The sequence below is a fragment of the Gorilla gorilla genome, chromosome 21 (genome assembly GCF_029281585.2).
Source record: "Gorilla gorilla gorilla isolate KB3781 chromosome 21, NHGRI_mGorGor1-v2.1_pri, whole genome shotgun sequence".
NCBI lineage: Eukaryota > Metazoa > Chordata > Mammalia > Primates > Hominidae > Gorilla > Gorilla gorilla.
Window position 1 is genome coordinate 73011375 of NC_073245.2, and position 72089 is coordinate 73083463.

General features: G+C 43.3%; 1 long non-coding RNA gene across 1 annotated transcript; it reads left to right on the forward strand.

The window, feature by feature from the left end:
* The first annotated feature begins 22571 nt into the window (after positions 1-22571).
* LOC129529023 (uncharacterized) lies at positions 22572-49979 on the forward strand. The gene is made up of 4 exons (XR_008674408.1): positions 22572-23093; positions 27008-27261; positions 34436-34636; positions 47647-49979. It is a non-coding gene; the product is annotated as an uncharacterized lncRNA (long non-coding RNA).
* Positions 49980-72089: the final 22110 nt, after the last annotated feature.

Genomic DNA, 72089 nt, shown 5'->3' on the forward strand with positions numbered 1-72089 from the left:
AAAAGATTCCCTACTAATTTACTAACTGATACTGCAGCATCATCAGTCTCTCCAGCTTAAGTCTTCAGATAAATCTTTGACATTTCACTCTTCCTCACCCACATTGAATGAGTCAACAATCCTTGATTACGCCTCCTTAATCTTTCAATTCCATTTTCCCCCACCATCTCTTTACTCACTGAGTCAGCATCTTTCACCTTTACTCTTGTAGGAGCCTCTAAAAGGTCTTATGCTCATCACCTGTTAGTCTTTTCTATGCAATAGTCATAACATTCTTTTTAACACTGATCATATCATGTTATATCGAAGATGACACACATTTATGATTCCCCAGTGCCTGCAGGACAATGTCAAAATCCCTAAACAAGACAGCCAAGCCCTCTCATTACATGCCCCAATTCAAGATAACAGCATCTCCTCTTATGTTTGATGCAAATTTCAGTAACCAAGGCTTCTTATAATCCTATTACACACTATTGGATTTCATGTTTCCATGTCTTTGCCTGAAATAGACTCTTTTTTTTTTTGTATCAGTTATAGCAAACTTCTGTTTATCTTCTAAGGTCAAACACAAAATTCATCCTCAGTTTTTTTTTCTTACCTACAAAATTAAACATACAGTTTTTCTGTTAGGGTCCTGAGCAGGACCTACTCTATCCAGTCACCTTCATGCATCACTCACCTGACACAGTGCTCATTCATTCTTTCAAAAAGTCAGTGAGTACTTAATAATTGTGTTTGAGATGCCAGTCACAATTCAGGCACTGGGGATACCAGGTAAATAAGACAGGCTTCTGTCTGACCTCTTTGCATCTTCCCTTCTCATGGTGGGAAGCAGCAGAACAGAAGTAAATAAATAAAGTTATGAAGAAAATAAAACAGGGTCATGGGATAGAATATGACTAGGTGGGATCTACTTAGTGTAGCCTGGAAAGTCACTTCTAATGAGATGAAATGATAACACATCTGAATTATGACAAGGAACTAGGCATGTGAAGAGGCAATAAAGCTTGTTTCAGAAAAAGAGAACAGTAGTTGCGATGACCTGAGCTTGGAACATACTGGTAGCGTGCACAGTAGACGAGTGTGCCCGGATCATGGCCAGCAAGAAGTCAGTGGCATGAGGCCAGTCCAAGGCTGGATCAGAGAGTTCTTCTTTTGTAACTCTTTTTAACAAGTTTTAATGATTGCCCTAAGGGTTACAATACACACCTTTAATTAATTACAGTCTACCTTCTAATAATGTTACAGTGTTTCACATGCTGTATAAGAAATCTTACAGCTGTATAATTCCGATGTCTCCTCTCCATCTTTTGTGATAATATAAAATGTATTGTCACACAGTTTACTTTTACATAGTTATAAATCCATAATGCACTGCTACTGTTTTTGTTTTTGACAATTACCTTTCAGAGTGATTAAAACTAAGAAAAATATATTTTGTATTTATATTCATTTTAACCATTTCTGGAGGTTTTCATTTCTTTCTGTAGATCCAAGTTTGTAAGTCATATTCCCTTTGTCAGAAGAATTTCCTGGCACACTAATCTTACTACAAGATAGCTGATAATAAGGTCTCTAAGTTTTTTATTTGTTCAAAAAATATTTATCCCTCATTATTGAAAGCCATCTATACTAGGTATAGAATTCTGGGTTGACAATTTTCTTTCCAGCTTTTTAAGAATTTTACTCTATTGTCTTCTGACTTGCATAGTTTCTGATGATAAGTCTTATGTATTTTCTCTTTCTTCCCCCTCTATATAATGTGTCAATTTTTCTTTGGATTCCTTTAAGGTTTGCTATTTATCTTTGGTTTTCAGCAGTTTGAGTATAATATGTGTATTTCTTTTAAAATAATTTTAAATAAGTGTCCTCTGTGTGTGTCATAACATTTTTTGTTACACTTGAATGCTGTTTACCTGTAAATGGCATGTGTAGAACAATGGAGATTGATGTAAATAATATTTATGCCTGATGTGGGCATGCAACTTTTGATAGACTGTTGGGGCTAGAGTTGAGCCTCTCTAGCCAGGAGTTGAGCTAAGTGTGGGTTTTGTTGCTACTATGGTTACTGGCTTTACATAACTCTGGCATTACCTCATGCTTCCAGTGGGGGCTGGTTTGCTGGAGGGCTTTTCTTAACGATACCACTCACCCTCACTTTGGGACTTCCCTGGATGCCTGCACATCACAAAGAGTCTCCTCCATGCCCTTACCCTTCTCTGATGGTAGACTTCTATTTCTTATTTCTGTGTGCTTGTTAGCCAGGGGTGGGGAGCAGTTCTGCTGTCCTGATCAACCCTTAGTCTCAGAAAATCTCAATATCCCTGGGTTTTGAGGGTGGGGCTTTCTCAGAGATCCTGCCCCTCTCTTACCACCAGAAGGCCTGTTATGGTCCATGCCTAGGATGGATGCCTGCCGCTTCCCAAAGGGTAAAATGTTTCTTATTTTCTCTTCCTCTCAGTCATAATGAGTTTCCACCTGTACTCAGGGGTCAACAAGGTTTGCTGCCCCTCCTGAAGCATCTTAAGACATTTGTAGAGGAGGAGGGTTCAGGCAGGACATTGTGCCACTCCATGGTAGCCATTTCACTTCTACGAGCCTGCACCCCTAAGGGAGGCTTTCTCTAGCCTCTCTTTCCCAATCTTTCTCCTGAGCTCCTGGTGGAGGTCAATGGAAAGGAATCTGCAAGTAAGTGCATGCCCATTGTTTCCCTCAGGATATTCTACACTTGGTTTTTTAGCAATTTACACTCAATTCTGCTCACCTGTTTGCATGGCAGCCCCATCTTACTTGTGTGCTCTGCCACAGATGAGCCAGTAATCATGTCTCATCTCCCTTGGATTTGACTTTTTGTCCCTTGTATTTCAGGCTACTTGATTGCCCTGCAATCTCAGTTCTCTGATGGGTTTAAGTAACATTCTGACTTTGTAGATTGTTGAGCTTTTACTTCTTGTGAGATGTGTGTGAGCAACCTTCTTTTCAGCCTTCTGCTGGAAGAGCTATATAGTCTATGAAGTCATGGCAAGAATTGTGACTGGCACGCAGTCAATGCTCAGGAAAAACATATGAATTAAACTCACAATTCAGAAGTCGTCGGTTATTCCACAGGTGGGTTATATTGACTCGTAGTTTATTCTCCAAACTGAGCTGGAGGCATCCTTTTGGAGCACAAATACTTCAGAGGCTTCCAGTGCCCTTAAAATAAAACATAAACCTCATTGCTTACTTACTTGGCCAGCGTAAGTCTGAACCTCATTACTCTTTCCTTTGTGCAGTGAGTGGTAATGAGCCTGATCTTCTTCCTTAAATAAAACACGTTTCCTATTTCATGCCCTTGAGTGTGCTGCTCCTTCTGTCCTGAAGAATGCCAGTATCCCACATTTGCAAGGCTAGTTTCCTCTCTTCTCTCCTCAGTGGCATTTCTGTGGTGAGGCCTTCCTTGAATAGAACCTTTACGATCTAATACAGTACCTGGGATTTATATGCTTCTTCTTCACACTGATACGTGCTTTTTTGTGTCTCCAGCACTTCACATGCATGCTTGTGACTTTCCCATGGTGAAATATGAGTTCCATGGAAGCATGAACTCAGTTTATTTCCCTGCTGTGTCCCTGGGACATAGCACTTCTCAGGTGCTCAACATATCAAAAAACAACTGAATCAATGGAAATCTGCATTAACTATTGTTAAACAAATCCCCTCTGCTGCTCATCCTGAAACACCCTACATGAAGTTGCCCAATTGAGAAGCAGCTCAACTGCAAGGCACGGCCTGCAATAAGGAACGTCTGGGGCTCCCACTTTAATAAACCAACCCTTACATATCTGTCCACAGTGGTTAAGCCTTCAGGGCTCATTTCCCCAGTTAGCAGTGACCCAGCCTGTAAGTCGGCTTCAGTCTCTGCTGTGCCATAGGAGAGGCCAGCAAACTGTAAATGGCCAGAGAGTAAATATCTTTGGCTTTGAATGCCATATGGCTACAATGTCGTAACTACTCATCTGTGCAATGTAGCACAAAAGGAACCATAGACCATATGCAAATGAATGAACATGGCTGTGTTCCAATGAAACTTTATTTACAAAAACAGACATTAATCCTATTTGGCCCACAAGCTGTAGTATGCAGATCCCTGGGCTGCTGACCAGTACCGGTCTGAGGCCTGTTAGGAATTGGGCCACACAGCAGGAGGTAAGTGGCAGGCGAGTGAGGATTACTTCCTGAGCTCCGTCTCTTATCAGATCAGCAGCAGCATTAGGTTCTCACAGGGGCATGAACCCTATTGTGAACTGCATATGCAAGGGATCTAGGTTGTGCACTCCTAATGAGAATCTGATGCCTGGTGATCTGAGGTGAAACAGTTTCATCCTGAAACCATCCTCCCCAACCCCGTCCATGGAAAAATTGTCTCCATGAAACTGGTACCTCTTGCCAAAAAGCTTGGGGACCACTGCTCTATAGGATCACCACCTCCCTCCTTAGGTGCTATCTCCAAAGGCCTGCATTTTTTAAAATCCATCACATGGCTTCTATTTTAACTCAGACTATTCCAAATATATTTGAAGCTTTCTGAAAATGGGTTCAGCCATGTCTGCATGACAGGTTATCAGATGGAAAACACACTTAATTTCATTATTTAAATATAGTTTATTGAGTTATTCCTACATGCCAGGCATGGTGTGGAGCAGTTTCCACTCATCCTGTCACTCGATCTCCCGACAGCATGATGTGTGCATCACTATTTCCATCTGGCAGTGAAAAAAAAAAGTCTCAGTGTGTTCTTTTTTTGCTGTGTGTTTTTTTTTTATTTTTATTTTTTGATGGAGTTTCACTCTTGTTGCCCAGCTTGGAGTGTAATGGCATGATGCAACCTCCACCTCCCAGGTTCAAGCAATTCTCCTGCCTCAGCCTCTGGAGTAGATGGGATTACAGGTATGCACCACCACGCCCGGCTAATTTTGTATTTTTAGCAGAGACGGGGTTTCTCCATGTTGGTCAGGCTGGTCTTGAACTCCCGACCTCTGGTGATCCACCCGCCTCGACCTCCCAAAGTGCTGGGATTAGAGGCGTGAGCCACCATGCCCGACATCAGTGTGTTCTTATAGTTAGTTATGGTGTTCAGAGAGAGTGGACCATGTGAGATCACAGTTGGTTCTTTACATTTACAAATACTGGCTGGCACCGAGCTGGTTCCTCAACACATGCTAAATGAGTTTTTACTGAGTCTAACTGAAGCAGACATTTACACTTTGACATCAATGTTGCAGTTCTCTATCATTCAGAACAGATGCATCTCTGCAGCTGCCAACTCTGGAGCCTGTGCTTGTCCAATCTTCCTGCTCCATGAGACCCCAGAGTGAGTCTACTCATAGGATGAAAAAGCACTCTGTAAGGACCCTGGCCTGAGGAATGCCTATCCAAGGAGAGGCTCTTATTTTCATTCAGAAGATAATTGCATGGAGACATTGACTTAACCAACACTGGGGTTGAGCCAAACAGTTATTGAATCATCTGTTGATCCAGTTACGATGGTAAATACAATCAGCCTGTGTAGACAAGAGATTAGAAAGATAGCTTTTTCTTTTCCCTCTAAAAGGAGTTGCACAGATTACTGTGAGAACTGTCTAATTTCTGAATGATGTCATGGGGAAGAGTATGCATTTCTTCCATGCAAATGCCAGGTTAAAGAGTGGTCAATAGGTAGAAGCCACCATAGGCACCATCATCATTCACCATCACTCATTTCAGGTTTATTGTAGAGCTATTTGAGCATTGGTTGGGTGCATAATGAAGTTATGGTTGCCAATATTCAAGGACATTCAAGGTGAGCACCCACTGAGGATATTCTAGAGAGCACTCTAATGATGCATGCAGAGTGTATCTAAACTCCTTTGTGTTCTTTTCCTTATGCAAGGCCATAATATTCTATTAGGACCATTACTTCAATTGCAGAGAAATATTTCTCATTAAAAAATGCCTGTTGAATGAGGACAGCTGGCAGGAAGAGCCACCTGTCCAATTAGCAGCAGCCCAGCCATGCCTCTCCCAGATCCTTTGGCTCCCTGTAACCATCTTGGGAGCTTTCATTTATGTCTATAACAGTGTTCCTCATTGTTTTCTACAAAGCAAAAAATGTCTGGAGAGACAGCTGGTTCAAGACATCTTACCTGTATAAACAATATCTTTGCTTTCCAGTCTGCGGTGGCATTGTTCTGTCCCTGGTTGAATACATTATGTTTGAAGACATTCAAGTTGTAAACACAGAGCCATCCATCCTTCAGCTAGGCAGGGGTTTGGGTAATTAACAACAATCAAAGTTGCTGTGTTTAGAGGTTGGAAGAAGATCTGGAGGAAAGATTCTCATTCTTGGTTTAATTTGCTGATGAAAATGTTGGATGGGGAAGAAACCTTAGTCTGGTCCTCTCATCTTGCAGGTTGAGAAATGGGGGCTGGATCAATGTAGGTGGCAAGACGAGAACTTATGATTCACTTTCCTTCTCCGAGACCAGCATTACTGCATTTATGCAACACAGGAGAAGACTGAAAGTTTGAGGGGAGAGAATGGCTTTCCTTCAGTTGGAGTTCTTGAGAAATCAGTTTCTGAGTACAGGCCTACTGGGATTTTATTCCATTCTTCCAACCTCGCCAGTCTTCACAAACGTTTGTCCCACGACTGCAGGAGTGGCAAAACCTTAACCTGCTTTTGGGCTTTACTTGGACAGTTTGTCAAAGAGCTGTACTGAATACAAAAGTGCTCAACAAAACAACAGTGTGTACCTGGGAACCCTAGAAGCCATTCTTCCCTCTTCTAAATTAGATCCACTGGATTATGAACTTTCGGCTGGGTTGGAATTGCTCCCTATACAGCTCCGAAGACATGCCTCTTTATCTTCCTGTCCTAAATTGGAAGCAGGATTTGAGAAGGCGTCTTAACTAAGAGAATAAAAACATTCTCAAACAGATTCCATTGGAGGGAGGAGCTCATACTACTTTTAAGGCCACTGAAGAAATATTCATTGCATATGGAACTGTGTTGCTCTTGGTATTTCCTGAAACAGTTCTCATTTCAAACATTCTGCCTTATTACCCAAGTAAGTAAACTCATACACACAAAAACGTCTTTCCTCATGTTGATTTCTGGAATATGATCCCTGTTACTTTATGTTTTTTTCCTACCAATGTGGACGAGGTTGGCCTCGAACTCGAGGCTCTCGCACCCTCGCCTCCCTGAGGGCCCGAAGGCCGGCGCAATCGGCCAGAGCCACAATGGCTCCACCTGTTACTTTATGGAGTATGAAGATAGTAAACCCAAGTCCTCCTCCTCAAGAAGCTTTCTGTCTGGTTGAAGAGCTCTACATGCATGAAAAATGAGCCAAACAATTCGAGAGAGATTTGTCTGCAGGGAAGGATTAAGGGCCAAGTGAGTGGAACAGGAGAGGACTGGTGGGTAGAGTCCTCAGGTGCTTGTCCCTGTTGCAGGTTTTGCATTTGGAGAAAGACTGTGTGCCTTGTCTCATGAGACAAGATAATGTCTGGCTCAGCTTGGTGACAGTGCATTGAAGGTCCATGTGGCTTTGTCTGCCTATGCAACAGTAGCAGTGCAGATGAGCTTAGATTCCTTTTGTTTTACTGGTATCATATTGACATTTTATATTCTTATTTTATACTCAGTGACTGAGCAAGGCGGAGTTCATTCCAAACATTGCAGCTGAAAGACTAACTTGCTTCCTAGAGGACAATAGTAAAATACATTCTCAACTTGAAGTTTTGGTGCCCACACTTGTGGCTGATGCCTATGTGAATCCCTTTATCTGTTTTCATGGACAGCCGCGTTCGTGCTCACATGGCACGGTCAGAACTCTTCCATCATAAGGACGTTGGGCAAAACATTCTTTGTGCACCTGTACCCACCTATTTAATTTGCTTCAGTTAAAAGAGAAACAGTTTGAGTGAAAGGGCTAGTATCATTTATTTTAGTGATAAATATTTTAATTTGTCCTAAGACTTCCAAAAGTCACACTCATTTTTCACGTACATTTTTAAAAGTATGTAAAAGAAACATAAACTTATGAAAAAAATGTTAAAGAGCATATATCTTGTTAAAACAGCGGTTATTTATTAAAGGTAATTGTAGCTATTTAGTTTGGTGGAAACAAAACTTTATACATCCCAAAAATATGTGGGGGAAAATTATTGAATGCCTTATCTGGCTATGAATTCCTTTGAACTATTGACTATTGAAGTCCTTTGACTATGGACTGTTGAAATACCTATTGATGTCTGGCCAGGAAGCCACTGTCTCACAGCCATAGGAGCAAGGAAAATTTGCCTGATCCTGCTGTGGTCTCCTCTTGCCTTCTCTCATTTCCTCCCTCATGACTCACAGCAAGTAGAGGTGCACACACTACTTGTTTTCCAGGAAAGGCTGAGGAATGTTTAGGGAGCAAATGAGTGAGAGAAAGGTGACTTCATCTCCCGAGAAAGCTAGGCAGAAGGAAGGAAGTGACGCCGGAAACATCTCTGAATACGCGTTCTCCTGGAACCTGAGTCCTGTTCCCTAGGACTGACCCTTGCACAGGAGGGGGCAGAGATTAATTGTGCTGGAGTGCTGTAGATTTTTGGCTAGAGAGCTTCCTAAACACAAGACTCTTTAACACAAACTGAGGAGGAAATGCTCTGCGGCCCTGGCTACTCGAAGTGTGGTCCATGGACCAAGAGCATCAGCATCACCTGCTGGATTGGGAGAATGCAAGGTCCCAGGCTCCATCCAGGCCGGCTGGGCCAGAGCGCAGGTTTTACCAAGGTCCCAGTGGGATTTCACATGCGCAGTAAGGATTAGGAAGCACACTGCTGTGGGTGACATGAGAACACGCTTTGTCTCCTGGGTGAACAGTGCAGTGCGGACTGGAGGTCAGGGTTTGGCTTCTCCCACATCAATGCAAAAAGTCATTTATTGTTAGCAAAAACTAGCAAGCTTTTCTAAGGTGGTATTACAAAAATGTATGAATGAAGCTGTTCTTTTATCAAGAGACGTGCACACATATAGGCCCACAGCATCCAGTCTCCTTCCTCCTGGGTCTCCACTGCCAGCAGCAGAGGCCTGTGCATGCGAGCTCACCTCAATCCAGACTGCTCAGTGGGAGCTTTGAAAATGCACCTGTCCATGCCCTGCCCAAGAAGAATGAAGTCAGAAGATCTGGGAATAAGGTTCAGGCACTGGTACATTAAAAAAAATGTTCCCTAGTCATTCTAAGAGTAGAGAATTGCTGGGCAAAGTTAGGTTTCAGGAGAAAGTTAACTCAGGGGTATTTGAAAAGATGAGGCTGACTTTTCTACAACCTTCAAATAAACCAAAGTCACTTGTAATAGCGTGGCTTTCATTAGAGTCCTGAGTAGGAACTGCAATTAATAGGCACACACATACATACATATGGGTGTGTGTATGTCTATGTGCACGTGTGTGTGTGTGTGTGTGCGCGCGCGTGTGTAAAACCTCCATCTCCATCCCAGGCCTTAACCCTCCCCCCCCTTTTTTTTTGCTTCACTGTAAGGACACAGTGCAATTATGTAAGTTACCTGAGCTGGGCCACCTAAAAATTCAAATATTCATGAAAGATTGACTGACTGACTCCATTCAAGCATTTTTTAGGACTCTATTGTGCATACTTGATTTTAAAACACATGCATATTTAATTTTCTCTTCACGAGAATGTATTTATAAAAATAATAATAAGCAGCATCCTCAGAGGACAGAGGAAATAAGACAGATGGGAAGAGAAGCATCAGAACTGTCAATTGGAGGAAGGAATACCCTAATGTGTCTTTAGAACTGCTGATTATGTGTTCTTTGCTGGAATATGGTTAAGACCTTCTCCATGGAATTTATAAACACCCCAGACCCTGAGGTCTCATTTCCATGATTAGGCCTTTGTCTAGCACACCACTAACAGCAAAATCCTAGGAAATACTGCTCATGTCCAGGGTGTGGAGTAAAAATACTGGGTCCACTGCCATCTAGACGGTGTGGTTCCTACTCACCAGACTATACTGTGGAAGACAAATTACTTAGTTTTATTTTCTCTTAATCCTATTGACTCTCACACCAAGCCACCGACACATCAAGTGGGTAGGAAAATCAGTCTGCACTATCAGCAGGCTACATTTACCCTGAACTGGGAACAAGTTCTGCAGACATTGGAGACGTCACTGCCATTTTGGTCTACCCGGTTTTGGTTATCACCGAGCCATCTGTTCCCCTGGCTGTGTGAGTGTGTGATATCTGCAGGGTTATTGGCTTTTTTAATCTACTGGAAGTGTAGCATAATAAATCTCTGCAGAGCTGGGAGGGCCTAGCCTGGGCCCCTGTGGCTTTATCCCACCTCTGTGGTAGGACCTAGGTCCCTCCCATGAGCCACCTCCCTCCTGCCATCTCCCAGATCTCGGTAAGCCCTCTACCTCTCTCCTTCACTCTATCCATCTCTACCCTCTCTCCACTTTCCTAGAAGTCACTCTCTAGGATTAAGCTTTCCATCTCCTAGAGGACACCTGGAAAACTCGGGCTTTCAGAAAAAGAAGATGAGGGTTTACCCTCAAACAGCTTCTGCACGTAGCCCTGCAAAAACCCTCAGGCCACCTGAAAGGGTGGGGGATATTGGGAGGGAAAAGTGGAGGAACAATAGACTGCCTGGGGCGTAAATTAAAATCTCAGTGAGTGAATCAGCTACAGATTTGGAAAATATTAATATCCCCTAAGGCAGGCATTTGTCTCAGGGTTAGCTGCAACCAGGCACTCATGTTAAGTCAGTTAGAGGACTCAGAAACGAGATGCCTTCAGCCCTCCTGCCTCCTGTTCCTCCATTGCTCCTGCACAACCCTGGGTGATGTGGCTTCCTTGGCCACTGTGGTATTTTCACCATGTTAACTGGCTCCCCAGTGGGTAAAAATGGACAGAAAATGAGCCAGTGAAGGACAAAAACCAGTGTGTCTTGAATAATTATCCTTGCTATTCGTGGTAGACAGGAGAATCCAAATAGAAGCAAAATTCCTGGGAGAAGCTAATGCAACAACTTCGTCAAAGGATTCATCACTACATTCTAGCCACAGGTGTGATGGGCCATCTGGACGATGGCTGGGCACTATGCTGGGATAGACTCTGGCTTATTCATGTTGTGCATGAATGTCACATGAATGTTACATTCAGTACAGTTGTAAAATCCCAAAGGGAATTCTGAAACAAACTTTTTACAAAGTATAATGTGCACAAAGCATAGTGCACAGAGGCAGAGAACAGTTTCCAAGTGAACTCACCTATTTATCTGGCAATTTTGCCAATAAACAGAATATCACCAGCATGCTAGATTTCCACAGTTGCTCATCTGGTCCCCTAAAGGAAACCATTATCCAGCTCTCTAGTATTACATATTCAATACTAAGTTCAATACTGTTTCTGAACTTAGTGTAAATGCATTCAGACAGTATTTACTTTCTATGACTGGCTTCTCTCACTCACTGCTTATAAGATTCACCCATGTTGTTGTGTTAGCCGTAGTTTGCTCTTTCTCATTAATATATAATACTCCCTTGTGTGAATATTATATTATTTGTTTATTCATCCTATGTGTTGATGGGTTATCTTTGGTTTAGCACCATTCCAAGTGAAGTCGATATAAATATATATGCATTTTTTTAAATAGATGCATTTCTTTTGAGTGTGTAACTAGTGGTTGAGTGTTTGGGTCAATTTTGGTAGTGATACTGTTTGAATTTGTGTCCCCTCCCAAATCTCATGTCAAATTGTAATCCCAAGTGTTGGAGGGGAGGCCTGGTGGGAGGTGACTGGATCATGACAGCGGACTCCCCCCTTGCTGTTCTCATGACAGTGAGTGAGTTCTCAGGAGATATGGTTGTTTAAAAGTGTGCAGCCCCTCCCCCTTCGCTCTCTTCCTCGTGCTCCAGTCATGTAAAATGTGCCTGCTTCCCCTTTGCCTTTCACCACGATTTTAAGTTTCCTGAGGCCTCCTCAGCCATGCTTCCTGTACAGCCTGCAGAACCATGAGCCAATCAAGCCTCTTCTCTTTATAAATTACCAAGTCTCAGGTAGTTCTTTATAGCAATGCGAGAATGGATTAATACAGATACATACAACCAGTTTTCCAAAGCAGCTATGATCATGTCTACTCCCACCCCAGTGTGTGAGAGTTTCAGATGTTCCACATCTTAGCCCACACCAGGCAGCCATAGTCTTTTTTACCTTTGGCCATTATGGTGGCATAAACAGTACATTGTTGTTGTTTGAACATATATTTTCCTGTTGATTAATGTTGCTGAACACCTTTTCATATATGCATTGTAAAAGTGAAAATATTCATTAGTTAAGTACCCTTCCTGGTATTTTTCTCATCTAAATTTACTTTTTCTACATTTTTTATTGAATTGTAGTTCTTTATATGCTCATATATGTTATCAGCTTTCTGCATTTCAGATGTCTCCTTCCACTCTGTAGCTTATCACTCTCTTAATGGTATTTTTTGATAAGCAGTTCTTAATCTTAATGAAGTCAAGTTTATCTTTTTTTTTTAAAGCTGGGGTGTGCATATGTGTGTGTGTCCTATTTAAAATCCTTTGGCTCCCCTAAGGCTGTGAAATACTCTGTTATCTTCTAGAGGCTTGTGTTTATTTTCATATTCATATCTCTAACCCAGGTGGATTTGACTTTTTGCATACGTGAGATGGATAGTCAAGACTCAATTTGTTAAAGTTGAATTCATTGAGGTATGATACATATACACGCAGTAAAATTCACCTCTTTTACCAGTTTGATGGATTTTGGCAAATACATGCAGTCATATAATTATAACCTAACTGAGATATTTAGAACAGTTCCACCACCCGAAAAGCTTCTCTATGCCCCCCTTGGTAATTGATTCCCTCCCTCCACACCCTAGCCCCCAAGTAAGCACTCACTTGATTTCTCCCCAGACATAATATAAATGGAATCATACAGTATGTAGCATTTTGAGTATAGATATTTGAACTTAGCAGAGTACTTTTGAGATTCATTTCTTTGGAAGGCTGAGGCAGATGGATCACTTGAGGCCAGGACTTTGAGACCAGCCTGGCCAACATGGTGAAACCCCGTTTCTACTAAAAATACAAAAATTAGTCTGGCATGGTGGCCTGCAGCTGTAATCCCAGCTACTGGGAAGGCTGAGGCAGGGGTATCCCTTGAACCCAGGAGGCAGAGGTTGCAGTGAGCAGAGATGGCGCCACTGCACTTCAGCCTGGGCAACAGAGTGAGACTCTGTCTCAAATAAATAAATAAATAAATAAAAATTTAAAATGAGATTTATTTCTTTGGATTGATGAGTGGTGTTCCATTGTTTGGATATATGACAGTTAGTTTATCCCTTTATGGGTAATGGGAATGTGGGTTGTTTCCAGTTTGGGGAGATTATAAATAATGCTACTATAAAATGATCATAAACCAATCTTTGTGTGGACATAAGTTTTGATTTCTTTTTTTTTTTTGATAAATCCCTAGAAACGAGATTGCTGGATTTTGTAGTAGGCTTATGTTTAACTTAAAAAAAAAATACTGCCGAAATGCTTTCCAAAATGTGTCTACCATTTTATTTCCCACCAGCAGTACTCCTGGACGTCTCTCAGCACTGTCATTTTTTTTTTTTTTTTTTTTTTTGCCACTGCAGTTGGTGTACAGTGGTATCTCACTGTGGTGTTAATTTATATTTCTCTAATGACTGATGATGTCAAGCATCCATATCTTTTATTTGGTACAGCATCTGTTCAAATATTTTGTACATTTTTTCATTTGCTTTATTTTTAAAGCTGAGGCAGTTATTTATATATTCTGGATACATATCTTTCATCAGATATGTGTTGCAAATATTTTCAACCCTTCAGTGGTAGAAAATTTTCAGTTTTCACTTTTTTAACAGGGTTTTGAGAAGAGGAGAAGTTTTTAATTTTGGCGAAGTTCAATCTATTAATGTTTTTGTTTATGGTTCGGGCTGATTCCTAAGAAATCTGCCAAATTTCAAAAATAGTTTCCCTTGTATTTTACTTGGGAATTTTTATGCTTTTAGGTTTTACACTTAGGCCTATGTTCCATTTCAAGGTAATTTTTATATAAGCTGAATTTTGATGTCCAATTGTTCAAGCATCATTTGTTGAAATCCTTCACTATCCTTTCTCCACTGAATTACTGGTACTTTTGTTGAAAGTCAGTTGACCATATGATTCTATTCAAGAACTCTATTTCTGCCCTGTTGATATATATGTCTATCCCTATGTCAATACCACAATAACTTTAAAAAAATCTTATTAAGATATGTTTTACATGACATAAAATCCACCTATCTAAAGTTTAGTGGCTTTTTAGCATATTCATATTCACACAATCTAATGTTGGAATATTTTTATCACCCCGAAAAGAAACCCCATAATGAATAATCACTCCCCATTCCACCCTCCCAGTCTCTGTCAATCTACTACTAACCTACTACTAAACTCCCACTAATCTGTCTCTGTGCATCTGCCTATTCTGGACATTTCACATACACGAAAGTGCATAAAACATGATCTTCTGCATCTGGCTTATTGTACTCAGTGTATCGGTCTCAACAGTCATCTATTTTGTCACACATGTTAGTACATCATTCCCCTTTGTGACTGAATAATATTATCCATTTCACAGTTGTTAGGCATTGGAGTTGTGTCCCCCTTTGGGCTATTATGAATAATGCTGCCATGAACATCCATGTAAAAATTTTGGTGTGAATATATGTTTTTATATCTCCTGGGTATGTATATAGGACTGGAATTGCTGGGTCATATGATAGCTATATAGTTAGCATCTTGGAAAACTTCCAAACTGTTTTCCAAAGTGGTTCCAGTATTTTACATTGCCACCAGCAATATATAAAAGTCTGGACTTTTTCACATTCCTGTCTACACTTGTTATTATCTGTTTTTTTTTTTAAATTATAGCCTTCTTGGTGGGTGTGAAATAGGTCGTATTATGGTTCTGATCTGCATTTCCCTAATGACTAATGATGGTAGCATCTTTTCAGATGTTGGCTATTTGTATGTCTTCTTTAGAAAAATCAGTATTCAAACCCCTTGCCCCTTTTTAAGATGCATTTTTGCTTTTTATTATTGAGGTTTAAGAGTTCTTTGTATATTCTAGATACAAGTTCATTATTAAATATATAAAATGCAAATATTTTCTCCCATTCTGTGGACTACCTTTTCACTTCTTTGATGGTGTCCTTGAGGCAAACTTCCATTTTGATCAAGTCCACTTCATCCAGCTTTTGTTTTTTGTCACTAGTGCTTTGATGCCAAAGAAACCATTGCCTAACCCAGTATCATGAAGATAAACTCCTATATTTTCTTCTAGGAGATCTATAATTTTAGCTCTTACATTTAGTTGTATGAGTCATTTCAAGATAATTTTTTGCATAATGTGAGGCAGGGAACAACTACTTTCTTTTGCATATGTATATCTACTTTTCTCAGCAACACTGGTTGAAAAGACCATTTTCCTTCATTGGTTTTATTTTCTCGCACCCTCATCAAAAATCAGTTGAAGATTTATTTTTGGACTCTCCATTCTATTCCACTGATCTGTATGTCTATCACAATGTCACTGCCATCATATCTTAATTACTGTAGTTTTGTAGTAAGCTTTTAAATTGAGAAATGTGAGTACCCCAACTTTGCTCTTTTTTTTCAAGTTTGCTTTGACTATTCTAGGTCGGTTCCTTGTATTTCCTAAATACTTATAGTCATTGCTGTTGGGTAGAGTGCTATAGATGTCCATTAGCTGTAGTTGGTGTAAGTGTGCTAAAGTCTTCTATTTCTTTGTCGACCTTTAACTTTGCTGGACTACCCACTGAAAGCGGGATATTAAGGTCTCCAAATATTATTGTTGAATTGTCTATTTTTTCTTTCAATTATGTCAGCTTTTGCTTTGCTTATTTTGAGGCTGTGTTGCTAGGTACATATCTGTTTATAATTGTTATATCTTCTTCATGAATGGCACTTTTATCATTTAAGATCTTTTTTGTCCTCAGTATCTGTTTTTTCTTAAATTCTTTTCCATCTGATATTAATATACCTACCCCAGCTTTTTTTGATTACTGTTTGAAACCAAGCAGTATGTTCTTTTCACTCTTTTGTATTCAGGCTGTTTATTTCTTTGAACCTACAGCGTGTGTCTTTTAGGCAGCACATAGCTGGATCAAGTAATTGTATCCGTTCTCTTAATCTCTGCCTTTTGACTGTTGTGCCTAATTGACTTTCATACAAAGTAATTACTGATAAGGGAGGATTTATGTTTTCCATTTTGCTATTTGGAAATTCCAAAACAGAGGAACAAAAGACACACAGATTGTAGGAAACAAGTATCTGTGTCTCTACATATCTGTGTCTCTTTTGTTTCTCTGTTTTGAGATTCCTGCATTTTGTGTATAGATACTTTCTAGTCTACCTTTTAATCCTTTTGCTGTTGTTGTTGTTTACTATTTTTTGTGATATCTTCTTAGTGGTTGACCCAGTGATTGCAATTAACATATTAACATACAACAATCTGGTTCACATTAGTGTGAGTTCAATTTCAATAATGTACAAATCTTTGCTCCAAGTTGCTCTGTTCTCTCCTCTTTTTTTGTACTATTATTGTCATATAAATTAAACCTTAATACCTTATAAAGCCATAAGTAGAGTCCTGCAAGCTCCATTCATGGTAAATGCCCTATACAAGTGTCTCATTTTTACAATCTTTTATATTTACTGTACCCTTTCTATGTTCAGATATGTCTAGAGACACAAATAATCACTGTTGTGTTACAATTGCCTACAGTATTCAATACAGTCACATGCTGTACAGCCTCTTGCTCCTTGTAGTCTAGGAGCAAGAGACTCTACCTTGTGGCCAGGTGTGTAGTAGGCTGCGCCATCTTGGTTTGTCTAAGTGCATTCTATGATATTCACATAATGACACAATTGCCTAAGGATGCATTTCTGAGAATGAATCCCCATCGTTGAGCAACACATGACTGTAATAAGTAAACTGGAAGATAGAAATTATCCAAAATGAACAACAGAAATAAAACAGACTAAAATAGAACAACAACAATAAAACAGGAAAAAAATGAACAGGGCCTCCCGAACCTGTAGGACTATAACAACAGCAATAAATCTAATATCACATTATCAAAGTCCCAGAAGGGGAGAAGAAAAAGGGTAGGGCTGAAAAACCCTTCACAACTCATTTTTTTAATGCTTCATATCATCAAAGTTTGCTTATATTTGCACCTACATTTGAGAGCTTCTCTTTGTTATTTTTTCTTCCATTTCAAGTCATCCACCTGGGATCACTTTACTTTACTTCGGTCTGAATTATAATCTCTCTTAGTTTGCATATGTGAAAATATATTTACTTTTCCTTCCTTCTGAAAACATAACTTTGCCCTCCTCCATCTGCTTAGGATTGATTTTATTTGTTCTGGAGAATTTTGATCATACCTTTCAAAATATTGCCTCTTACCTTGTCTCTTTCCTCCCCATCTTTAGTATAGTTGGACATTCTCAGTCCTTCCTTTTCTCCTTCCCCCCTCTTTCATATTTGCCATCCCTTAGTATTTTTGTGTTGTATTCTGTTTAACATACTCAGAATTATCTTCCACTTCAATAATTTTCCCTTCACTTTTATTTACTCTATTTCATCCAATTAGTTATTTAAAAAATATGCACTTTGTGCGTGCATGTGTGTGTGTATGTGTTTCTAGAAGTTCTATTTATTTCTTTTTTACGTGACCCTTTTTAAACGTTCACTTGCTTTACACCGTACCCATATTTTCAAACTTGCATTTCTTTAAACATATTAAACAGGTTTATTTTGTATTCTGAATCTGATAATTCTGATATCAGAATTCCCGTGGGCATGTTTATTAGTCAATTCTCACATTGCTATAAAGAACTACCAGAGACTGGGCAGTTTATAAAGAAATGAGCTTTAATTGACTCACAGTTCTGCAGCCTGTACAGGAAGCATGGTTAGGGAGGCCTCAGGAAACTTACAGTCACAGAGGGTGGGTGAAGGGGAAGCAAGAACCTTCCTCACATGGTGACAGGAGAGAGAAAGAGTGAAGGGTGAAGTGCCACACACTTTTAAAGCATCGGATCTCGTGAGAACTCACTCACTATCACAAGATCAGCAAGGAGAAAATGTGGCCCCATGATCCAATCGCCTCCCACCATGTCCCTCCCCCAACAACAGGAATTACAATTCAACAAGAGATTTAGGTGGGGACACAGAGCCAAACCATATCAGCATGAATCTGCTATTATTTCTTCCATCTTCCATTCATGGTTCATTTTCTCAATTGCCACTTGTGATGTTTGATTGCAAGTTTTAATATTTTTGGAACTGCATCTTTTCATTATTATCTGAGCTTTAAATTAACGATGATTCCTTTAAAAAGGACCTGGGCATGTTCCTGTGGCAACACAGTCAGCACCACCCTGCACTACTTGACATTAAATTATCAGCTTGAGGTTACTTTGGGTGATCAAAAGTGTGAAATTGGGCTAGAAATCTGCTTGAAGTCTGGCTTGTAATAATGTGTTATCAGGAGAGATATGTTTCCTGCACTCTGACCTAAGTAAATTATCCTCCCCCAGGGGAGAGTAGCAATAGTGGGAAGAAGTCAGCTGGAGGAGGGTGGGGACAGGTTTACTCTTAGTGAAAGTGTATCCTGATGTTGAGCATGCAGCCCGTTAGCTGCAGCCATATGCAGGAGTCTTTCATTGGCTTTCTTTGCAGGGGAGAATCCTGCTCCTTGATTCCTACCCCCTTGACCATTTGCCCTATGAAGCCACAGAAACTGAACTCCTAGCCACCGTCACCAGATTTGCCAATGCCCTCGAGAGAAATGGCTTTAGTGATGCTCTGTTCCACTCCCTTGATTTCCACTTCCACTGAAGTTTGTACTTATCAGTTGTTTTTCTGTTCCTTTTTATTGTTTTTTCTTTATTTACAGACCAAAGAATATATCATTTAAAGATTTAAAAAGTATGTAATTCTGCATCGTTCAAAAAGATGTTCATTCACTGTATCTATTCACCTTGCAGTTGCAAATGGGAGCTCTGGCCTTTCTCTGTCCCTCACATACACCAAGCTCATCCCCCATCCCCCATTCAGGCTCATGGGACACTCCTTGTCCAATTCCTGTATGCCTGATGATACCTGGTCTTACATGTCTCAGCTCACATCCTCCTTTCTCAGAGCAGTCTTTCTGACCTATTAAAAACAAACCATGACATTGGAAAGTCTATTTTCCTGTTTTTTTTTTTTCCCCTTATCCATAGTATTTCTCATTGTCTGAAATTAACTTGTGGAGATATGTTACAGCCTCTTTTTGTGTGTCTTCAGCCACTAGAATCGAAACACTACAAGGGCAGGGAACTTGTGCCTTTTATTGACTTCTTTTGTGGTGCCGAAGCATATGCCAGCTGTCAATATGTGTTTGCTGAATGAATGAATGAATGAATGAATGAATAACTGAGACTCTGGGAGGACTTCAGAACTCTTGATGGAAGGAAGCCATACTCTCTCCTATGTCTCATTCCATGTTTGCTTTCATCTGGGGAAATTTAAATGTTCAGCTGGTGAAATATAAGAATCGGTCTCTGTGCATTCTCACAGGCATGCTTGTTCATTTTCTTCTCTACTTCCACTGTGCACATTTCACATTGGTGGAACATTATGAATAACCCACGCTGACAGTTGGTGACTTCAGCTCACCTTCTATTGCCCTGCTTCTGGCCCTAATAGCTACACATATAGAACCTTAGGGCCAGAAAGCGCCTTTGGGTCTTCTAGGTTGCAAATTCCTTTGAACACCTATTGATGAGCTGCACCATTTCTCCAGAAAAGAAAATGTGGGTGTGGCATGCGCTGTAATAATAAAATACCTTTCTGGTGAAACTGACCCGATCCAAACTGGCTTCAATAAAAAGCAATTGTTTGGGTCAATATCTGAAATGTCTGTGGAAGAGCTGGCTTCAGGGGCAACTTTAACTTCATGGGGTTACAATCCCACTTTACCCCCAGCCACAGCAGTTCTTTTCACAGTGTGGCCCTTGGCCGTATCAGGGCCTTCCCATATAATTCTAGGAGGTAGTTCCAGTCTCCTTCCACTGACAGTCAGTTTTAGCCCAGCAGGCAAGAGCAAGTCTCTTCTAGTAATGCTCCTAAATTCCTGCCATTCACTGGGATTGGACTGGCTGAGGCCTGCGTCACTGCAGAACCCTGCAGAACCAACCATTATAACGTGGGATTCTGCCTGGGTCACATCCAGCCATGCCTGCAGTGCGGGGGTGCCCAGGACTCAGGAGAAAGCCACACCCACAACTCACACACATGGTGGGGGAGTAAAAGTTAGGTTGAAGATTTTTCATGTAAATACAATTCAGAGACAAAGATATTCAAAAGCATTTGATACAAGCAAGGGAGCCTGGTGACTAGAAGACATTGGAGAAACAGAACTGAACTCGTCCCCACGGTCAGAGATTAAAACCTGGCTGGGGGATGGTGGTTATCTCAGGATATAAAACTTAAGGGGGTTGTGAGTTGTTTATTCAACAAATATGTGTTGAGCAGGTCACCCATGCCAGTCACAGTGTCAGGATGCTGGGGTGAGTTCTGGACCATCCATTTCAGTGAGGAACAGAGACAATGTGAATCCATATCTAAATGAGATCATTTCAGGCCAATTAAGTGTATTAAAGGCATTAAGACAGGGTGTTACAGAGAATGGCAGAGGTGATGGGGAGCTTCTTTAACTGGAGTAGTCAAGGAGGATTTCTTAGAGGAGGTGGCATTTGAGCAGTGCCTGAGTGAGCAGGACGAACCAAGGTAAAGTGTAGAGGGCAGAGAGTTCCAACTAACGGCAGCAGATGAGTCCAGAAGCCTGATCCAGGATACGTTTAGTGTGTCTGAGAACTGAAGGAATACCTGTACTGGCTAGAGTGCAGCAGGCGGGACAGAGGGGGCATGGCCCAATCTTGCATATGGATGGATTACACTGAGGAGTTTGGGTTTTGCTCCCAATGCTACATGGAGCCATTGTAGTATTTTAATTGAGCAGGGGGTTTATGTTTTTAAATGATCTATCGAGAAACAATGTATAGCTTGAACTGGAGAGAAACAAATTGGAATCTGGGCCACAGGTGAGGAGATGGGCAGAGGTGGCCACTTGTTTGAAAAAGCTGAAGATGGAGCTGCCAGGACGTGCCAGTGGGTGGGATATGAGCAGTGGGGGAGAGAGAGGCTTTTGGCTTAAGCAACTGGTGGATGGTGTGTTTTTACTGAGATGGAGGACTTGTGGGGCGAATCTGGAAGCATGCTAGTCTAGGAGAGAGGAGTCAGTAGAATCCATTACCTTCCAAGAAATTGCTAGGACAGGAGATGACCCACAAGCCAAGCCAGCAGAGACAGCACTGAGACGGGTGGAGTGAGTCTTGTCGGTTAATGCAGCGTCAACATTCCGTATTCGGCTTCAACTTCGCAATACATTCGTTCATTTTAAAGGGACATTTTAACCCTGAGTTACCACTTGATCAAGTTTGGATCTCTCTAGAGAAAAGCTGGGCATCTTTTCTGGACACTTCTCAGCTCTCTCTTGTTGTAAGAACTAAGTAGCCAAACTCTCCCTGACTGGGACTGCAAAGATGTAAATGCCGCAGCCGTGAGACTCACCTCCATCAGGCCGAAGCTTTGGGAGCCTGGAGGCTGGAGCAAGGCCATGCAAGGCGTCCTCTGAACCTGTGATTCTAACATGCTCTGGGAACAGATTCAAGGGACGTGTCCAGGCCTCTCTGCGGCAGGGTGAGCTAATTCAGAGGCACCTCTGCCACCCCCATGGATGGCTCTATTGACAGAGCCAAAGATTTTTTGGACAAAAGTGAAAGAAACTCACTCAAAGTAGTTGAAGAAATAAAAGGGTGTATTTATTGAAAAGATGAAGGAGAATCTTACCAAAGCCAAGGACAGGGTGTGCCCTGGACAAGGGCAGGGTGGGAGCAAGTGAGATGTTCTGCTGACAAGAAGGTCCCACGGTTTCTGGTCAATTTTGCTGGAAGTCCTGCTCCATGTCTCTGTCCCTGTCTCTTCATCTCTCCATCCCTTGCTGTGAGTCTGAGTGCTTATCTCTGTCCTTTGGTGGTTTGAGTGTGTCAGGGGGTGCACACCTACCTCCATTTCTCTGGATGCCTCCATAGGTGTTTCTGTTCCTCTGCTTCAGTGTTCATCTCCTGTCTCCTTCTCCTCCTTTCTCTATGCTCTCTTTCCACGTAACTGGTGACGGCTGAGCCAACATGGCAGCCTCTGGCCTAAGAGGTAAAATTATTTCCAGGTTAAGCCCCTTGCAGAGGCTAACTCCAACCTGATTGGACGAGTGAGAGTCAGTCATCCACAGTGGTCCAATCAGCAATTGCTAATGGGAGGGCTGGTGCCATCCTCCCATGATTGCAAGGGGCAGGCCTGTGTTTGGAACAGGAAGGAATTCCTCGTAGACGGGATGGTTGTGAGCGGGACAGAAACTCCACCACAAGGGTTCTGGGGGTACTACAGGGACTAAAGGAAGCAGTGTGATCAGTGTGAAAGCAGCAAGGCCATGATTTATTTCTTGGGCGTGTGGTTTTCTCCCGAGGCCTCTGCTTGTTTATTTTACCCAGCATCGGTGCCAAAGGAGATTTCCCCAAAGGGAAAAGTACTGCAGTGGTCGACGCATTATAGTCCTTTCCCGTTTGCAAGCTCTCCCACACATTCCTTCTTCTGTTCCCAAATCACAGGAGACGACGAGAAAGAGAACAGACCACCTGTCCAGATAATTTGCCTTTGGAGTCTGCAGGGCTGGTGAAGGCATCCTGAGATGGGGGAGGCCCCTGGGGACCTCCACAGTCAGGGCTCCCACCTCCTCTCCCACACCGCTCTGCCTCATGCCCTGGGTTGCCTGTCTGACTGTCTCAAGACTGGGGGTTCTCCGGTGAGCAGATGGCTGCTTAGCGTAAGTAGAACAACATATTTTTAAAATAATATTTAACAGAAGGGAAGAAGGAGGCCTTACCGCAGTCAAACCACCCTTCCTAGCTTGAATCCAATGCATCCTCCCATAGTGTAAAGGCCGCCCCCACACTCTCTCGTGACAACCGTGGGGTGTGGGGTGCGGGGTGTGTTGCTAAATTCAAAGACAGGAAAGCAGCTTGGGTGCATCTTTAGAAGCGTGAGCACCCCCAGTATCCACTCTAGATATTTCTCCAGATCCTCCTTCCTCAGGCACCTTTCCCTGCCTGTCCATTTACTTTTATTATTAAATTTTCCATCATTCTACTCTTTGGACCCTTTCCTTTATATGGTCTTTTATTCTCTCTAATTTTGAGCCTTATTCTTCAGCTACTAAGTTCCTTACACATGATATTATTTATTTCTCACTCTGCGTGTCAGCCCCTCCTCTCCCTCATTCAGAATCTTTCCCCGTTGACTTCTTTGTCACTCCAGGCTCTAGGTAGAGGAAGTGGCTGAATTTCCAAATGAATCGTTTCCATGATAAAAAGGGAGGACCTCTCCACACATTTTGCATTTCTGTTCACATTTTTTTTAAAACAAAGAAGAAAGAAAATAAAGACAACTCACCAAATTCAGCCACTTACTTAATTTGTGTTTTCTTTAAGCAAATCACATTCATATTCTAAAATAAGTGATGTCAAAAAGAGATTATATACCATTACCTTAAGTGGCAAAGCAGTTAGTATCCCTTTGCCATGAGGAGAAAGTAAATGTAAAACTAAATCCAGTGGACAAGAGCTATTGATACGATGAAATCCCAGCTCCATGAGGTGACTCGAAGAAGCCTCTGAGCCCCTGGGCTCCTGGTTAAAAGGAAGAATTATCCAGTGCTAAAAAGTAATGGAAGCATCACAGACACCAGGCTGGAACTTTCTTCTTGTGGTAATCGCAGTCCTTTCTCTGTGTGATTGATTTGAATTTCAAACCTCGTCTGTGTACAGGGAAGGCCTTCTCTGGCTTGTCTTCTCCCTCTGAGACCAGCTGGGAACCGACCCTGAGTCATGGATGTTTGTTGCTGGAAAGGTCTTCAGCTGCCCCCTAATCCCTTCATTTCACACTTGGAGTAACTAGGGCTCAGAGAGGTTAAGTGTCCTTTTGGCGGTCTCACAGCTTGTTAGTGTTGGAGGCCAGCTTGCAGCTGAGGAGCGGGTTTCTCAACCCTGACTTCCCCACGTGCAAATGACAATGGCTTAGGCTTCAGGAGTGTAGGGACTTTTTGGGGCACCATGTTAGCGTCTCATTTTTCAAAAGGCTAGGCTCTCAGTGCTGTCTGTCATTTTCAGCAAAGGTGAGAGCTGCGTTTGCATAAAACCAGGTCTCCGATTCTGCATTTTGACCCACAGGGGCAAGACTGAGCCTCCGTCTGGAGGTGCAGCCACCACCAGGCTACAGTTTCAAGGTTTTCTGAGATTTCCTGAGCACTTCCAACCAGTTTATCGCCTCATTTAATAAGGAAGAAGGAGCAATTCAAAACCATCACATCCCCATTATTCAAAGTCTCTCTAGCCTGGACTGGTGCAGCTCAGGACCCTAGCAACCCGATGATATTGGATATGAAAACCCCAGCAATTTATAAACTGTCAAGCTTAATACAAGGTCTTTGTGCTAATGGGATTGTATTGACTCGAGCATTATCAGAAGAAGAGGTTGATGAAATGCTAGGACGAAAAGAAGACACGACACACATTTTGGGTGCATCTCCCAGGCCCTATAAATTTGGGTATTGAATTGGAAGCATAGCAGTTCATTGGCCATGACCACAGCTCACCGTGGCCATGCCCAGCTATGCTCACTGTGCACAGCAAGGAGAAATTTGAGATTTCTCGTCCTGATGCAGGCAGGAAGCATGAGCGTGTACGGTGTGTGTTCTTCCCACACCCATGTCCCTGGACCCTTGCCAGGTCCCCTTTCTCTCCTATTCCCTCCCACGTGAAGCTCCAGCGGCCAGCTCTATTTTGCGCCAGATGCAGACCCAATGCTGTGAGGACACTCTGCTCAGCGAAAGGTCGCTCAGCGCTCAGGAGGCCACGTGTAGGAGCCAGTAAAAAGGGCGAATGTGCATTTGCCTTCCTCCTTCTCCTTTTCAAACAGCTCCCTAACCACCTAGCAGGCCTGGCTCTGCCTTCACACAGGAAAAGTCCATTCTGGCTTTCCAAGGCCCTCAGGCAGCCACAGCCCTACATGGCCTCATTCCAGCAGGAAGTGTCAAAGAAATTCTGCCCTGGGACATCTCACTTCTTTCCTGATAATGGGCCAGCACTGTCCTTCCTCCCGTTCTCAGGTCTGAGGGGCAGACACCATGCTGTGGTGACAGCGTGTTCCCTTGATGGAAAGGCCACCAGAACCACCGGTAGTCCAGCTGGACACTGCGGAGCCCTGGGACCACGCCCGCTGCCTCCCTCCAGACTCCTTACGTGAATAAATGAAGCCCACTTGGATGAAGACTTTTGATTAATGAAGCAAGATTCTTGTTGCTCACAGTCCCAAGCATAGCAAGCCGAGATGCTGTGCAGACCTCAGACCAGCGCAACCATCCACGTGGCATGTGCTGTCTTCATGGCTCACATCTCAGCTGTGGCTCACATCTTCATGGCTCACATCTCGTGGCCCCACAACTTGTGCCATCATGTTGCACGTGAGTGCTGAGTTGAGCAAATAGCATCTTCTGCCTCAGTGGTCCCTGTCCCCCAGTGAGACATGGCTGTGCTTTGGTTCCCACTCACCATCGGTTTTGGACCTAGAAATCAGTTTCTGAAATGCCACATCCTGGTGCTGTTGGGTAAAAACATGCACAGGAAAATCAAGCTACTGAAGGTCTGAGTACACCTGACAACGTGCACAGATTTCGCTGTCCTTCTGGGTCCATCTCCTCCAATAGGACCACGAGAGCCTCCCACACCTGATGCTGGGGCGTGGCCTTTGGACGGCACCTTCCTGGTCTCTAGGACTGAGAGTCCATATATCAGTCAGGCAGGAAGATGGGGTCAGAAGGCTGTGGCAACTCGAGAGAGATCTGCCAGGTTTCTGTGAAGATGGCGCTGCTGGCTCCGCATTTAGGAAGGACAGGATGGGAAGGGCCTCTGTGAAAAACAGAACTGGACAGACTCATGGTTTCCAGTGGAGTTTGCAGTGTTGATGAGAACTCAGAACTGGCTCAACAGTTCCCTCTCTTAAAAACTTTCTTTTCTTACTAATATTTCAGAAATGTTAGTACCAAAAAGCCTATAATTTCATCAGAAAATATTAAGAAATGTTAACGACATGTAAGTCAGGAGAGAGAGCTATCTTTCCATATGAAAGCTCTCCACGAGAGACAGTAAGAACACTGATCTCTTCCAGTTTCTTCTTGTATATGTCACACATTGAAGCCTCATGGGGCCCCAGGTGGCAGCAAGACTCCTGACAACAGGGTAAAGATCCTCACCTCTTGTTGGTTGGCCCAGAGTCTTTAACAATTTTGGTTAAAAAATGTAGAGTTAGGCCGGGCACAGTGGCTCATGCCTGTAATCCCAGCACTTTGGGAGGCCGAGGCGGGCGGATTATGAGGTGAGGAGATCAAGACCACCCTGGTCAACATGGTGAAACCCCCGTCTCTACTAAAATAAAAAAATTAGCTGGGGTGCCTGTAATCCCACCTACTCGGGATGCTGAAGGAGGGGAATCACTTGAACCCAGGAGGTGGAGGTTGCAGTGAGCTGGGATTGCGCCACTGCACTCCAGCCTGGCAACAGAGCAAGATTCTGTCTCAAATAAAAAAAATGTAGAGTTTAGAAATTAATTTGTATTATAGAAAGAGTTTTCATTGTGTGTGGATTTGACCAAGGATTAAATTCTGTACCCCTTTTCACTTCACAGGTCTACGCCATGTGCCTGGCTTTTTCCAGCCACATCGAATTGATCATCTCCTAATGACCACATGGCTCAGAACCTCACAGCACCTGCTTCTGGGGGCCTCTTTCTCCCAAGTCCTCCCAGGGACTTGGCAGCTTCATCTCTAAGGCCTGCAGAGGCTGTGGCTATGGCTGTCCATTGTTCTCGCTCCTTGGCTTCAGTTCAGAGCCATCAAATCCCTGCAGCTCGCACACTGGAACATTCATATTTTGGATAAGGTAAGTTGAAAAATAATTTACTAAAAGTCAGTGCATCATCTTTGTAACATTTTTCAGCATCTTGACAAAAGTGAGAAGTCATTCTCAATGATAAAGATAGTTTTGCCAGTTATTTTTTCCCCAAGATTCTAAAAATATTATTTTTTATTTAGGAAACTGGTTAATAAACACTAATTCTGGTGAAAGAAAATGCATGCTGCTACGTAATTCATTAAATCCCACTGGCCCTCTGCACACCCCGCCATTCAGAAATGTTTACATGCCGAGCAAACGATTTTCAGTGTAATTAAAGAAATGAATTGTGGCTGGAGATTGCAGGACTCTGATCACCAAACTTTCCAGCCACCTTTTTTTTTTTTTTTTTTGAGACGGAGTCTTGCTCTGTCGCCCAGGCTGGAGTGCAGCGGCGCAATCTCGGCTCATTGCAAGCTCCGCCTCCGTGGTTCACACCATTCTCCTGCCTCAGACTCCTGAGTAGCTGGGACTATAGGCGCCCGCCACCACGCCCAGCTAATTTTTTTGTATTTTTAGTAGAGACGAGGGGTTTCACTGCGTTCGCCAGGATGGTCTCAATTTCCTGACCTCGTAATCCGCCCGCCTCGGCCTCCCAAAGTGCTGGGATTACAGGCGTGAGCCACCGCGCCCGGCCCTTTCCAGCCCCCTCTTACCTTATTATTGGTTTTATATTCAAATGTCACCCTGGGAGTGGCACAGGGAGGGAGGGAGCCCACAGCATGGGAAGCTTCAAGAGATCCCGGCATTTGGAGAAGGTGGGTGAGCCTGGAGTTCACCTGGAGAGATTTTTACTTTCTTCCACTTCTGGAAACAGTGCCCATTTTTTTTTTTTTTTTTTTTTTGGTGGGTTTTGTTGTGTTTTGGTATTTTTTTAAGCAGTCAACAAAACAGCTTCTAGAAAATGGAAAACCCAGAGTGTGATCTACCAGGAGCTCCTGGTTTCAACCAGTTCTTTGTTTACCTGCTGGGCCTGTGATATGAAGAAACATCATGGCTTCAACGGCAGCCTTGGAAATGAACTTCATTGAAAGGGAATGCACACTGAGGTTTATGATTGCTGCTATGAAAAGAGTGCACATCCTTTCCTTCGAAACACAAGTAGGTAAGAGCCACATGTTACTGTGTCAGGGCAGTATTTTAGGGATAAAGACAAATTAGAACTATTTTAGTCTTCACTAGCATATACACACAAACACACATATATAGTTTCACCATTGATGGAATAATATGCAGCAGATAAAATGAATAAATTAGAGCTAAATACATCTAAATTCATAAATCTCAAAAACATAACGGTATAGTGGTGAGTGAAAGTAACATGTTTTGGAAGGGTATATGAAACATGATCAAATTACAATTTTTTAAAAACACAGGATAATACTATGTATCATTACTGGTCACATGCATGTGTAGTAGAAATATGAAAACATGAATCAAAGGATATCACCAAGTTTGAGAGGTGGAAAGTAGAATGGGCACAGATCTGAGATGTTTTCCATAAAGAATTATTTTCTCTCTGTACCATTCTATTTCTTTAAAAATATCTGAAGGAAAATGAAAAAAAATTAATATTTGCTAAGTTGTGGTTTCAGGTCCATGGGTCTTTTTGACATTATTATCCATACTTTTCTTTATATTAATCTTTCATATAATCAGTGGGGCAAATTTCTGTCTAAGAAAAAAGGGATCCAATTGACTTTTATTTAACTCTTTGGAATAAAAATACGAAGCCAGATCAACCTGTAAGAATGTGAATCAATTCCCATCTCAGATTCCTCATCACAAAGGCCTAAAGATCATGGGAGTGGGGAAAAGGTTGCACAAAAGGACACGATTTGTTCACTTCATACAAGTGTTCTTTGAAAATAGAAGCATAAGTAAAATCTTTTTTAAAAGAATTTTTTTGTTTTAATTTCAACTACTTTTTCAGTGCTGTGAATGTTCCATATGAAATGCTTTTCATGGTAGAAATTTCTTTTTTTATTGTATATATTTATGGTAAACATGATGTTTTGAGATATACATATATGTAAACATATGTGTATATATATCTCACTAGATATATGTTACTATACATTTAATGAAATTATTACCATGGTCAAGCAAATTAACAAAGCCATCATCTCTTATAGTTACTTGTGTGTGTAAGAGACAGGTAAGAGCATCTAAAATCTATTCTCTTACCAAATTTCCAGTAAAACACGATATTATTAACTGCAGTCGTCATGCTGGATGTTAGAGATCTAGACTTATTCATCATATATGACTGCAACTTTGTACCCATGACCTACATCTTCCCATTTTCCCCCCATCCTAACTCTGGTAACCATCATTTTACTTTCTGTTTCTATGTATTTGACTCTTTTTAGACTCCACTTATAACTGAGTTTCCTGCAATATTTTTTCTTTTTGTGCCTGGCTTATTTCAGTTGGCATAATGTCCTACAGTTTCACCTATGTTGTCGCAAATGGCAGGATCTTGTTTTCTAAGGCTGAATAGTATTCCATTACACACACACACGCACACACACACAGCAATTTATCCATTTACTTAGGTTGTTTTCATATCTTGGCTATTGTCCATGATGCTGCTGTGAGCATGGGAGCACAGATACCTTCATATGGTGCTGATTTCATTGCCTTTGGATGCATATCTCAAAGAGGGATTGCTGGACCGTAAGGTAATTAGCTCTAGTTTTAATTTTTTGAGGAAACTCCATACTGTTTTCCATGATGTCTGCATCAATTTACATTCCCACCAGCAGTGGATGGTGGCTCCTTTTCTCCAGACCATCAGCAACACTCATCATTTCTTGTCTTTTTGATAATAGGCATTCGAACAGTTGTGAGGTGATATCTTATTGTAGTTTTGATTTGCATGTCTCTGATGTTTTCTGATGTTTCTCTGATGTTGAGCACCTTTTTGTAAGCTTGTAGGCTGCTCGTATGTATTCTTTGGAGAAATGTCTATATAGATCTGTTGCTCATTTTTAAGGAGGTTTTGGGGTTTTTTGGTATTAAGTTGTAGCAGTTCCTTATACAATTTGGATAGCAACTCCTCATCAGATAGATGGCTCACAAATATTTTCTCACAATCTGTAACCTGCCTTTGATTTTGTTGATTGTTTCCTTTGTTGTGAAGAAGCTTTTAAGTTTGATATAGTCCCATCTGTTTATTTTTGTTTTTTGTTAGTACTGTAAGTGCTAGCAAGAACAGACAGACAAGAAAAAGAAATATAAGGAAACTAAATTGGAAAGGAAGAAGTAAAATTATCTCTATTTGCAGATGACTTCGTTCTACATGTAGAAAACCCTAAAGACCACCCACACCCACACACAAGTGTGTATGCACGTGCATACGCATGTGCATGCACACACACAGATACACACCCACACACCCCTGTTAGAAATAAGAAGTGAATTCAGTAATATTGCAGGATACAAAATCAACATACAAAAATCAATTGCATTTTTTTACATTAATAATGACCTATCTGAAAAGAAAATCGAGAAAATAATCCCATTTATGATAACATCAGAAAGCATAAAATACTTAGAAATAAATTTAACCAAGGAAGTGAAATATTTGTACACTGAGAACTATAAAACATCGATGAAATAAATTGAAGAAGACACGAATAAATAAACAGATGTCCAGTGTTAATGGACTGGAAGAATTCATATAGTTAAAATGTCCATACTACCCAAAGCAATCTACAGATTTAATGCAATCCTTATCAAAATTTTCTTTACAGGACTAGAAAAAAAACACTCTAAAATTCATACGGAACCACAGAAGACCCTGAATAGCCAAAGCAAGCTTGAGAAAAAAGATTTAAAAGAAAAGCTGGAGACATCACAGCTCTTAGGTCAAATTATACTACAAAACTATGGTAATCAAAACACTAAGGTACTGGCATAAAAACAGATACGTAGACAAATGGAACAAAACAGATAGCCCAGAAATAAGCCCAACCATACATGGTCAACTAGTTTTCCACAAAGGCACCAAAGAATCATAATGAGGACAGGATGGCCTCTCCAATAAATGACCTTGAGAAAACTGTATATCCGCATGCCAAAAAAAAAAAAGGAAATTGGACCCTTATCTTCCGACATGCACAAAAATCAACTCAAGATGGACTAAAGACCTAAATGTAACACCTGAAACCATAAAAGTCCTAAAGGAAAACACACAGGAAAAACTCCATGACATTGGCCTTGGCAGTGATGTTTTGGATATTTCAAGTTAACTCGTCATTCACTGACTCCACATAAAATCCATCCCTCAAATATTCTCAGAACCTATCACCAAGACTGTGATCATTTCTTTGGAATGCTTTAAAGTTAATTAGGAAAAATAAAACTGGGTTTTACCTTTGAAAAACTTTCTAACTGTACTGATGTGCTCAAATAGATGGACACATGAATGAAAAATCCAGATTTGTTCTTTCCATGTGGTCTAGGTCCCTCCATATGTTTCTCTGGATTTTGCCATTCACTGAATGCACACGAACACTGAATTTACTCTCTATTGCTGTGTAACAAGTTATTTTAAAATGTATTGGATTAAAACAACAAATATCATTTTTGCAGCTTCTGTGGATCAGGAATCATGAAGCAGCTTAGTCGGGTATTTCAGGCTCAGGGCCTCTCATGAGGTTGCACTGTAGATGTGAGCCAAGGCTGCCGTCATCTGAAGACTGGACTAGGGATGGAAGCTCTGCATTTGGGATCATACTCATGGCTGTGGCCCGGAGGCCTCATTTTTTCACCCTCCGTGGGGCTGCTGCCAACAGTGCCTCCCTAGAAGGAATGACCCAAGAAGGAGAAAGAAAGACCAAACTAGAAACCACCGTGTCTTTCATAACCCAATATCAGGAATGAAGAAGCACCTCTTTTGTGTTCTTTTGGTCTCACAGACCAACCCTGGTACCATGTGGAAGGAAATTACACAAGAGTGTGACTGTCAGGACTTGAGGATCACTGGGGCACCTGGAGGCTGGAGTCTACAGGTACTTTATGGCGAGTCATGGCGATGGTGAGGAAGCAGCTACTTTCATCACACGTAAAAACTGATACACAAAACACACAAACAGAGAGAAGCCCTATATTTCTGCTTCTCCTTCGGGGTGAATAGCAGCCACCATTGACCCTACCAGAGAGATGTTCTTTATTTTTTTATTGCTGGCTGGATCTTAGGCAAAATAAGCCTCTCCTGTTTCCCCAGTTGAGGACAATCGAGAAAGGCTTATGTTTGCCAAAGAATATCTCATGCTAGCAACAAAACTTTTAAGGAAATAATTACAGAAAGCACACAACACCCTACAGTGAGCAGAACACAGCCCCTTCCCTCCACCCGCCTGCCGCTCAACACCCTACAGTGCGCAGGACAGCTCCTTCCCTCCACCCGCCTCCCCACTACAGAGAATGATCCAGCCCAATGCCAAAAGCACTGAAGCCGGGAACCCTGACTGAGATCTCGGCTTCAATGCTCCTTCCCCAGAGACCTTTCTGTCCCTGATCTTTCTGAGGAGTATACCCCCTTTTCATGGCCCTCAAAACCCCTCCCTGTGGCATTTGTTTTAGTTAACAATTCTACACTTATGCATGTGAATTTGTGATTAGCATCCATCTCCCCCATCACAGTTATGAGGGCGAGAGCTAGTTTCCTCCCTGTTGTGCAGGGCACATAGCACAACGCCTGGCCCCGTAGTCAGGCTCACTAAATATTTGCTGAAAGTAGAAATGAATAAACAGGACTGTAGCTTCTAGGGGCTTCTGTGGGAGCCAGTATCGCCATTCATACCTGGGGATTATGGGATATTTTCACCAAAAACATGCACTTTGCACAAAGTGAAAGTCAGAGCCTGGAGCCTGTGCAAACAGTGCCTTGAGCAGCTCTACGGCGAGTGTGAGGATGCAGGCAGGGGTCCTTCAGCAGGAGCCGGGGCATCCTGCAGAACACAGGGCCGGGATCTTCAGATATGCAGCAGGGAGGGGGCTTGACACAGCCCCATGAGTTTGAGAAGCTTGAGGCATTAGGGTGAGTTTCTTGTGGTGCAGCTCGCCAGCAGTGAAGGGAAGTGGCTCTCTCTCCCCTCATGCACAGACATGCACAATGTCCAGGATCCAGGCAAAGAAGCTTCATCAAAGTTGTCTGTGTTTCGCCGCAGCCGAATAAAAGCTGTAGGCTTTTCTAAGAAGGGTTATAAAAGGGAGCAGCCATGAAGCCCGTGGACAAGTCATCAATTACAGCAATTACAGTAGCACCATAACCTTCCCAGGCTTGCTGGAGGGAGGTCGCTGTGGCCACAGGAGGTGCACCGCGGATTACAGGACTAAAGGCCTTCTCTGCTTCTTCACAGTGATCCATCTCTGCCCAGCAGCCAAGTACTGAGTTAACCTACAACGTGGTTCAGAATTAAAACATAAAATGCCAGGGCCCTCCCCCAGTTAGGAGTATTGGTTGGAAACATGTTTAGCAGTGAGTAACAGAAGTCCCAAGAAATAATGGCTAAAACAAACAAGAGTATGTGTCTTCACATAGTAAGGTATCAAGAGGTGGCTGTCACTTTAAATTCACTTTCTCATGGATGCCATCAAACACCAGGTTTATTCAGCCTTCATGCACTGCCATCACCTTCCCATCCACGGACTCTTCCGACATCTGCTGAACGTCATCACAAGGGGGCTGCCACAGCTCCACCCGTTGTATCAACATTCAGGGAAGGAGGACAGTGCCAACAATATGTCTGCTCATTTTTTTTAAGGGAGGAAAAGACTCTCCTGGAAGTCCACGGCAGCATTATGCTTACTTCTTACTTGCCAGAACTTTGTCATATGGTCAGACTTTAAAGCAGAGAGGTAAGAAAATAAATAATCCATCTTCAAGTCTCTATAGTGGATGGCATCAGAAAAGGGGGCAGGGATGCCTGTTTTATAAGTCATCTCACGTTTTCTGCTGCGTCAGCCAACTTAATAATTAATCTACATTGCCCCCCATTTACATTTTTTGCAAAGCAAAAATGGCACACTTACACCAGAACCCTAAGGGTACCATGACACCATGCAGGCTTTCATTCATTCCTTCATGCTTCCGTTCCCTTATTCATTCATTCATATCACAAATATGTGTTGGTGGCCTCCTGTATTTCAGGCCCTTGCTGTCAGTGGAATACAGCAACACACAAGACAGACGCAGTTGCCTTCCCGCTGAGGCTGGACGTCTACAAAGAAACTCTGGACAGCTATTTGCCAAGGCGATGTGCACTACAGATGAGACGCACAAATGATATGACTCATGGGTGACGCTGGGCAAACCTCGGTGGTTGAGCCCTGTTGGGTTTTCTCATAGGAGGTGAGTTGGAAGCGGAGACCTACAAGTAGGTCAGATAGGATGGTGTGAAAAGAGCCCCACCCAGCCTACAGGGACCACAGGGATAAAGAAAAGAGCAGGATAATTTCCAAGGGCTAGAATCCCAGCTTGGTTGGAGTTCAGAGCCTGAGAGCAGAATTTTCTGCAGGACAAGGCAGAAGGAACTTGCGGGAAGCTTCCCCTATCACCCCTGCTCCCCACACCTACAGAGATTAAATGAAGATATCTGTTTCTTAAGCATCTGTACCCCCACCACAGCCTCTGGAATGTGATAGGCATGTATTTGATGAATGAATGAATGAATGAATGAATGAATGAAAATGAATTTCACTCAGCTGACTCTCTCTAAATTGCAGCTTCCTGTCTGCCTCTTCTGTTGCACAGAAAACTTTGAGAACCCAGGCTAGGTTTACCATTTGTTTCTTCTGAGTCTAACACAAAAGACATGCTTATTAATAGCTGTGGAATTGATTTGAATTACATGCAAACTCCCTCAGAAAAAGACCCATGTCTAACTGATCTTTGTACCCTTCATCCTTGTACCTCAAAGCCTTGCGCATATGCGTCTTCCATGCACATTGGGTTGGGGAGGTGGTGAAAAAGAATGAAGGAAGCCACACTCAACCCGGTTTCCACACTCTCTCCTTCGCTCCTTAGCAGCCACTGGGTGCATAGGAAAGGGCAGTCTTGTTCTCCCCTAAAGCCCCTGAAGCCCTTGTTTATTTATAGCCAGATTTCTGACACAGACAGACCCCTCTGAAGAACCATTAAAATGAGTTCTGAGTAATGAACATCATACCATGTAGCAGAGACATCCCCCACTACTTCAAATTTCCTGCTAAAACATGCCAATACACTGGAAGCCAATTTATTCTAAATTACCAAACTACGCACTGCAGTTAATGAAAAGGCTATTTCTGAAGATGTGTGCGTGCACATTGATATATTCAGAAGCAAATGACACCCGTGATGGTGGATACACGTTGGTATTTCACACAACCTCATTTAAAACCTGCAAGGGACTCAGCCTAGATTAACTGCAGACTTCGGCAGTCATGAGGGATATGACTAAAAGCCCTTTGAGAGAGGAAATCCTCTTAATAATATTGCTCTGCCCTGCTGGGAAGAGATGGGGTGAGCCAGCACCTGCCCATCTCTCTTTTCTTGCCCTCTCCTCTGCCTCACTCTGACAGTGGAGGGGCTGCAGGTTGCGTCAGGTGGTGGGCTCTGTAAGGTCGACAAGAAACCTGGAAATTAAGGTGGCTGTCTTAGACCTATTTCTCTCTATCTAGGTGGGCCAGACTCAGCCTCTGTCCTTCCTGAGCCTGGGTTTCCCTTCTGAAAGCCCACAGCTAGGTCAGCAGGGCCAGCCTGGGCATCAAGTGGAGACCACAGAAGGAGCCAAGCACACACAGGCCACAGCCAAGCTCAGCCTAGCCCTGGGGCTGGAACCCTGAGTCCTGTTCCGTGGACAGCATCCGACCAGCCCTCTCCTTCCCCAGACCCAGTTGGCATCGTTGGCGTCCAAACTCCACTTCCTGATCCCAGGCCCTCAGTGCCTTCCTCTCTCTCTCACACACACACACACACACACACATACACCCTCTCTCACACACACACCCTCACTCAAACATGCATACACACACACACTCTTATACACACATTCACAGACCTGTACACACGCACGTATACACACATACACAGCTATGCACATATTCACACACACTTGTACACACATTCACACGCACATATACACACATTCACACACCTATATATACATTCACACACTTACATGCACACTTACACCTATATACATCCACACACGCCCCTATACATATATTCACACACACACCTATACACACATTCACACTTTCTCACACACACCTATGCACACATTCACTTACTCTCACACAAACACACCTACACACTCATTCGCACTTAGTCACACACACCTATACACCCATTCACCCACTCACATTTGCACACTCTCACACACACCTATACACACATTCTCACACACCTGTACACACATTCACACACACATATACACACATCCACATACACCTACACACACACTTATATATACGTTCACACACTTGCATGCACACTCACACCTATACACAGCCACACACCCCTATACATACATTCACACTCACCTATACACACATTCCCACACTTTCACACACATGCCTATGCACACATTCACACACACAAACACACCTATACACTCATTTGCACTTACTGTCACACACACCTATACACACATTCACACACACGCTTGCACACTATCTCACACACCTATCCACACATTCACACACTGTCACACACACACATACACTCCCCTTAACGTAGGCAACATTGCCCACTACCTCCCCTCTTCAGCAAAGGCAAATCCAGGTTTTGTGGGACCTAAAACTCCTAATACAACTTTTGGAGCCTTCTTTAAAAAGAAAAAATAGGCTTAAAAAGAAATGTTAATTTAAAATTGGAAAATAAGTCACAATAAATTATGGTAGCCCTTGGAGTTCGGGCTCTTTCTTCTAAGATTCCTTGGGCCTTGCTATCATGAATATGAGTCCCGATTGCATTCTGGCTTTCCCTCCCCAGCCAGGACGTTCTATGGCTCCCAGCAGCTCCAGCCCTCACAAGTCACCGGCCCTGAGGCTTCAGCTTTGTTAGCCTCGGGGTAAATCCCACTCTGTGATTCCTTCCCTGAAAGTGGACCTTGGTGGAGGTGAACCTTCCCAGATGACATTGGGCCACGCACTGCAAGGAGAACACCATTCTCTGGAGGATGTATTCCTCACACACGCACACACACACACATGCATCAGAGTGCGGTCGGGCCTCCAGATCTGGTTTCCTGCTAACCAGTTTGCAGGAAATACAGGGGATACAGAAACCATATCACGTAACACCATGGGGTTTCACTCTGCAAAATTCAGAATGCAGGAAACTCTACCGGACAAATGGCCCAGATTCCTCAATAAATAAACATCAGGAGCTGAAGTGGGGAGAAGGGAGGATGCAACAGATGAAAAGAGATGGGAGAGAGAGCAGCCAAATGCACTATGGACGTTTTAGGATCCCAGTGCAAACCAATTAAATATAAATACATAGACATTGACCAGTAGGACGTTTTAGCATTTAATGAATATTTGATTTTGGAACTTATTAACAGTGTTAGGTATGAAATTGTTGTTAGATTGTGTTAAGAAAAAGAGGCTTAATTTTTCAGAGGTGTGGACTGAAAAATTTGGGGTGAAATATAATGATATGAGGGACTTGTTTCTAAATAACCCAGTGGAGGAGGTGGCAGGAGAAAGGGAAGGGAAAGGGGAGCTAAAGATGATACCATGTCGGCCACATGTTAGTGTTGACACAGGGTGATGGACACAGGAGGCTTTATTGTGTTATTGTGTCTGTTTGAAAACTTCCATAGTAAAAATAACCCCAAAGTGAGTGCTATAGCCTCAGTTTCCCCAAAAGCAGAGATGGAGATGAAGGCATGCAGAGAGCAGTACTGAGTGATAAGGGATGGAACCAGGGACATGGGCACAAGGCCACTGCCGTGACCACAGCTCCCTCCTAGGTCCCAGTGAACCTTGTTTGGGACCTAACTAAATGCATTTCACAACAGTTTGCTGAGGAGTCTAAGGGGAGAAACACTGATTCTTCAGCTGCCTACCTGCTCAAGGGTGGCTCCGTGAGTGTTGTCTCCCAGCACTTCTAGCTCACACCTGGTGAACACCCAGGTCTGTGCAGGCATTGCACACGGCCATGAAACAAGAGGCACACTAGCGACGAAGGTTCAGAAGCTGCTCCAAACCTGAGAGCAGCTGGTCACTGCAGCAGGGTTGGAATAAGACACACTGCAGAGGAGGTATGCAGATGTGCACAGGAGTGGTGCCAGAGAGAGGCTGGAGATGAGGGCTCCAAACACAGAGTGATGCAGGGAAGTGGAACGGGAATCAGGTTCTGCTACACAGACATGGGTGCGGGGAAGTGGATCGGGATTAGAGCTCTCTGGTTACAAGTAACACAATCAGACTGTGGCTAAACTACATGAAAAAGAAAATTAAAACTGAGAGAATCAGAGGAACAGTGAAAACTCAGGAGTGGTCAGGGACCAGAGCTGTTCTGGTCGTCTAGTGGTGGAAACCTCTGGCCAGACTCCTCGGAGTATCTTCACAGGATAGGCCTGCACTAATCATTCTCCATCCTGGGCCATTCTGTGCTAGACTCACCACTCTAGGGCCCAAAGCATGGGTTGTGGGATGCAGAAATTGGCTGGGAAAGGCAGGCCAAGGGCTCATTTGTCAGAAGAAAAACTGGGTGCTGTAAATAGAGGAAAGGTAGTGGTTTTGTCGGGCAGTGTGCAGGATAAGCCCGGTGCATTCTAACAGCATTGTTAGCACAGATGAACCCCCACTTGATACAATTAGAGGAAGGGATACTTTTCAATAATGGACCTTTGGGCTCCCCTGTTTTATTTTTTATTTTTTGAATTTATAAGCTATTAGAGGAAAGTTTAAAAAGCAATATAATAGAAACCCATATCACCAAGATTAAAGGAGAAAATGCCATCATTTTACCATTCTAATGAAACAGGATAGAAAGCTAAACCCCGATTTCTGATTTCTCTCCCCTAACACTCTCTCTAAAATAGTCACTTCTGAAATCCTTGTTCATCCTTCCTTGGATTATTAGACTAACAACATATGTATGCATCCATTAACAATATCCACATTTCTTGTGTGTTTTTAATATTACCTGCGTACAACAATATTCTTTCTTTTGCAAGATACTTTTTGCATTTAGAATGCATTTGATACATATTATTGATACATGTTGATATTATTTTCACTGCTGCACAGTGTCCTGCTGTAAATAAACCCACTATTTATTTTTCCGTGACATTTCTGAAAGTCAACTTTCTTCTTCCTTTTTTATTTTACTTTGCTACTTCAAAAGGTGCTTCCAGGAACATTCTTGTGCAAGACTGTGTGAGAGTATCTCCAAGATAGACAAGTGGAAGTGAAATTCTGGGCCATAGGGGATGAACACTTGCTAAGAGGTGTTGACAAATTAGTCTTAAATGAAACTGTACTGCATTTTAAGGCATGGGAGCTCTTAGTGGCCCCATCCTTTCCAAAGCTTGTGTGGTTGGCTGAGTAATGTCTTCCAAGATGTCCAATTCCCAATCCCTGGGACTTCTGAATGCTAGCCTGTATGACAAAAGAGACTCTGAAGCTGGGATTAAGTTAAGAATCTTGAGTGGGGAGATTATCCTGGATAATCCAAATGGGTCCTTATAAGAAAGAGGCACGAGATCAGAGAAACAGAAGGTGATGTGAGGATGGAATCCAAGAGAGAGTTGAAGATGCTGTGGCTGCTGGCTTTGAAGGTGCAGGAAGGGCCATGAGCCAAGGAATGTGAGAAATGGAGCTGGAGTTGCCAGAAAAGGCAAGAACAGGGAATCTTCCTGAGAGGCTGCAGAAGGAGCCAGCTGTGCAACACCTTGACTTTAGCCCAGCGAGACTGTTTTCCAACTTCTGAGCTCCAAAACTGTAAAAGAACAAATTCGGTTTGTTTTAAGCTACTAAATTTACAGCAATTTGTTACTGCAGCAATAGGAATCTAATACAGCTTGGTATTGTCATTATTTTTCTGCCAGCCTGGTAGAAAAATGATATGCTAATGTTTTGGTTTGCATTTTCATCCTTACCAGACCAAGCATTTTTGTATCATATGTTCATTGCATATTTAGGTTTTCTACTCTAGAGAGTTCTTGTTAAAATAGTTTTGCCAGATTTTTCTCCCCTTGTTATTTTAAAAATTATTATTTTTTTCTGAATATTCTGGATATCAAACTTTATCCCTGATACATATTCCAGATACTGTCTCCCAATTTGTGAAACTGAGTTTAATCATTCAAATATTTTAAATTTTGTTGTATTCAAATGTATCACTTTTTTCTTGAGAAATTCTTTACTATCCCAATGAGTTAAAGATATTATTCTATATTTTCTTTTTAAACATTTGCCTTCCACTGTAGGACTTTAATCCATCTGGAATATATTTTTGTATATGGTGTTATGTAGGGCTCTAAATATATCTTTTTCCATATGTCTAGCCAATTGTCTCTGCACCGGTTATTACAGTCCATCCTTTCCCATTGACTTGAGATACTGCTTCTCTCATGCACAAATCCTCTACAGCTGTTGGGATTTCTACTGAGGTTAATCCTGCTTCTTTCTCACAATTGTCTTACCCATCTTTGGCCCTTTACTCTGTTATATGACTTTTAGAATCAGCTGTCAAGCTCTGTTAACTTCTGAGATTTTGTTTAGGATTGCATTAAATCTGTGCTTTATCTGGGGAGATTTCCCACCTTCCTGGTATTACTTTGCTTGCTCTTCTTTTCAGTCTCTTTGGCTGGTTTCCTTCTTATCTCCATGTCTTGCCCTCAGTGCCCCAGCAGGTCCCAGGGCTCCTTAGTTGGAACAACCATCTTCTCTCTCTATGCATAATCACCAGAGCAAGGTTCACAGATTCCGGCATGTTTCACATCACGTAGATTGCTTGTTAAACACGGATTGTAGGACCCCATCCCTGAAGCTTCTAATTCAGTAGATCGGAGGTTAGGCCCAAGAATTCGTCTAACAAATCAGTGCTGCTATTCCTGGGACCACCCTTTGAGAAGAGCTGTTCACGGAGCCTTTTTTAAAAATACCATCTATATACTGATAAATTTTTATGCTCAGCCTAAACTTCATCCACCTTCCTCTGAACTCCAAAATTCCATGTACAACTAACAATGTAGTAACTTTAATAATCACCTGAGACTTTATAGATTCCAGACCTAACTCCTCATTCCCTTCCTCCTACACCACACTCCATATACAGTTGATCAGCAAATCCTACTGGCTGTACTTTCAAATGTATCCAGAATTTGTTCTCAGTTCTCACCACCTCCACCATGACTGCCACTTGGATTATAGCAATAACCTCAAACTTGTATTATGGTTTCCACCATGGTGCTCTTTCAATTTATTGACACACAGAAGCTGTGTGAGCCATTTAAAGCCTAAGTTAGATAATCTCACTCACTTGCTTAAGAATTATCCCAAGATTCCCATCCTACTAGTGATAAAAGTCAAACTTCTTACAGTATCCAGCAGAGCACTGCCTGACTGCACCTGCCTAATTCTCTTGCCTCAAATTCCACCATTCCCACCACACACACCCACACTCCCCACTCCACCCATACTGAGATACCAGTTTGTCATCTCTCAGCACACCAAGCATGCACCTTCTCTGGGTATTGGTGTCATTTTTTCCCCCGGCTGAAATAACTTACTCCAATATCCTCCTGGCTCATGCCCTCACTTCCTGCTCAAATATCACATTATCAGGATTCATTATCCCTAAATTTTGTATAAAAAACAGAAATCCCCTCCACTCTCTCATTTCTCATCTCCCTCACTTTGCTTTATTTTTTCTCCATATGATTTATTAACATCAGGCATACTATGCATAATAGTATACGCTCCATTAAGTATGAAATTCATTCACAGAATACCACCTGACCTGTGAAAATTGCTGAATTTTATTTGTCGAATCAATTAAAAGATTAAGTCTTTTGTTCATGAACATGGTACACCTCATCATCTAGTTGAAACTTATTTTATGTCCTTACCAACCTTTTATTATTTTCTCTGTAAAGGACTTCTTTGTCTTTCATTAGTTTTATTTTTAGCTACTTCTACAGTTTTTAGTGTTGTGAATATCTTTTTAAAATATGCCATGGTCTAATTGTATTCTTTATTGTTAGGAATACAACTAATTTTTCATCATTGTTCTTGTACCTGTCTGCCTTGTTTAACTTTTTTTATTAGTTCCCATAGATTTTCTGTCAATTTTTAAAGTTTTCTGTAGACAATCACACCATCTACAATTAATGGTATTCCAGTCCTTTAGTTTTTATTCCTTTTCCTTGTTTTTCTGCATTACTAGGGCATCCAGAGTAATGATGAATAATGTGGTGATAATCAGCCTCCTTCGATTTCTATATGGAAATTAACCCCAAGATCCCAAATCAACCTGACTGCATATTACAATCATATTGGGGAACTTACAATAATGCTGATGGCTGAGCCCCATCCACACAGATACTTAATGAGACGGGACATTAATGTGGTTTAATATTTCCCTAGGCAATTCTTATTGGTAGCTAGAATTAAGAATCTCTTCCCTAGATTATAGAGATTGTACCCCTCCTCCCTTTCTTACGCCTAGATGTCACATAGCATAGGTATGCAAACTGCCTTTTCGTTCTCTCTGTTTCTTATTGCACTTGGGGAATTTGTTTCCTTTCTTGCATAATCAATTGTACATTTAAAAGCACATTTGTCATATTTAATATACCGTTTCTTGATTTTGTAGGTAATGGGATATAAAGGTATCTATGCCATCAGATGTTCCAAATCAAAAATCTCTTCACAGACTTCGTTGCATACTGTGTCTCATGACAGGCAAAGCTCTGGGCTGCTGTCTTCTTAAGCAATTATTAAAACCAGTTGAGACACTTGCTACTCTCACAGCAGCATCTCTCCAACTCCCCTGCACACTACAATAACCCAGAGAAGTTTTAAAAATCCCTATGCCAAGGCATTATGGCCCATACCATTTTAATTAGAATCCCTAATTGTGGGGGCTAAGTATAATCATTTTTCAAGCTTTCTAGGTGGTACCAGTGAGTGGACAAGTTTGAGAACCAGAGGTATACAGCATTCTGGCAGCCTCACTCAAACAGAATCTCCAGGGGTGGCACGGGGCATCATCATGTTTTACAAGCATGTCAGGTGAACATCATACATGCAAAGAGTGAGGTGGTCTCTGAGCTTCTCTGGACCACTATCTCCTTGCCAAGTTATGAGAACAAGAATCAGCATTGCAGAAATAATGCCCTCTCATTACAGCTTAACCAGGCTAGGTCGTTTCTTGGTCGTTTGATTGAACAACTGGAAAATCATTCTTTTTTTGTGCATTGGTTCATTCATTCGTTCTTTTATTCATCAAACTTTTATTGAGCTCCTACTGTGTCATAACCTACTCCCTTATTTTTTTTCAGAGAATTTTCCTCACCTAAGAATGGTTGAGTTATTAATTTGTTGGCTTCTTTTAATCTGAAGCCTCCATATTCATAGCATAATATAAAACTGGTTCAATTTCAAGCCAAATTGGGTTTTCAAATAAAGAGAGCAAAAATATGTCAGGAACCCATTCCCCTGTTTTGTATGGTAATGCCTTCTGAGTTTTAATCCAACAGATGATGTTTTCTGTGGATCTTGCTACCTGTACATAGAGGCAAGATAAAAGATAAATGGTCCTCATACATAGAGAAACAGCCCTCAGGCAACAGAGGAAAGGGCACTTTGATATGCACCACTTCCTCTTGTACACAACTACTCCAAGCATCTATTTTCACTGACTACTTTCCTGGAGTCTGACATTTCCAAAGGGGAACACAAGCATTCACTTTGTCCTCGCATATTCGACAAGATGTCTAGAAATTCACGCCCACTGCCCCTTACTGGAGCACCATAGAACTATGGCATTCCACAGCTGGCAGGCGATCATCTCATGCACACTCTCCCACTGTGAAGGGAGAAGGAGCTGAATCTCAGAGAGGAAAGCAGATGTGCCATTTTCACATAATCATCAGTGGCAGAGCTGAGATGTAGCCAGGATGGCCCACTCATCCCTTCCACCCCACTGTCAGTCAAATATTGAGGACAGTGTCAGTGCTACCAGGCAGGCAATTCATGCAATTCCTACCCACTCCTTCCAGTTCAAATAAATGTGAAAAGGCAAATAAAACCTGGCTAAGTCCATCCAAAAAGGACTTAATATGTGAGCTGTAAAGCTGTAAAGTGTGTACAAAAAGACACACTTACTATCATTCATAGTTTTTCAGACATGGTCCAGGGCAGGTTAATTTACAGAGTGCTTAAAGGCCAAAAGTTTTGTTTTAAGATGGAGAACTCATCACACATGTTTACCTTCCTTCATTTCCCAATTTTTAATGAAAATATATGTTGTTTTCTAAATAGGAAAATATCTACATCAGAGAAGGGTGCAACCCACTTATCTGAAATGTCAAGAAATTTACGAAGGATATAGGGCAAGAAAGAGAGGATGCCCTGGATGAGTCACCAAAAGAGATTGAAACACGTAATGGAGAAATAAGGGATGGGACCACATGCAGCAGCCAGGAGCAGCAGGGGTTCAGAAAGGGCAGGCAGCCCTGAGGCCAGACACCGAGTGTGGGGAAGCACACCCAAAAAGAGGATTTCATAGCTGGCTGGGACCCTGGGAGCACCTTCTCTCCACTCTCCAGCCTATAGACACAGAAGCCACCTTCGAGGAGCCGGGGAGCATCCCACCTGCAGGATGCATTTTTCCCCAAGCTCATCACCTCCTCCGCAGGAGCAATCCTAAGGCAGACCCATAACAAGGGTTTCTGACAATAGAAATATGGTTCCTCAACGTGACTGGCACCCAATGAGGTCCCACCTTGTACCCAGCTCTATCTGGGCATGAGGGAGCAGAGAACCAAAAACCACAGTCTCCACCTGAAAGCACTCATGGCCCAGCTAAAGAGATGGAGCAGGGCAAGGAATTGCAGTGCAGGAATTGGTATGGGGGACACCTTAGGAAGCTGCCAAGGGGACACCCAGCTGCATGTGAAGGCGTCCGGGAAGGGTTTTCACCGGAGGCGTCTTGAAGAAAGATGTGAGGGGTAATTTAGGTGTTAACCAGAGTTAGGGGCAGCTGTCAGAGGAAGCGGAGCCGTAGGCCGAGTGACTTTCCAGGTAGGGCAGTCAATTTTGACATTCCCAGTGCACTCTGAGCACGGGGAAAGGCAAAAGAGCAATCACATAACCCGGGAGAAAACACCCTGAGAAACTGCCCCATAAATTCAGGGATCTACATGTGGCATCGTCCTCATTTTATTCTTTACTTGGCTCACTTTATCACTAGAAAATCCAATGAGGACTTTTATGAAGACACACACATAATTAATGGGGATAACTCATTAATTTACAAGCCAGCTAATCGATAAGCAGGTTAATCTACTTAGGCATCTGAAGAATCACCGTGTAGCTCTCTATTTACACTGCTATTTAGTCTCGTTCCACGTCGTCAGCTTTTTGGTGGCTATTAAACTGACAGTGCTGGTCACCACGTAGAAAAGCTGATGGATTAATTTCTGCTAACATGATATTCTTCTGGTATATGAATAGCATATTAATGGCCCACAACCAGATGATGGCATTTCCCATCAGGAGAAAAATATATTTCATGCATTTCAAAATTTCAAATCAATCTTTCTTTTACTCTACCCATCTATTTAATTTTCCGGCTTGATTTTTTTTTTAATGTTTCAAACAAAAAGTGAAAACTAAAACTTTGGTTTTGTTAAAAATAGTTATATACTTCAGAGAGTATTTAGGCTTTTGGTTTCAAAAAGAAAAAAAAATAAAGCAACAAAATGGGATTTGGTGTCTAGAACTCCCTGTATGTTGGAGTGATTTTAGGTCAGACCCAAACTCAAGTGCCAGTGTAAATCAGACCAATAGTGAAATGAATGTACTGGGCCTATTGGTGGCTAACCAGCTGGCACTTAGCTCCTCTCAGGAAGGCCACCTTTACATGGCTTGTAGCTGTTGCTTTGTGAAAATCCATTGCAGCTTTTAAAGATTTTCAGTTTTTCAAGAGAAGCCAAACATCGGGTTTTGGCAACTCTATCAGACAGTTCTTAGTTGCAGGTAACAGAATCCAGTGGAGCTGATTTAAGCAGAAATGAATTGATTATTGGACTTTGGGTAGCATATAGCATTTCCAGGAAGACCAGGGAATCAAGCCTGGATACCATGCAGCCAAGGCAATGCCATCACAGGAACCCCTCAGCCATACTATGGAGTGTGCCAACACCTGCTGCCCTAGCAAGTCACAGCCCTCAGGACACTAGGGACCACAGCCACTGCTGAGCATCCCAGGGCCTTTCCGCTCTTGCTGGCCTCCCCATGCCAGCTCTCTCCTCACTCTCTCCTGCCCTCCAGGACGTGGAGATTGTCTGCTTGCTGGCATCAAGGTCAACTTCAGCTAGCACTGAGGTCACCTGCAGCACCAGCTACAAAAGAGTCTGGCAAATGTAGATTTTACCTTCCAGGCTCTGTCTTGCTGAAGAGCTGGTTTGAAAGAGGTTAAAGTTGGCTTGAGTAAGCCAACATCCAGTATTTGTCTCAACAACTGACAAGCAAAATTAAGGCTGTGCAATTGAAACAATATTGCTCTTTGGGCTACAATGACTCAATGGGTCAGCAGTGTCCTGCCTGTTCAGTAATAATTTGCAAGCAGAGATCTTATTTCCCGTATTCCCATGTTGCACAGCACCTCCCACGCCAAAGCAAACCAAAGCAAAGGAGCCCTTGATGAGGAGGGGCCTTCCCCCAACCTGGTCTCCCACAGGTCCTACATACGTACCCACCCCAGACACACAGAGCTGCTTCCTGCTCTCACACCAGACTGAGCTGTGCCCAGACATTTCCCCTAGCACTAACCAACTCTTTCAAAAATACATTTTTCTCTAAAAAGAACAAGTTTAAACAGAGTTGACTCATTTTAAGAACTGTTTAGAAGATAACCTTGTGTTTATTAATTATATATTTGCAGAAATTGGAGGCAGAAGGTTACCAACATTGCCTGGTGTCCAGCCAGGAGGTAGAGCATGGTGGCATCCAGAACCTTCCTCCAACTCCTGCCTGGCGTGGTTTTTATTCATCTTTGTATTCCCAAGAAACTTCTCAGTGTCTCAGGAGTGTTAGGCACTCAGTACGTGTTTGGTAGTTACATGAATGAATGCATAATGACTAAGTGAGTTAATGGATGAAGCTAATTGTCCCTCTCTTTTGTTTTTCCAGAGCTTTCCAAGGTGAAAGTGTTGGTCACTCTTTCTTCATCTCAGATTTAATCAACTAAGAAGGCTGCAAATTGAACACCAGTCCACAAAACTCAGGAGTACATGAAAAGCATTGTGCCTTATTTTTAACTAACTCAAATTCTATGTCAGTCTCCCTTTTATGCTGGATGTTGGCTCTCAATCTCAGTGGGTTCCTCATTCTGCCAGACCTGTGTCCAGTTTGGGGGCTTCACGTAGAGCCACCCCATCACAGGAGAGGGAAGCGTCTTGCTCTTGGTTGCCATCGCTCCACCCTCTTGTCTTCCGAGCTTTGATGTTCACCTTCCTTTTCACCATTCGGAAGCTTCCTGCCATGATACATTGAGACCTCAATGTTAATGCCAATTGGGGTTTGGGGTTCTCATAAACTCAGAAGTCCAGGAAAATCGCCTGCTGCCTCCCACACATGCTGAGGGCATTCTGGAATCCTACCACTTACCCGGAGCCTGCTGGCCTCAACTGTTTTGAAGTCTGTGTCTGGGCCATGCAGGTAAATGGGAAGATGCTCTGTGGCCATAAAAATACCCGAAGTCCCACCTAAAGCCGATTCAGGGTCTTCTGCATTTCATTGCTAAAATTGTTCTATGATTTCTATAGTTTTCAGCCTACAGTCAGGGGCCAGGACTTTGCACCCTTGGTAAACCTCAATCTCTTCTCCTTCCTGGCTTCTACTCCTTTCTCCCTCAATCCCAAATCAAGGCCCCTTGATTGTCTGGAGGTAGGAAAGCCTGGTTCTGGCTCATGATATAGTCTACATCATAGCCTTTGTCATCTCATGGATTCACTCAACAACCGTGTATGGATGGGGCCACCCAATATGTGCCAGGAGTTGAGGACAGGCAGGGTTATGATGATGAAATAGATAAGGGGCCCACACTCACGGACCCTGCAGGACAGTGGAGCTGTGGACACAGCATGCGAGTAAAGACCCAGTGAGCTCACCAGATAGATCATTTAAATCAGGTGATAGGACAGTGAAGGGTGGGGGCTGCATTAGTTTTGGTGGCAAGAGAAGGATTATCTTCTGAGAGGATCCACAAAGTAAAGAGGGCCGGAATGACTGGGTACAGTGAGGACCGTGGTTGAGGTAGAAGATGGAGCTCTTTATTGAGCTCTAGGGAGCCCGTCGGATGGGACCTACGGGGCTTGAGGGAGCCTATCGGATGGGACCTACGGGCTTGGCGGACTTAATTTTAAATGTGGAAGAAGCCATTGCAGAGCCTGAACCTGAGGTGTGGCATGGTTCGAGTTACTTCAAACCAAATTTATTGAAATGTCTTTGCATAAAATGCAATGCGTAGATCTTAAGAGTATAGTGCAATGAGATTTGATAAATGTATGCACCAGTGTAACAACTCCTCCAGTCAAGATAAAGAAACGTCCCTCACTATTTCCTCATGCCCCTTCATAGTCAATATCTGATCCACTCAGCCTAGGCAACAATTGATCTGCTTTTATCACCATAGATATTTGGGTATGAGTCTTTGTATGATCAGCTATTTTTATGTTGCTTGGGTAAATATTTAGGAATAGAACTGCTGAGGCCAAGGATAGAATATTTAACTTGATTGCCGACTGTTTTTCCCAAGTGGTTGTACCACGTTCTGCCTCCACCAGCATGTGTGAGTTTCCAGGGCTTCTTGTCCTTGCCAGATACCAGGTGGTTGCATGCCGTGTCCCAGTGGCTGTTGGGAATCACAGTAGCTGGGCCCAAGATGACTCTGGAGGACTTTACATTTGCCCCCATCTGTGGGTCCTCCTATGCCGGTGTTTCCCAAAGCATGGGCCATGCGCATTATTCTTCCCAAAATGATGTCATGTGGTGCATAGGAATGTCATGGAATACAATGGAATCACTCTGGAAGGAACTTTTCCCTTCTCAGGTGTTGTTTGAATGTTCCTGATGTGATCGAGGAGATTAACTGCTACTTAACATCTCTGCACCGCTTGCTAAACTCCTTGTTAAAATTATGCCTTTTATTTTGAAGGAGTTCTAGATTCACATGCGTTGTAAGAAATAACACAGAGAGATTGCATTTACTCTTCACCCAGTTTCTCCCAATGGTAACATCTTGCGGAACTATGGTGCAAAATCAAAACCAAATCTCTTTTTATAACAAAGAGAGGGTTCCCACCTCAAGCTCAGATCCTTCCCTGTGTAGCTAGAACTTAGTAACAGTGTTTTATTTTATTATATTCAGTTTCAAGGGTTACATTCTATTTATAACGAATGATACTGGTTTTCCCTTTACAATAATGATAAAGTTTTATTACTGAGTAAATTGATTTATGTTTAAAAATTGAGTTATTTTAAAGAATATATTATATAAATGATTGTGCTAGCTGTATGAAAATGAAAGTGAATGATACATAATTGAATTTCAGGAAACACTGAAAACACTGAAGCTACACTATCAAATGGAATGCTTTCCAGACCCTACTTTTTCTACATTGAACAACTACTATGAATCTGATACATCATGAATAAACCCATCAATTCACTGCATTTATGCACACAATCGATATTTATTGAGGGCCTTATGAATGTAACGATTTTTCTGGGCCTTGAGGATGACACAAAGATGAAACAAATCAGACAGATATCCTAAATTCAAATAATGCATAGCCTTGCAGGGAGACATTCATTCACTCCATGAATATTTATGAGCACCTGGCAGGTGGCAGGTGTGTTCTAAATATGAGGAGGAAGCAGCAGAGGCCAGTGGAGTGCAGCCATTTGGGGGTTCACATGTCACCGGTAAGACAGACAAAGAGCAGGATTTATGGCACTTTCTATGAAGAGGACAAAACTTCATGGAAAAGTAAATGCTTGGGAAGGAGACATGGGGAGGCCTTGTTGTACAGGCAGGTCACGGATGGTCTAGCTGAGGAGGAGGCACCAGAGCTGAGGCTGACATAAGAGAAGGAGCCAAACATGCAAAGAAGCAGTGGGAAAGTGCTCCAGGCACAGCAACAGCAAATGCCATGGCTGTGAGCTGGGCATGAAACGGGTATAATTATTACACAGTAGCTCTAATTCAGGAAGGAGGAAGGGCCAAGTGTCTGGAAGATGCAGAGGTTGGAATATGGAAGGGAACAGGCAAAGCTGGAAACAGTCTGAGCCCATAAAGGCTGCACATCAGCTCTGCAGCCATCGGTGGAGCTGAAAGAGACAGGACAAAGGCTCATAGGAAAGGCAGGACCTGTCCTGAGCTTGAACAACAGAGACAACCTTGAGAAACCTATTTGCAAAATGCTTCAAGCATAAATGCCATTTCCTACTATAACTTTCCATAGCAGGCTGAATTGAATCCCCCAAAATATTACATTCAAATCCTACCCCCCAGTATCTATGAATGTGCCTTTATTTGGAAACAATCTCTTTGTCGATGTCATCAAGTTAAGATAACATCATACAGGATTAGGGTGGGCCATAAATCCAATGATGTCCTTTTAAAAAGCTGGTCACAGAAACACAGAGAGGAGAATGCCAGTCTAAAGTGGAGGCAGAGCTTGGAGGGATATGCCTACAATAAGCCAAGAAACACCAAGGATTTCTGGAGCCAGGAAAGAGGAATGGAACAGATTCTCCCTCAAAGCCCTCGGAAGGAACCAACCCTGCCAACTCTTGACTTCCAACTTCTGGCCTCAAGAACTGAAATAACACATTTCTGTGGTTTTAGTCCCCCAAGCTGTGGCAATTGGCTTCAGCAGCCCCAGGACGCTAACATAGCTCTGATTCCCTTTGCAGAGCTGGGCAGGGATTCTGCCACCTGAGGGTTTGGCATCCAATTCTTCTGTGAGATATTTACTCTTAGTGCCTTAGGTGCCAATTATTGTCTTTGATTAATTTCAGGGCCTCAAATTGTGAACCCCTCAGTTTTTCTAACAGTGCCCCTCCTAACCCCAGTCAAGGCCAGCAGTGTTGAAGGGTTCATTGGGAGGAGACCTGCACTGGCTGTTTGGACTATCAGCTCCACCAGTGCCTACTGTGGCCTGTGCTTTCTTAGCACATTTTTAAAGAAATAAGCTATTGAACTTGTTGAAATAATAAAACAACCCAGGAATCACCTGATCCAAATAAACAAACACCAATTAACTGCCACTGTGATGGGCAGATTCTAGGATGGTACAAATGCTGCAGCCTTCTGAAATTCACATCCTGGAGTGATCTCTTCACAAGTGTGGGATGGACCTAGTGACTGGCTCCTAATGAGCCGAATATGGTAGAAGGGATAAGATGCTGCTTCTGAGATTGGGTCATAAAAAGGCTGTGGCTTTTGCCTTGGGCACTCTCTCCTGGCCACATCCTAAGGCAGCCTCACAGACAGGCTCACTTGGTCAGGAATGGTGGCCTCCCTACAGACACATGAATCAGCTTGCAAACAGACCCCAGTCAGCCTTGAGGTAACTGCAGGCCCAGTAACACCTGGTTGCAGCCTGGTGAGAGACCTTAAGCTGGAACCACCCAGCTCAGCCACACCCAGATTCCCAGCCCATAGAAACTACAAGATTATAAATGTTTGTTGTTTTCAGCCACTAGGTTGTTGGAATAATCAGCTATTCAGCAATAGATACCCAACGTCCTCACTGTGGGGCTGCAGAGTGCTTTGAATACCAAAATGTTTATTAAAGAGGAAAATTATCTTGGATGAGCATAGATCAGATAAGGTCAGATAGGGTGCTATACTTCATTCATTCATTCAGTTAGGTACACTTCATTCATTCATTCAGTTAGCCAGTCAGCCACACTCATTCCTTTATTCATGCTGCTATGTGCCAAGTATTGTCCTGGGCACTGGAGATAATGAAAATAAAAACAGCCCCTGTCCATAATGACGTCATAGTCTAATGAAGATGACAGGGCATATTTAAATAATTGCTTTTGTGAGATAAATGCTAACATATGTTCAGTCACTTATTCAACCAACAGACATTTTCTGAGTGCTTGCTGTTGTGCCAACCTTGCTAAACGCTGCTAAACGCTGGGCTTCATACCATGGGCAAGACTGGCCTGGGTCCTTTTCTAGTGGAGGCCGTGGTCTGCTTAGGAGGCACTTCACCCTTCAAGTACACACAGGGAAAGAATAACTGCTCTGTCTGGTCTTAAGGGAGGGCTTCCAAAACGAAGTCCTTGAAGGAAGCCTTGAAAAAAAGAGTAGGAAGTACTCTTGTTCCAGTAGTTCTGGCAGAAGAATGGGAAGGAAATTCCAAGGAACAGAATGTGTGTTACTTGGAAGCATGTGACAATGTGGTGTGTCTGTGTCTGCAGTCTAGCAAGGAGTTCGACCTCGCTGAATACTTTGCCTCTGATACCACAAAGAAGGGTGCTTCTGGATGTTTACTGCAGCAAGACTTGCAACCCTGGACACTAAGCTACCACCTGAATGTTCGTGGGTGCCTGTTGTCTACTCAGGATCCACACCATGGGCACCACTGTCCCCAAGGAGGGAAGGTAGAGCCCTCCCAGGGTTCTCAGCCTCAGCATTACTGACTCACTCTGTTGATAGCCTGTCCTGTGCAGTGTAGGATGTTTAGCAACATCCCTGGCCTCTGCCCACTAGATGCCAGTAGCTCCCCCTCCCACATTGTGACAACCAACATTTTCCCTGGGTATCACCAAATGTCCCCTGGGTGGGGACAAAATCGCTCCCAGGTGATAATCACTGCTCTTTAGAACCAACATATTATTAAAAGACCAGAGAAAGACATGATCTTAATTCCTAATTCTATGTACAAAAAAGAAAAGTGAATGTATGTGCATGCCCATAGCTATAGGAATTGATGGCTAAGGTCTATGGAGCAACTCTTATGCTCCCCAAGGTTAAAGAATTTCCATGAGGAGACAGTGGTGTGACAGAGACACTCAAAGGAGGGTTTAGCCTCTTTCACTCAGTGTACTCTGCAATGATTAAATTGATTATAATAAGAATGTTTCCATGTTATCAGTTGTTTAAAGAAGTTCAAATATGCCCTACTCTTATGGCCAAAGGTATTTGTAAACATGTCAAAAATGGCTATGGAAGGTCTTGGCAGCAAAGACAGGAAAAGTTAGAAAGTGTATGTGAGTTCCCTGAGACGGAAGGGAGAAAAACAGCGCCAAACTGAAGATAAGTGTATCAGTTATTGCCTACATGCCAGGAATACCATATGAGAGTTCAAGAAGTTAAAATAGGCCGGGCGAGGTGGCTCACACCTGTAATCCCAGCACGTTGGGAGGCCAAGGCAGGTGGATCATGAGGTCAGGAGATTGAGCCCATCCTGGCTAACATGGTGAAACCCCGTCTCTACTAAAAATACAAAAAATTAGCGGGGCATGGTAGCAGGCACCTGTAGTCCCAGCTACTCGGGAGGCTGAGGCAGGAGAATGGCATGAACCTGGGAGGCGGAGCTTGCAGTGAGCCGAGATCATGCCACTGCACTCCAGCCTGGGCAACAGAGCAAGACTCCATCTCAAAAAAAAAAAAAAAAAAAAAAAAAAGAAGATGTTAAAATAGTAGTAAATGCATAAATCAGAAAAGCAGGATAAGAAATTACCTTGGGAAAGATATGTTGTTATTTTCCAAATGTGTTTGTTTTAAGAGATTGTTCATTGCAAAGCAGAAATGCAGTGAAAAAAAAAGAGAAATAAGCTAATTTTAAGTCATCCACGATAAATTACAAAGGGAAAGATCGAGGTTCAGACCCAGGACAGGTTTCAAGGCCAGCATCTGTCTCTAACTCACTTGCCTCTGGCGCGGCCATCCTGTCTGTCTGGACTTTCTCTCTAAATGAAGAGCTTGTCACTCAGTGTCTCTAAGGAACCTTCCTAGAGCCCTGATATTGAATGAGTCTGAGTCCATGGCAACCAATCCTCCATCTAAACCTGGAGTCTTGGTGCAATTTAGAAAAGGCCTGTTCCTGTCCTTGGAGGAGTTTGTCCAAACCAAGATTAGACAATTGGAGTTAGAGCAAAGGGCTCAAAGTACAAACAGGAACAACAGGACGTTTACATGCAGTCCCAGAAAAGCTAAGAATCAAAGTTGCCCAGGAGGCCAAAGCCTATCCTACCCACCCTGCTCTTCTCTCCCATGGACAGCACTTTTAGGAGCTGTGACCCAGAGTCTGCAGCTGATCCCAGAAAAGCTAAGCATCAAAGTTGCCCAGGAGGCCAAAGCCTTTCCTACCCACCCTGCTCTTCTCTCCCATGGACAGCACCTTTAGGAGCTGTGACCCAGAGTCTGCAGCTGAAACCAATTTTGAAACCCCAAACTAAGCCTCGTCTTCTTGCTCTTGTATTCATGCTTTCTTCTTCTTGGAACTTACTTCCCTTGTTGAACTTCTAGAGAAGTTGATGGTATAGCAGCTTGAGTTTGGTGTCAGAGTGTGCACACGTGTGTGGCGGAAGTGTGCAGGTGCCTGTGAGCAATTAGCTTCAGTTCCACAGTTGGGAACGCCAGTGGGTGGCACAGGTGTGGAGCTGCTTTCCATTCCTGCCTGGCCATCCTGGGTGTGCCTGGACTGTGTGAGCTCTGATGACCTGACCCTTACCCTGGAGTAAGACAGGTCTGCTCCCAGCTGGACCCATGGGAGGGGCCCAACAGCCACCTTGTGAGACAACTACAGCTCTGGACACAGGCTCAGTCCCAGCAGCTGCTCTTTACCCACACACAGACAGACACACAAACACACAGAACACACACATGGAAACAACATACAAACATGTAGAACACACATAGGCATAGCATACAAACATACATACACACAGACACAACATACAAACCTACAGAGAGCATGCTCAGAAACAAGACACAGAGACACAAATACAAACACAGACACACAAACACACAGAACACACACACAAACAACATACAAACAAGTAGAACACACATAGGCACAGCATACAAACATACAGATACACAGACACAACATAGAAACACACAGAGCATGCACAGAAACAACACACAGAGACCCAAATACAAACACAGACACACAAACACACAGAACACACACACAAACAGCATACAAACATGTAGAAGGTGCACAGACACAACATACACACAGAACATGCACAGAAACAACACACAGAGATACAAATACAAACACAGACACACAAACACACAGAACACACAGAAACAACATGCAAACACGTAGAATACACATAGGCACAGCATACAAACATACAGATACACACACAACATACAAACACACAGAGCATGCACAGAAACAATACACAGAAACACAACACACAATACACATAGCATGCACAGATGATGCAACACACACACACACGGATACAACATAGAAACACACCTGTGTCCTGTGCTTGCTGCCTCACTGCCTGGAACACGCTTCCCCGGGTCTTTGGATGCTGGTCTCCTCTTACCAGTTAGATTTCAGCTTCAATGCTTCCCCTCAAAACCCAATGTTTCCCTAACTGCAGGCCCCCTAACACCCCCACCGTACTCCAGCGCAGTCTCTGTTCCAGTCTCTTACCCACTGCACCCCTCTCGGACACAACAGTAGCCGTCACAGCTGCTCCTTCCTTCACAGCTGTTTCCTGGCAGCCCAGAACACAGGCCCTTCCCATCAGACTTGAGGTTCTCGTTCACACCCATATATGTAGTAGGTGGTCCATAAGTATTTGTTGAATGGATGAATAAATAAAATGGGAAAAATTTTTAGTGTATCAATTCTGCTCAGTATTGTACTGGAAAATGCAAGGGACCTACCGAACAATTTGGAGGATTCTTTAGAAGATGTTAGAAAACCATTCCGCTATAAAAGCAAAAGGCCAACTGCACTGAAGTCCAAATCTTAACTTTAAACCTGTCATTCTTGCTGGTGCCTCTTTCTTCAACCAGAACATTCTACTTGACACTCATCTACTTAATTGAAAAGCATGCAGGCCCCTGCATTATTAGCATTTGTTGCTAGTATAATCTCCTTCTATACCAACACGAAATTTGTATCAAATCCTGACAGCAGGTGAGGTGAGAAAAGTTTCTTATTGAACGGCTTGACCACAAGCCTGTAGAGAATTGTAGAATCTTGAAAGCAATAAATCAAAACAGCAATCAGGGTCTGCACACTCTGACGACAGCAGTAACAACAATGATAAAACAGCCTGGTGTACTGAGTACTCACTGTGGACAGGCACAGTGCAAAGCCATTTGTGTTATGAATTCACTTAATCTCGTTCCTAAGTCCGTGAATAACTGCACTCCACAGATGAGGAAGTTCAAGCGCTGAACTGTTAAGCGGTGTCCCAGATGCCGCAGTCAGGAAGACGTACACCTGACATCCAACCCAGCAGCCCAGCCCCAGAGCCTCTCCAGATGTCATGCCGTGAAATGCTTCAGAGACTTCTGGACTGGTACAAAGGAAGGTACACTGAATATTCGGAGAGAGCAATCGTTGCATAAAAAGCTGGGCAGCTATTTTTATTGCCAAAACACCTGGATGAAAAGGGGAAAAAAGAGACATGGGGACTGCCATCTGGACACACTACTGATGTTTATCATGACCTCCATATTCTGTGCAGATGTGTCTGGCTAATGGATGTCTTGGAGACAAAGCTCTCAAAAAGAAAGACAGGGGAGCCTCTACCTCCTCATCTGGATCCACAAAACAGCCCCAGTCTGATGAGTGCACCAATGCTGGCCACCCTATGAGCACTGTCAGGAGCAGCTGTGGGGCTACCCTGAGATGTCACAACATTTAAGGTGGCTCTTAGCTGTCTAAGTTGAAAATGAATTAAACTTTCTCAGTTTTCTAGACATTTTATTATAAGAAGAGTTTTGGAAAAATCATGTGTGGGGGTTGAAATTTGATTTGAAAGAAATTAAAAGTGTATGTATAGGAGTTTAACGAGAAATCAATTATTCTAACCAAGAAACTTTGAGTCCTGACATGTCTCAGCATCGCCAATTGTTATGTGATATTTTTACAGACATGGAATCTAAAGGCTGGAAGGAGTTTGAACATCAAGCTATTCATCTACAAAGATCAAACTGATTTCTTCTGACTTTTCACTAAGGTGTCGCTGAAATAAGATTTATCAGGCTGTCAGTTCTGTTATTTCTGAAAGGCATTGCAAAACATCCTTCGAGGATCTGAATTAATTTTGCAATAATGAGATCATATCAGACTATATATCTGATATTTTAGATAACACTGGCCAGTGCTTTTGGTTATGTTGTCATTTTTGGCTAGATAGTAACATGTATTAGCAAGGCCAAAATGTGAATATGTTTCACAAAAACACACATTCTTAGCCCTGCTCCTCTAACTTGGAATAATTTTCATCTCAGTGAGATATTGGCTAGGACTTTGATTCCAAAACAAGTAAAATTGAAGCCTGTTTCTCTCTTCCCCTCTGTTCTTTATTTTTTTTTCTTTGCTGGAAAAGCTGTTTACATCTTTTTTCTTCTTTTTTGAAACACTTTTCCCAAGAGATCTCAATTACTACTAAGAAATTTTAACTCAGTTTCAGAGCTGAAGAAACTGTCAACACAAAAAAGGATTTTAATGATCACCTGTTTGCATTTAACATTCACAAAAAAAAAAAGTCCCTTGTTTGGGAAACTCACAATAATTGAAAATATACCGTTTTTAAATTATGCATGTGCTTCTGACACTGGTGCTGTAAGGATAAAAAGCATCCACTGAAGCATATTTTTTTACTACACCGAACTGGAAACATCGGAATTCTAGGCAATCACAGAACAGTTGTGTAGTTCACACGCACAAGCAGCTGTGCTCATGCTCAGCCCTTGGAGCTGTTCCCCCACCACGGGGAGGAGCTCGGGAACATTGAGTGCGACCTCAAGATGAAGGACGGGACTTTGGCTGCATTCTGTGGAGAGCCACGCTGGGGGAGGTCACATCCTCCTTCTTATCCACCAAACATCCTTCCAGCAAGACCAGGAAAAGTCAGGAGACCACTCAAAAAAGGATGAAAAACCATCTCAAACAATGTCAGCAAGACAGGACCACTGTGAAATTTTCAAAAACGACTTGTGATCCCAACTCCTGGCTGAAACCCCCGCCCTGGTCACGGCTCTGTGCTCATCCTCCATGAGTCTGTGGCTCTCATCTGTAAAGTGGGCACAGCAGTCAATTCGCTGGCCTGTAATGATGCCTGAGGTTAGGTACGCTGAGATATTTGTAAAGCATCCTCAAATAGTCATATTCAAGTTATTATAACTATTAATAATAATAAATAATTGTTATTGCTTTCATTCACATTCATTGACGTTTCCCGTGCCAGGCATTGTGCTAAGCATTTTATCTGGAACCCTCATTCATTCCCCTGGGGCCCTAAGAGGCCTCTGATTTCAGTCCTGCAGACTTAAAAACTGGGAGTTAAGGGCAGCTGGGTGGGCAGGGATGATCTGCCAGCTCACTTTCCCAACCAGCTGTTGGGTGCTGTGAGCAGGCAACCTTCAGTCATCAGCCTCTTCCAGGGCTGCCTCACAAGCAGAGAGCTTCCTCACTCACACACCTTCTGGGGCAGCCCAACTAAAGAGGAATGGATACAGAGCCATAAAGGCATTGCCATCTCAGCCCCATGCCCTGTAATGGGCTGCTTCAGCTCCAGAGCTCCTGTGCGGTCAGCTGGGACTGCTGGTCAGGCCACCGCAGTATGATGACGAAGACCCTCCTCAACCTCCTCCTCCTCTTCCCTCTTCCACCTCCTCCTCCCTCCCTCCTCCTTCCTCCTCCCCTTCTTCTTTTCTCCCTTCCTCATTCCCCCTCCTTTTCTCCCTTCCTCCTCTCCCTTCCTCCTCCCCTTCCTTTCCCCCTCCTCCTCCTTTCTCCCCTTCCTACTCCTTTCTTCTTTCCTTCCACCACCCTCTTCCCTCCTCCTCTACCCCTTCCTCTTCCCCCTCCTCCTCTTCCTCCCCCTCTCCCTCCTCCTCTGTCCTCTTCTCCCCCACCTCCCTCTTCTTACCTCCACCCCCTCTTTAGGTATAGATCCCAAGGGATCTATATATATTATATATATATATATGTTATATATATTTTGATATTATCTCATTATTACAAAACTAATTCAGATCCTTGGAGGATGTTTTGAAATGCCTTCCAGAAATAACAAAACTGACAGACTGATAAATCTTATTTCAGTGGCAGGCACCTTAGTGAAAAGTCAGAAGAAATCAGTTGGATCTTTGTGGATGAATAGTTCAACCCTAATAGTCATCCTGCTCCATGCCAAACCCCTCTGTATCCTCTCCTCCGGAATGCAGCTGGTCACAGTGTTTAGGAAACTTGACAAAGCTCACAGAGCGAGTGAGTGATGGCCCCGAGATCCACACCCACATCTCCCTGACCTTCGTATTTTTTCTTCCTCCCTTCTCCTCCTCTCCCTCCCTAAAACTTTTGGAAAAATCATAGCTCATCTTCACATCTGTCATACTTGTGACAACTGTTCAGGCTTTCTCCAAGTCTAAAATTATAGAATTCTTTGAAGGAAAGTATTCACGCAATCAAACTTCACCAAATTAGGAGACTGTCAGTGTTAATTAGCAAAAATTCCAGATTATAAAATGCCTCTAGATGTATGTTCTTTTTTTTTTTTTTGAGTAAATATGTCAAGCTTGTATAGCAACTAAAGGAAAGAACTGAAAATAGAAGTCTTTTTTGTTCTGCAATCTGATGACCACAGTAACCTTAAAAACAATTTGTTCTTCTACAGAAGTCAACATATATTTTCTACAGTCACCCCTTATTCACAATTCATCTGCTGAACAATCTTTAACAAGGAAAAAGGAACCTCCCTCCTGACCCACGTCTGAATGTTCACAAATTATCATGTTGCCAGAATCGGAATTAAGTGATTCTCCTTCATTTGCCATTTTTCCCTTACTTTCAGTTTCTTTTTTTCTCCACATTAAAAAAAACCCACTTTTTGTGATATGTCGATATGTCTACCCATCACCTCGTCTTTTCAAAGCCGTGGAGATCCCCAGTCACTCTGGGAAAAGAAGAAACCCCTTATTAATCTGAGCTATTTTAGTGACAACAAGCCTGAATGTTTTAAGATAGACACCATCAGATCCAACATAATGCTGTCAGTTCTTCACGTTCAAACACTTCATCTTCAGAATATCATCTGCATGCCTTAGGGAAAAGCCCATATACTCCTGGAGGTATAAACCCTACCCTCTGGGAGGTGCTTTACCCAGGAAGAAGCCTGAATTCTCCAGTCAGCTTTCTGACCTCCTCAGCCTTCTCTCACAGCACAGCCTTGCACACAGTTCCAGCTTTGGCCACGCTCTGCTAATTGATCTCTTTTCTATATTTATTTTTTGATGAGATGAGTAGAAATGGCAATTCACTGTAACAGTAGTAAGTTTTTTAAATCAATATGGAATCCCGCTGTGTGCTAATTTGGAGAAAATAACAAAGCAAATGGGACATGATCTCGGCTCCCAGAGAACCTGCAGTGAGGCAGAGGAAAACTGACCAAGGCCTGCCCTTGCTGGGACTTGTCTGAGCATCTTCTGCAGTGTCTCAGCAGTAGCATTCACTGGTTCTGTGCAGCGGGTGCCCTGTGATGCCCACTGTATGGGGTAAGGAGTGAATTACACCTGCATTGCAAATGACTCCAATACAAAACCCATAGTAGATAACTCTGTGAATTACTAGTGAATGAACAAATGAGGGAGTGAATACGGGAAACAGTTTTTCACAATGGCAAGAGCATAAGTTTGAAATGGACCAGCCCACACCTGACTAGGTTGCTGTGAACTTGAGTGGCATGATTCATTCTGAGCCTCAGTTTCCCTTCATTCACGCAGCAGGAACTTTGTCCCTCAGAGTTGTTATAGGAAACCTATATGATGATGTAACAAATGTTTATTGAGTGCTGGCTGTGATCCAGGGTCTGAAGTAGGAACTGGGAGCACAGAAGTCCCTGTCTTCATAGGGTTTAATTTTCCCATTCAGTGGAACAAAGCAGACAATAAATGAGCCAAGTTCAGTGGGACATAGTAGACGCTCAAGAAATGAGCCACACTGGAGGCCAACTCAGGAGTTATGGTGGAAAGCTTTTTGTGACTTAGGGCATGAAGTTCAAGTTCAAATTGAACTTCAAAACTGGGCAGCATGAAGATCAGTGGCAAGAGCTTGCTGGGTGGAAGGAGCATGGTGAAAGGCAGAAGGTAGCTGGAACATTTAGGATGCTGTCCAGATGTAAGGGGTGATGGAAAATAAAGTCAGGGAGTTGTCGCTGGTCAGCTGTGGAGGCCTGATCCCCTGGGGCGTAATTTCATCCACTACTGGAGGCACCGAGGAGCCTAAAGGGGTTCACCGAGTAGGGACATTACAGAAGCCACTTTAAGGAGATGACGCAAGAACCCGCCCTCAGCCTGGCTTGAAGGTAGGGCAGACTGCAGACCACATTCTACATAAGAACGCCTTTGAATTAGATCTCTTTGTGTTGCAAGTGACGGAAAACACAGCTTATTCCGGCTTATGGAAAGACATCAAGTATTGGCTCATGCTATCGACAGCATCCAGGTGTTCCAACGATGCCAGTCGGAATCCATCTTTCCTCATCTTTCAGCCTCGTTTCCCTCAGCATGGCTTCACTTTCAGATATCGTCACAGGACAGATGGCAGCAGCTCCACGGTGTCATCCCCAGAGCTCAGCAAGCCCCGGGAGAGAGTGGCTTAAACCATGGCCCCAACTGGAACCTCCAGTGAGGCCTGTGTGGCCCAACTCGGCTAAGCCCATGGCCAAGAGGACACCGTGGTCCAGTGGGTAAGAGCTTGAGTCAGGCATCCTCCTTCTGAGCTGGGTGTGGAGGAAACTTCATCTGCTTCATAGACTGAGAATATGGAATGGTGCAACAGAGTACAGAAGGGGCATTACTACAGCAGGAAAGGGCATTACTGGTGTGTCCGGAGTTTATTCCATCTGGTGGGTTCGTGGTCTCACTGACTTCAAGAATGGAGCCGCGGACCTTCGCAGTGACTGATACAGCTCTTAAAGACAGGATAGACCCAGAGAGTGAGCGATAGCAAGGTTTATTGTGAAGAGCGACAGAACAAAGCTTCCACAGCATGGAAGGGGACGGATTGGGTGGCTGCTGCTGGCTGGGGTGGCCAGCTTTTATTCCCTTATTTGTCCCCTCCCATGTCCTGTTTCTGTCCTATCAGAATGCCCTTTTCTCAATCCTCCCCATGATTGGTTACTTTTAGAATCCTGCTGATTGGTCCATTTTACCAAGCACTGATTTGTCCATTTTACAAACCTCTTGCTAGCTACAGAGCACTGATTGGTGCGTTTTTACAAAGTGCTGATTGGTGCATTTTAAAATCTCCTTGTAAGACAGAAAAGTTCTCCAAGTCCCCACTCGACCCAGGAAGTCCAGCTGGCTTCATCTCTCACTGGGAGTCTGGAAACAGTGCTGTTAGGATGTTACTCACTGAGAGTGTGTAAGGTGTTACTGAGAGCATGAAATCATGAAATGGTGACTGCAGAAGGGGTGTTACTGCAAGTCTAGAGACGGCATTCCTGAGAGTATGTAAAGGTGCTTCTGAGATTAAAGAAGGGGTGTTGCTGAAGGTCTGAAAGTGTTACTGAGAGTACAGGAGGGACATTGTTGAAAGCATGGAGGGTGCTACTGAGCATACCCCTTCTGCAGTCGCCTTTCCATGATTTCATACTCTCAATAATACCTTACTCACTCTCAGTGAGTGACATCCTAGCACCACTGTTTCCAGACTCCCAGTAAAGCCCTTTCCTGCTGCAGCAATGCCCCGTCTGTACTCTCAGAGAGTAACATCCTAGCAGCACTGTTTCTAGACTCCCAGTAATGCCCTTTCCTGCTTCAGTAGCGCCCCTTCTGTACTCTCTGTTGCACCATTCCGTATTCTCAGTCTGTGGATCAGATGAAGTTTCCTCCACACCCAGCTCAGAAGGTGGACACCTGACTCAGTCCCTGCAGATACTAAATGTATGTTTTTGGGGAAAGTGACAGTAGTACTTAATTCTATCAGACAGATCCTCCTTCCATACGTTCTCCCATTGATGATCTTCCCAACAGCCTACCGCCATCTGCATTTTAGAGGAAACTGACCTGTCCAACACCATGTCTCCTTTAGCAGGTGGAGCTAGGACTCAAACCTAGGTCTTTGCAGTGCAGGCCACACCCTTTCCCTGCCTCTAGGGGATAACAAATACAAGAAATTCTCCCCATGAAAGAACAAATTCATCCATTCCTTCATCTCCTCTATAACATATATGGAATAAGTGGATATATTAGCCTCCTATTGGCACTATAACAAACCACAAACTTAGTGGCTTCAAGCAACATGCATTTATTGTCTTACAGTTCTGGAGGTCAAAAGTTCAAAATGGGTCTCACTGAGCTCAAAATCAAGGTGTCATCAGGGCTGCATGTCTTCTGGAGGCTCCAGGGAAGAACTCTCCTTTTCTTTCCTTTTTCTGTTCCTTTCCTTCCTTCCTTTTCCTTTTTCTTTTCCTTTTTTCCTTTCCCTTTTCCTTTTCTTCATTCTCCTCTCCCCCCCTCCTCCCCTCCCCTTCCTTCTCCTCTCCTCCCCTCCTGCCCTCCCCTTCCTTCTCGTCTCCTCTCCTCTCCTCTCCTCCCCTCCCCTCCCCTCCCCTCCGCTCTCCTCTCCTCTCCTCTCCTGTCCTCTCCTCTCCTCTCCTCTCCTCTTCTCTCCTCTCCTTTTCTATCCCCTTTTCCCAGATTCTGAAGGCTGCCTGCATTTGTCAGCCTGTGGCTCCTTCCATCTCAAAGCCAGGGACGGCCGGGGGAGCTTTGCCCACACTGCGTCACTCTGACACGACCTTCCTGCCTCCCTCTGTTAAGGATCCTTATGATTGCATCATGTTGCCTCCACCTGGACAGTCTAGGAGACTCCCCATCTCCAGATCCTTACCTTAGTCATGTCTACAAAGTCCCTTTTGCCGTGCAAGGAGAAATATTCAGAGGTTCTGAGAATAGAACATCTTTAGGGGACCGTTTTTCTGCCTGCCACAGAGGGCAACTGGTCTATTGTGCACGTAAGGGAAATGAGCATCCCCTTACTGTGTTAGAGTAAAACTCAGTCCTGTCCCGGTTTGGAATTCTCATGTGAACATGATGAGGATGCATCAGAAAAAGCTCATGTTGGGAAAGAACCCACACCTTTCCTGCCACTGCTCAACAAATGTCAAGGATTACAGATTGAATCACGCTCATGGGCTCATGTCCAGCAACACACAACCTCCACTGTGTGATACCACTGTTGTACTGTGGCCAGGCCCTCACTCTTTGGCCAGAGCAGGTGGGAAGCCAGCATACACGAGGGACCCAGCTTCCTCCAGCCTTCAGCATCTGATGCATCTTGAGCACATTGTAGGTTCCTCCTGACTCCTTGGAACTCCATTTCTTTATCACTCCCGATGATAAAGAGCATTGCTAAAGGGTAAGAACGTTCTGGTTTAATTTTTCATGAGGGCAAACATAAAAAATTCAAGCTAATACAACCCAAAGTGAGCATTCAGGGCACCAACAAACCCTGACACCTGCCTCTCAAACAAACTCCACTGCTTCCTGAGTCCACCCCAAAATTGCTTCAGCCCTAATTGGAGCCAAGACTGCGCTGGGCAGCCAACCCAGGGCCGCCGGGGGCAAGGCATGCACATCCCCCGCACAGGGGCTCACAGGTCCAGGCGTTTGTTTATCAGAAGGTCACTCCTAATGTTTTTAATTTTAATTTTTTATGTTTTTCTTCATTAAAAATTGAAAAACTTTGTATTAGGGGTTACATTAAAGAAATTCAGAAGAGTAAGGAACAGCCCCATCCTGCCTGGAGAGCTCAGCGATGTCTGTGGCGTTTGTCTCTGGCTGAGGGTCTGGCTGGCTGGGGAGGTACAGTTCTATTTCACCCTGCTCAATGCTGCCACGATGCTGGGTCAGCCCCTGCTACGGACAGGGAAGGGTGGGCTGCTCTGTGTGTTTCCTTCATCACCCATCTTGCAGAATGAATTTTTTCTGATATTTCTTCTCAGAGAGCCCCTGTCCTTCTCTGCTGCCACACGACCTGAGAGGCTGGGGCCAGCACAATCACACTCTGTAGACCAAAGGCTCACAGGACCCTCAGCTGGGAGCCAAGAGGCCTGTGTCAGTCTCAAGGCCAGTCAAGATGTTGGTTCTACATGAACAGGCTAAACTGATGACAAACCAGTAGGATTTGGGAAGGACGGTCTTTGAGATGCATTCATGGAGAAAAGGGCACAGCATACTAGTGTCTCAAAATCAGAACTCCCTGGGAAGGCAACCTAAGGCAGGCCTTAGAACAGCGGGGTGGGGCCACATCCGGCGACAGCCCCACAACAACATTCGCACTGCTTATCCTTCGGCGAAGGGATCCGTAGACTTTTATCAGTGCATTCTCTCATTCATTGAGCAAATAGCCACAGATCATTGCTTCAGGTCATGCCCTGTGCTTGGCTTTCGGGGCACAATAATAAGGTCACAGCCCCATTCCATCAAGACTCCCAGTCCCTCACATGGATGATTCAGAACACGATGGACAGAGGGGTTTCCATGCTGCGGCAGCGTCTCACTCAGGGGAGAGGTGGCTTCCCAGGGGAGATGATGTGGAGGCAGAAACCTGAGGATGAATGCAGGACAAACAGTGGACAGAAGACTGCTCCAGGCAGAGGAACAAACCTTTCAAAGGCCTAAAAAGGAGAGTCACCATGGGTTGTTCTGGGAACTGTGTGTGTTTAGGAGATGGGAAGAGGCCAGAGAAGTTCCTGGAAATCGGGGCCAGAGCCAGGTGACTGTGGCTGTGTAGACTCCTTAAAGAATCTGGCATGCTAAGAGGAAGGGGGACCCCCTAGAAGTTATTTCTTCCACATGTAATAGAAATACATCCATTTCACTTGTGACTTCACTACATTCTGACAAATATATACACCTGTGCAACCACCACAATTAAAACATAAAGAGTTTGCACTGCCCCCCAAATCTCCTTGGTGCCCATTCCATCCGACCCACCCCTTCCCCAGTTCCAGCAACCACAGACCTGCTTCTGTCTCCATGGATCAGAGGTGTCACTTCTAGAATTTCAAAGGAATGGAACCCAGTGTGCACTGTTTTGTGACAGGCTGCTCCCTTTGATATCATAATTCAGATTCAATCATGTCATTGTGTGCATGCATTTTTTTCATTGCCGAGCAGTATTCCACGGTGTGGATGTGCCACAGCTATTTAACCATTCATCCGTTTCATCCGTTTGTAGACATATGGGTTATTTCTATTTTGAGGCCTACAATGAATAAGGCTGGTAGAATATTTGCATGCGAGTCTTTGCATGAACATATGTCTTTTATTTCTGTAGGCTACGAGAGGAATGGCTAAGTCATATGGTAGATGTATGTTTAACTTTGTAGGAAACTAACACACTGCCCAGAGGCATTTAAGCAGAGGCATGAAATGATATTTCAGAAGGTTTCTGGCTGCAGTGTGAAGACAGAATTGGTAAGGAGGGAATATGGAATTGAATGCTGCAGTCAGTTAGGAGATTATAGCTTGCCCTCAAGAAAAAAATGACATGGATCTGACAAAGGGAAGGACAATGAGGTGTAGAAGTAGGTCAGTGGGGAGTAAGAGGATCTAGGGTTGGCAGGATCGGGTGGCCAGGTGGAGGTGGGTGGGGGGATGGGGCAATGGTGCTTCAGACAGTGATGATCTTGGAGGGGGTTGGGTCATCCACCAGTTTAGAGAAAGCAGGAGTGTGTTTCGGAAGGTGAAGAGTTTGGCTTTGGACACAGTGAGTGAAATAGGCAAAATAAATCCAAAGTAGCTGGGCATCCTTACAGGAAGCTCCCAGGGGAGCTCCGGAGGGATGTGTTTCTAAGGCATCAACATTTATTAATCGTTGAAGCTACTGAGGAAATGCACGCCCAGTTTATCCTTTGTAGAATATCTGCTCGAGAGCTCCAGGAGAGACAAGAATGAGATTTGGCAAATTTGCCATGAATTTGATTCTCTAGAGACATGAAAGGAACATGATTAGAATTTGAGAATGACCCTCAGAAATAAGTTAATTGGTGTACAATTATCAATTAGAGGAGAGAGGCTACTTGCATACGTTGATGTGTGATGGAATTAAACACCATACTAACCCAAATGTTACTCCAACTGCCCTCATTGCCGCCTCCTGACAGTGGCGAGGGGTGGCAACAATGAACAGCTGGCTATGAAGAGAAATGTGCCCTGCATCCCATAAATGTAAAACACACAAGGGTTTTCTTCATTCTGCATGGTCAGTTTCTTAGTAACAACAGTTTGCTTTTTGTGTGGTGTTGTAGCTAAGCTCAGAGAATGACCTTCTCATTCTGTGTTACTTACCCAAGTTCCTGAGGGAGGGAATGTTTGCAGGAGTGTTGAAAATTATCCCCCACTAAACAATAGGATCTCACAGCTCACTCAAGCCCTGGAGCACGTTGAGTGCCCTGCTTGGGAATCATCCTCTGTTCAGAGAAAGAGGTGGGCATGATTTATTTATTCCAAGACGTGAGAAAGCATATGGCTGAGATGAAAGAGAGGCAAGACCCATACACACTTCAAAGAGGGAAACTTCCAGGGCCAAGGATAGAAAACAGTGAGACAACAACAACAAAAACCATATGTGTGTCCACAGAGAGGGCTCAGCTAGGGGGCTGGAAAATTGCACAGTGACAGAAAGCATAAAAAAGTGAGTTAGAGCTGCATGCACTAAAACATCACTTGTTAACACATTAGAAAATATTTTAGATATAAGAAAAGAGTATGAAGAATAACATGGTGAATACCCATGAACCACACCCAGCACACAAATTAAACTTTGTACAATGCATTTGAAGAGATTCTCTGTTGATGTATTTGTAATAGTGTTCAGGAGAAGCTAAGCAGGTACTGAGTAGACGTTAAATTTAGAATTCACCCTCAGCTCCCCTTGCTTCCCCTGGGTTTTTCTTGATGGTGATGATCTCAAGGACCTTGACGACTCCCTCTCCTCCTCAGGGGCAAGCAGCCTAGGCATTCACACAGGGCCCAAGCTCAGAAGGGCCCACACTTGGTTTAATGCTTTACTGTCAACACCTTGAAACTGCTAACAACTTTTAGGCAACGGATCTCACATTTCATTTTGCATAAATTATGAAGCTAGGCCCCTCCAGGTGTGTATCTAAGAGACTTTCTCCAGCACAACACAGTTGTTCCTAGGAGATTCCAAGGCTGTTGCCTATACTGGATTGAGCTGTGCCCCAAAGTTCATATGTTCGGGCTCTAACCTGCAGTACTTCACACTGTGACCTTATTTAGAAATAGGCTCATGGCAGACGGAATTAATAAAGATGAGTTTGTATAGAGTGAAATGGGTCCCTAATTCAGTATGACTGGTGTCCTTAGAAAATGGGAAATTTGGACACTGGTACATACATAGAGAGAATACCCACTGAAGGTGAAGACAGAGATCGGGGTAGCATTTCTACAAGTGAAGGAAGGCCAAGGTTTGCCAGCAAACTGCAAGATGCTAGGATAGGAGCCTGGAATCACAGACCCACCCCTAGCAGCTTCAGAGGGAGTGTGATCCTGTTGACACCTTCATCTCAGATTTCTGACCTCCAGAACTATGAGACGATCCTTTTCTGCTGTTTAAGCCCTGCCAGTTAGTAGTATTTTGCTGCAGCAGTCCCAGGAAACTCATACCCTGCATTTCGTTCCTGACCAATCCCAGCTCTTCCTCTCAAGCTCTCAGGGCTCTGTTTGCCACCAGAGGTGACAGCTGAGGAAGTCGGGGACAGTGGTGAAGTCCTGAGACCTATCAAGCCGTCTTAGAGTTTTGTTGGGTTTACAGCACCACGCCCGTGAGACAGTGGGTGTCCCTCCCATGCACATAACAGCATGGGCCTTTGAAAGAACGACTTACCATGGAGGACATTGCTGTGAATTCAGACCTGGACCTGTCTCAACCCCTGAGTCTTGCCTGTCTGTGACCTTCTGTCAGATTTAGCCCTTTTCCATAACTCTCCCTTCACCACTGTCCAGGCTTTCAGCTCCTGCTCTGCCCTGCTGACTCGGCTTCTGTCCCCAGCTCACTGCATGGTTTTGCATTCTGCTTTCAGGATTCCTGTCCAAATTGACCCTTAGCCACTCCTGTTTCTGGCTGATTTGCTGGTCACCTCTCTGGTAGCTTCCAGGGAACTTGTCCACTGCAAGATCTGAGATAACACCGGCTGTTGGGTGTTCCAGGTCATCGGGTGCTAAGGTTGCACAGTGTGTTCACTGGGACCTCTGGGGACAGTTTCTCACTGTGACTGTCTTCCTCAAACCGTGGCTCCAGTGGCAAGAATTTCAGACACAGTGTTAGCGAGCAGAGAGAGCATCACAGCAAGGTTGTCTCTGGCAACCTTGCACCTATGTGGGCCTGTGCACCGAGTGTGGCCTGGATCAGAGCAAGATGGGTGTTTACCTAGGACAACTCGAGGGGGAATCATAACTATAGCCAACAAGGGGGCAGAAATGCAGCGGGACCAGGAACCAGAAAAGGAAGTGGAACAGACCAGCCTGGAATCAGTTAGGAAGAGAGAAACTGGGTCAGTCCCTGAGAAGGTTCCAGAAGCTGGATTTTACAAGGTGACAGCTCCAGGATGTGGAAATCAAGGGATTTCCCATAGGACCCCTACCACACAGGCCAAAGAGGAGGCGTTTGAGGGCCAGGCGGACCGTGGGGTGCTTTCCTCCCACTTCGATCACTGTGCACAGCCAGACTTCCAACTGCTATCAGAGCAGGGACACTCAAACTGTTCCTTTTGGTGTTGGGGTTTCTTCCCTTCTTGGAGAAAGTTCTCTTAATCAAGAGCACTACTGGCCTGACACTGGCTTCCGCCAAATTCATTTTGATGTCAGTCATAAAAGTTAGGTGGGAGGGCAGACCTCCAGGGGCACTTGGAGAGATACAGGAAAACCCCATTGCCTACTCGTAATAAAATATTATGGTTTGAATCATTTAGAGGCTTCTGGAATCATAATTTTAGATTATGTTTCCTTCTACTTATTGCAGTTAAGCCTAGGATTAAATTGAAAACCTAGTCATCTTAAAGAAATATTCAAAGTTAATGTGGCTATGTATTCATTATCTTAATTCCTATCTATTCTCTCCACTGATACCAGCTTTGACATTAGGTAACCCATATCTGAGGAAGAGACGTGCCTCTGTGGCCCCTCATCCCTTTAATGTATATTCCTAACAGTTCTGGATGATAGGAGAGCTCTGAGGACCAAATGCTAAGCCAAAGGCATAGTTACTTGTAATCAAAGTGAACGTAACCAGGTCCCACAACAAATATACCAAAGGAGCTCATTTCAAAATATATTTGTTTACCCATCCATTAGAATGACTGAAATAAATGAAAAACAAACTATCAATTGTTGGTGAAGATGTGGAGCAACAAGAACTCTCATCTGCTGCTGATGGGGATGCAAAACGGTACAGCCACATTGAAAGACTTGTCGACAATTTCTTACAAAGCTAAATGTAGTCTTATAAGGTCCAGCAATCATGCTCTTAGGTATTTACATAGCTGATTTGAAACTCATGTCCACATAAAAATCTGTGGGTAAATGCCTCTAGCAACTTTCTTCATATCACCATCTGGTAGCAACCAGAATGTCCATCTGTAGGTGATTGCAAAACAAACTGTGGTGCGTTCATTAAGTAGAATACTACTGTTTAATAAAGAATGATATAGCCAGCCACACAAAGACATGGATGAACCTTGAATGCATTTTGCTAAGTGCAAAAAGCAAGTGTCAAAGGCTGCATACTATATGCTTCCAATTATATGACATTCTGGAAAAGGCAAAACTACAAAGATGATAAACAGATCTGTGGTTGCCAGGGTTTGAGAGGAGGTGGGTTAAATAGGTGAACCTGGGAAATTCTTTTTTTTGTTGTTGTTGTTGTTGTTGCAGGCTGGAGTGCAGTGGCGTGATCTCAGCTCACTGCAACCTCCACCTCCTTGGTTCAAGTGATTCTTGTGCCTCAGCCTCCTGAGTAGCTGAGACTACAGGTGCCCACCACCATGCCCGGCTAATTTTTGTATTTTTAGTAGAGATGGGGTTTCACCATGTTGGTCAGGATGGTCTCAATCTCCTGACCTCGTGATCTGCCTGCCTCAGCTTCCCAAAGTGCTAGGACTACTGGCGTGAGCCACCACACCCAGACAAACCTAGGAAATTATTCATAGCAGTTAATCTAGTCTGAATGATAGTATAATGGCACTATGCATTTGTCAAAACCCACATTACCATAAGCTTCACTGTAGTACACCTTAATGTAAATAAATTTTAAAAAATAATTTAGGAGGTTGGAGGGAGTAAGGATAGAAGACTGCATGTGACATAAGAA